Below are 71,873 nucleotides of genomic sequence, written 5' to 3'. Positions count from 1 at the left end.
AGGGAAAGACTACATACTCCAGTATTCTGGCCTGGAGAATTCCATGGGCTGTACAGTTCATGGGATTGCAGTGCCCGTAATATTACGGGCACTCCCCTGGGCAGGGGCTCCAGCATTCAAGCTTGCACGCTGATGTCTTTGCTTTTTGGGTTCCTCTGCCTCCTTTAGCTGGATTTCTCCACCAGCTGGCTGAGGTCTAGGGTGTCTCCTGTTCCCTCCCAGGCATCCTCTCCTGTCTTTGGGGGCCCCGGGGTTTATACTTTGGGTCCCAGGCCAAAACCACCTCCATCGCAACCTCTTTTCTGGATTGTGCCCCCTCTCCAGTGGGTAATCCCCACTTCCCTTCTGGAGTTTACTGCGGCCTCTTTTGGAAACTGCAGGTTCTCTGAAAGCTCCTGTTGTGCTATAGCTCTGCCCTCCACACGCATCCTCCAGCCGCTAGATCCCAGAGGGAGAGGAGCCTCCTCCCAGTCCCCGGCCCTCTCATCAGCAGGACAATAGCAGAACTTCTCCTCTGGACCCAAGCAGAAACTCTCATATCCATGCAGCTGGCTGAGCAGCCAGCCTGGGCCTGTGCTAGTCTAGCAATGTCCACATGGGACCTGGCGTCTGTCATCCAGTTACTCCCAGGAGAGGAGAGTAAGGCCTGGCCACCACCCACAGAAAAACCACTTAATGCCTTTAAGATGGTCCCCAGAAGCCAATGAGGGCTATGCGACAGCAGAGACCCAATTCTCAGGGCAAGGCACTTGACCTTCATGAGCTCATGGAATCTCACCACAACCCATTAAGCCTTGTTATTGTACCATTTTACAGGTGAGGAGACTGAGGCTCTGAGAAGTGAATAACCAGCCTGATATGGCATAGCTGCTTTTTTTTGTTTTTTGTTTTTTTTTGACCAGGGGGATTGACTGCCAAGACCACTTCCTTCATGGGGTTGAGGCATGCCCCTCAGTCTTGGGGGTCGGCTAAGGACCAGCCTGAGGTGGTGGTGGAGGCTATTTCAGGGATGTGGTGTGAGAGCTGGGGGGCTGCCAAGGCATATCCCCATTGGCTTCTGTTGGACTTTCTCTGGAAACGGGGAGCACTTCAAGCTGACTTATGTATTATTTGTGGGCAGGCCTGACTGCTGGAGGGGTCTGGCAGTATCCCCACCCTCCTCAGGCCCTCGCCCAGCCCTCTCTCTGATCTCTGAGTCCATGGCTCATGCCTCCACTGTCTCCTTCTAGACAAAGGATAAGCACTGGATTAGGAGCCAGGGGCCAGGAATTCACCTGTGACCTTGACTTCGGGTCTGCAAAATAGGCATAAGCACTGATTATCCTGCAGGGACTTAGTAGAGATCAAAAAATTGAAGGTTACAAAAGGAAACTGCTAGAAAAATTTCATGGCATGATTCATTCATTCATTCTCCAGGTATTTATTAAGCACATAACCTATGCCAGGCCATGCATTAGATTTTAGGGATACAGTCCCAAAGAAGACAATTCTTATCTGCATGGGGCTTAGCATCTAGAGGGGAGACAGGCATGAAATAGCAGCACAGACAAATACTTAAGTACCAGATGAATTGTGCCTTACGAGATTATTTAACAGGATCAAACGTGGGATCAGGGACATTTTCCCGAGGAAATAAGATTTAAACTGAGGGAAGGGAGTGGTCAGCCTTGTACAGGGCAGGTAAGGGCCTCTGGGTACAGGGCATGAGAGCAAAGTCCTGGAGCGGGGAGTAAGCCAGAGGCTTGTGACGGGACATGGGGGGAGGCGGACGTGGACTGACAACTGATTAGGCATGGCCTTGCGAGGTATCAGGTGAAGGCGTTTAAGTGACCTAACAACAATTAACCTTATCTCCAACCCCTGTCTCCTTGTCCTGGGTCCCTGGAGCTTCTCCCTGCCTTCTTTGCCCGGAGTATCTCCACTCCAAGTGATGAGAAATTGGGCTTGAGGAAGAGGTCTCAGGCCCCTACCCCCCTCCCTGAGCCAAGGGGCAGCTGATTGAAAGCAGACGCCTTGCCCCGGTGGGGCCCTGGCGGGAGCGGCGAAGCTGGCTCCCCACTGCTGACCTCAGACCTGCACCGCTGGCATGTCCTGGCCGCAGACTCTCTGTCAGCAAAGCCGCATCCGTCCTGCCTGGAGACGGTCACTGTGGCTGCCCACACCCCCAACCCAGCAATTTCTCTGCCACGGTGAGAAACCTCCTGTGCTCCTGGGCCAAGGCCCAGCCTCCTCTAATTGGGCCTGGAGCCCTGGCTGGAGGAGGAAGAGATGCCAAGAAGGTTCTTAGAAAGGCACGAGCCTGGGAGAGGTCCCTATCACCCTTACCCGCTTCCTCGGCACACCTGTCTCAGGGTCATGCCAAGTGGGGGCTCCATTATTCTTTGTGCCTTGGGCTACGCCCTGTGCTAAATGCTTTACATCCTCACTAAATCCTCACAAGCAGCTCCATGAGGCACGTGACAGGCTCACAGAGGGTACTTGTCACATAGCTGGTAAGTGGCAGAACTGGGGTTTGGACCCAGGTGAAGTGAAGTGAAAGTCAGTCAGTCGTGTCTGACTCTGTGACCCCAAGGACTGTATAGTCCATTGCCGGGGACCAGCCCCAGCTGATCCAGGGTATTCGAAGGAGAGACGGCGTAGGCGAAGATCAGGAGACAATTGCTTAATTAAACGTTAATTAAGGATATAAAGAGTAATAGAATGAGGATAGCTCAGTGAGGAAATTTAGTGTAGAAAAGAGGCTGAATAATTCAGCCAGAAGGTAAGAGAAAGAACGACATGGTGAGACCAAGTTTCGGTGAACAAGGCCCGCACTTTATTTTCCAAAGTAGTTTTTATACCTTAAGTTATGCATAGAGGATAATGGGGGAAGGGGTAGAGTCTTGCAGCAAACCAGGCTTTCTTCCTGCAAACTTATCATATGCAAAAGCTTAGGTGATTTGCATCATCGTCTGGCCTGGAGGCCTGTTAACATTTTAAGACCTTTTCTTCAGAAAACTTATTTTTCTCTAAAGGTGATTGGTCAGGAGCCACCCTCCAAAAGCATTAGATAAAGTTGCATTCCTACAGAGCAAAGGTGTGGTGGGCTATAACAAGAAAAAGAATTAACTCAAGGGTCCCAGGTTACAAACATTAAAGCTACTACTTACACCAATTATATTAATCAATACACTGCCAGGGACACAGCAGGTAAGGGATATGGAAACTTAGCAGCAAACATTGGCCCAACAAGTGAAAATCCCTTCACCAATACAATTTCTAATCAATCTTTTAACTACTCAAAAGAATCTGTGTTTAGACAGTTTAGAACATCTCCTGCCTCTCACAGTTGGGAGGCTCTGAACAATCACATGTGGCCGGAAAAACCTATTCAGGCAGGCTAGAGGATTTCCAAAGGAGTTTGTAGGTTAAACACTGTCACACCCAGGAATTATTAACTGGAGCTGTAAGCTAACTCTTTTTTCAGAGAGGTAGTGGGGGACAGCCCCCCGTAAAGTCAGAGGTGTAGGTGAAAGCACAAAGCAGAAAGTAGGCAGACTCTGGTTTTGGGGGTATATGCTCGAGAATTTCCAGGGAGACTCCTGAGGCTTGATCCCGCCTTTGCGTATGTCAAGCCTCCTTCCTCATGACCTTTGCCACGGGCGGAGCTCGCTCCCCACAGTCCATGGAGTTCTCTAGGCCAGAATTCTGTAGTGGGTAGCCTTTCCCTTCTCCAGGGGATCTTCCCAACCCAGGGATCGAACCCATGTCCCCCGAATTACAGGCAGATTCTTTACCAGCTGAGCCACAAGGGAAGCCCAGGTACTGGGTTCTAAAGGCGATGACTCCAGTGGGCCAGTGGGCCCTGGCTCTTCCTGTCCCCCTCAGACATTCCTTGTGTCTGCTGCTCCCGAGGGAGTCCAGCTCAGGTCCAAGCTGCTCAAGGCCCAGAGGTCCCTGAGGATCTTAGCACAGGGCACTGAAATGGACCCAGAGAATGCTGGAGCCACCTCTGGGCCGTGGGAGCCCCTCTCTTGAGCAACCTGAGCTCTGGACATTGTCAAGGGCAGTGTGCCCGAATCACAGTTTGAACCATGCCCAGCCGTCCCTTCTGAGAGAGGAATTATGATTTGATGGTTTCCCCTGAATGCCCACCGTACCCCGCCAGGAGCCCAGATGTCCCTTCTGAGAGAGGAATTACAATTTGATAGTTGCCCCTGAATCCCGCTGCCCAGGAGCAGGTCCTGCTCACCTAGCTTCTGAGGCTGCTGCCTCCCCAGGTCCTACTATCGCGTTCCCCAGCTCCTGTTGTGTACCTGGAGGAGTCTGGAATCTCCAGAGGTGCCTCCTAGGTCCCTCAGCAAACCCGGTGCCACCCTGACTGCCCCGCGCCCTTAGGCAGCCCTAGAAGTGCACCCTCTTTCCTTGACCCCCACAAGGAGCCCACCCCCCCTCACAGACCCACATGCTCTCCCGTTACCCTGGTGTCCCTGGTCCATTTAGCCCTCTTTTGTCCAAGCCAGCACCTCTGCCTGACCCCCTCCTTCAGATAGGTCTTTTTGCTCTCCGTTGGTCAGTCTGTCAGTCAGCAAGCATTCACTGAACCATATGGACATGTTGGCAAGAGCTCAGGAGCTGGAGCCAGCTGCTAGGGATACTGTAATGCAACTCTCTTGCATCCCTGGTTCCAGGAGCTCACATCTGTGGCTTCCAGAGTGTGAAGAGAAAAGGCTCCCCTGCTGCCCTGGCCTCAAGATTGGCTTCTCCCTGCTGCCAGTTACTGAAAAAAACATTGATCTGGCAGGATGCCCCACAGAGACCAATTTTTTTCTGTTCCATGTGAAAGTTACCAAGTTGGTGGTCTGTGGGCAGGTGAATCGGCACTGAGGCTAACCGTGGAAGGTGGCCGAGGTGTGCGGCTTTCGGGGATGCTCAAACACAGAGGAGTAGTGAGATTGTTTGTGTTTTAGGGTAGGAAGAGGAGAAGTAGCCCCAACCCCAGCAGGGATCCTGGGGAAGGAAAAGGGACTGAACTCCCGTCTGCAGGGAGTGGACCCAGAAGTCCTGCAGATGCAGCACTGAATGACCATGTGTAAGCATGAGCAGCATGAGTGTGGGGAGCACCTCAGCAGGCAGGGCTGGCGGCACCTGGGCCCATATGTGGAGTCGCACCCCTGGGAGATCCATGTGGCCTGAGAGTATAGGACGGGCTTCTCCTTCTGCCATGGGGGGATAGTGTCACCAGGCACCGGACTGGTCAGGATCCCAGTGCTCCTGGCCCACTTTGGGGAGTTGGACCTTCCACCTCTCCCTTTGGAGCACGTAAGACTTGGGGTTCTTGGACAACGCAAAGGGAGAGGAAGCTTCCAGAGGAAGGCACAGAATTCCTTCAAGTATAGCAGGTTGGGTCTAGATGGTTTTAAGTAAAATTCAAAAATCAAAGAAATGCAATAGTATTTGCATTCTGTTGCCACACATAGCGGTTACTAACGTAGCAGCTTCTGTGGTCCAAAAGCTTACAGTGTGCCAGATACTGTGCCAAACCTTCCATATACATTATTCTAGTTAATTCTCAAAACAAGATAGCTGCTTTTTTTTAATTGCCATTTTACACAAGAGGAAACAGAGGCACAGAGAGGTTAATCAACTTGCTCAAAATGACACAGCTAGCAAAGCTATGAGCTGGTTCATAATCCACATTATCTCTCACTCCAAAGTCTTTCAATCACAGATCCCCCTGCATCTGCGTCTAAGGGTTCCGTGCATCTGTGGAGGCCCGGGAGATCTGGGCCTGCAGGGAAGAACGCTGGCATCTGGAGGCCTCGGGGCCTAACGAGAAGGGGCCGCTCTCAGGTGCCTGTCTCCTGTAGCAGCTGGATCCCATTTCAGTGAGGAGGGCCATCTTTAGAAAGCCACCTTCTCCTGGGCCGAGAAGGAACAGGGTGACCACAGCCCGTGAACCCTGGGGGCCCTTGAGTTCACACTGCCTGCCCGGCAGGGTTTCACAAACCCGTTGACGTTGACAGGGCAGCCTGTGAGGAGGGAGCAGGAAGCCTGGGGGCCCTGTGGTCTGCCAGCATGGCTCAGAGTTTCCTGGGCTGAGCCCTTCCTGCGGGGCCCTCTTCAGGGCTCTGCCAGCAAGTGCCCCCTGTCCTGCGGCTCTCTGTGGCCCTGTCTGGCTCTGAGAGACAAAGCCCACTGACCCCAGAGTCCCTGAAGGGCCAAGAAGGTCCTGTCCTCTGCATGCTGAGCCTTGGGGGAGCTTTGCTATCCTGGCCCTGGCCTCAGGGTGTCTGAAGCTTCCTGGGGACCAACATTGTGAGGCTGGGGCAAGGACTGTACTACATGCAGTCAGGAGTCCCAGCCTCCACCCTCAGCTCCAGTGCTGACGAGGGCTGTGACCTCGGGCAGGTGTCAACATCCCTGAGCCCCCTTCCCTCATCTGCTTCACAGGGTGTAAAACCCTTGTTGAACAGGAAAATGCTCCGCAAGTTTTAAGGGCTCTCTCACCTGGCTGTGGCCTGATCTCAGGATCTAATGGTTCTCCCTTATGGAAACTCTGCCAAGTCTGAATCCCCAAGTTTCCACAGAAAAGGGAGGAAGCATTCCAGATAGTGGACAGCCTGAGCAAACACTCAAGGTCAGGAACGCAGACACACTCACACGCGCGCGCACACGCACACATACACACACTGAGCTCTTCGTGCCAGGCCCTGTCTTAAATATTTTACATATGTAAACTCATTTAAACCCACTCCAGTGTTCTTGCCTGGAGAATCCCAGCGACAGGGGAACTTGGTGGGCTGCTGTCTATGGGGTCGCACAGAGTCGGACACGACTGAAGCGACTTAGCAGCAGCAGCAGCAGCAACAGCAGCAAACTCATTTATCTCTTGTTGCTGCTGCTGCTGCTGCTAAGTCGCTTCAGTCGTGTCCGACTCTGTGCGACCCCATAGACAGCAGCCCACCAAGCTCCCCTGTCCCTGGGATTCTCCAGGCAAGAACACTGGAGTGGGCTGCCATTTCCTTCTCCAATGCATGCAAGTGAAAAGTGAAAGTGAAGTCGCTCAGTCGTGTCCGACTCCTAAGTGACCCCATGGACTGCAGCCTACCAGCCTCCTCTGTCCATGGGATTTTCCAAGCAAGAGTACTGGAGTGGGGTGCCATTGCCTTCTCCCTTATCTCTTGTAATATCCCTATAAAGTAGGGACTAGCTTGCCTCCATTTTACAGGTGAGGCAATGGAGGCTCGGAGAAGTAAAGTAACTTGCTCAAGATCGCACAGCTGAAAGTGGGGAACCCAGATTGTAACCCAAGCAGTCTGCAATGAGAGCATGAGTGGAGGTGAGGGCAGTGGGCCTGGAAAAGATGGGAGAGACATCATGGATTTGGCCGCATCTATCTTGTCCTCTCTAGTAGGGCCAGTGCTTGGTATGGAGTCTAGCACACAGTGGGTACTCAAAGATGTTCCTGAAACCTGGGCTCCGCAGAAGGTGCTTATCTGGGGACCCTGAAGTTCTGCACGATCGGGGGATGCTGGACTTGCTGGGTGGGGGGCAGTATGGGCCCAGGGCTGAAGCCTAGACTGTCTCATTGCTTCTTGGCTTGAAATGGGGTTCCTGCCCAGGCCTGTCCTTCTCAAAGTGGCTGCTGGACCCGCATTGACATGAGGGCCCACCAAGTGGACAGGCAGGAATTTTAGCTTAAGTAGCTCCTCAGTCCCCCTCTGGGCTCCTCCCCTTGGGCCCTGCCTCTCCTCCCTTCCCTCCTGCACTGGCACACTTGCTGCCTTCCTCCCTGTGGGATGTTCTTTGCTCCTAGAGCTCAGGGTCCAGGGTGGGCCGGAGCCCTGGGGGGACACACACAGACTTGGTGGAGGGTGTTTGTTGCCGGCAGAGGCTGCTGAGAGACCAGCCTGTGTGCGGGGCTGGAGAGCCAAGGGGCTGGTGAGAAAGGAAGTTTCTGTATTCTGTGGCACTCAGACCCCACCAGGAATGTGGCTTTGGGCCAGGATCCCTCTGGGCAAGAAAGGATGACTCAGCAGAAACAGCATCCTGACCCCACAGGATAACTGGAGCCGCTGTGTTGGGGGTGGGTGCCAAGTGGCAGGGCTGGTGAATTCATGATCCCACCACTTCAGCCTGCATCTCCACCCTCCACCCAGCCCGCCTTCAGATGCCCTTCTCTGGGCTGGAGTTTTAAGACTCTCAGAGTAAAAACCTTCAGAAAGACTTGTGTGTGTGTGGGGGGGGGGTTACCCCAGCTCTTCCCATTCCAAGGGATGGAATTAAGAAATGATGGGTACGATGCAATCTGCGATTGAGGCCCCTAGGTCTGGTCGTGGGAAGATGCCCAGCACGATTCAGGGTGGGGGGCACTGGGCAGCGGAGAGAGCTGGCCTGGGCCGGGCACCGGGGAATTCCAGCCCGAGAGCCAATTGGAAGCACATGTGTTTAGACAGCCATGGAAACCCGCAAAGCTACTTCTCTGTTCCTTGAGTCTAGCTTGTGAAAAACGAAGCATCTATTGCCAGGAACCCTGAGAAATGTCTCCCTTTGTCAGCGGAGGCCTTCATAGCACAGGCCGGTCACTACTGGGGACTGTAATGGGACTCTAATTGGTGCCATCCTCCTACCCACTTGCACCCCAAGTCCTGAGCAGAAGTGGATGATGGTGGCAGTGAAAGTGAGGGTATTGTTACAGCCCCAGATGCTGCTGCTGTTAGCATTTATTGTTTCCCATACATACTGCTAACCATCTTTACCTGTTTAATCTCATGCATTCCTCATAAATTCCATACGAAGTAGATATGTCCTGAGCTCCTAATTTTAAGAAAGCAAACAGCTTTGCAAAAGATTAACTTGCCTGGGGTTACCCAGGTACCGAGTGACAGGATAAGCTTCTGAGGCTGGGATGTTAATGATTTGCTTGGTTTGTGACCCCCTTCTTCTGTCCCTTGGGGGAAAGAGGAAGTCAGAGTGCTGGCGGCTCTGCCCCTTCCCCTGGGTGCCACATAGTGACAGAGGGTCACCAGGGTTGACCCGTGGAAACACTGACCCCTTTCTGGGTGCGTTGCAACACTCGGCGGTTTCCTGCGCAAAGCATCACGGGTCTTGGGGTCTGGCAAGCAGTGAGGATCCTGGGATTTGGGGCTAGATGACATGGGTCTGCCCTTGACTTACTAGCTCTGTGCTTTGACACTTTATTCTGTCCCTCTGTGACCCTGGCTGTCACACCTGTAAAGTGAGAAAGAAGAACACAACAATTTGCCCTCCATTTATCTGCCCAGTGAGATGAAATGTAGACCATTAGGCCATTGCAGCCAGAGTAACCAGCCAGACAGCAAGCACAGGGGCTCCTTTGGGGTCCAGCGGGTGGCGGTGAGGGCGGGGATGAAAGAGGGGGGAAGTGGGCGGGGCTGGCATCACACTGCTCAGCTCCTTGGTCAGGAGAGAGGCGGGCAGAGATCAGGAGTTACTTTCTTAACAGATAACACCTGTTTTGCACTCATCCACCTGCCTCACAGAGATCTCCTAGAGGTGAGGACCTGCAGTGGAATGGCTGCATCTTCCCAGGAAAATCCCATGGGTAGCACTGGTCTAGGCACCAGTGACAATCATCAGTCCCTTACAAGTGCCCTGTTTGCTGACTACCCTGTGGATGGAATCTCTTGTCTTGCTCTAACGTGGGCTTCTGTTAGTAGACTGGTTCCTGTTGCCCCAGCAACACAGCAATAGTGGAGGTGGCAGCAAACGGCTGTTAAATCACTTAATCAGTTGTGGCCCATGGGCACTGTGCCAACCAGGGGTGGTTACAGCTTTGCCAGACTTAGTCACCACCGCCTGTAACCTAGAGAAGGCAATGGCACCCCACTCCAGTACTCTTGCCTGGAAAATCCCATGGGCGGAGGAGCCTGGTAGGCTGAAGTCCATGGGGTAGCGAAGAGTCGGACACGACTGAGCGACTTCACTTTCACTTTTCACTTTCATGCACTGGAGAAGGAAATGGCAACCCACTCCAGTGTTCTTGCCTGGAGAATCCCAGGGACAGGGGAGCCTGGTGGGCTGCCGTCTATGGGGTCGCACAGAGTCGGACACGACTGAAGCGACTTAGCAGCAGCCTGTAACTTAATGTGGCTGACATTGTTGTAAACACACACAAAACAGGCAAATAATAAGTTCCCAACAAATACATCTTGCTTGCTTGATTTCAGAATCATGAGGGCATTATATTATGTCCCTTACAGTTTTATCCCTGAGTCTATTTTGTTATACTCAAGACCTTGGCAAACCAGTAATTTCCATAGGATGTGTTTGGCCAGGCTACCCCCCAGTCACCCCATTCCTTGGCTCTTCATAAGGATTTATCAATAACAACATACCCATTCTGTTTAGGCTGTTATTATGGTTCTATCCTGAAACATCCTGTAGTGGTTATTTTTTGGAAACATCATTTGGTTCATAATCTCTTAGCAACAGAACTTGAGGGCTAACGGCCGATGCAACTCCAAGCGAGATGATTGTGCCTCCTGCGTGGGCAAACAAACCCACAGCAGCCAAGTCAGTGCACCCTCTGATTATGGGTTTCGTTGTTTTAGGTCATCGAACGTCACCGACACCCACCATGAGCCAGGCTTGCTTTGTGACATGGCTGAGAGCATATGCTGTGACAGCCATGCACCCAGGGCCTTGGAGAACTTTCAGTCACCAGGTGCCCAAGGCTGTAGTCATAGACGTGCCTCCTCCTGGTGCAGGTCCCAGAGTGTGTATTTGACTGGGAAGAGGAGGGAGCAGGAACAGTGACCCCTCGCTCTGTGCATGTCTGCACTTTATGTCATCACAACCCTTCTGCCCAGCATTGTCAGGACTGTCCTGCTGTGTGACAGCTGAGGAAGTGGCAGCTCGAGCATATGAAGCCACCAGCCATGGTCACAGGTTGTCAGAGGCAGAGGTAGGATTGTAATCCAGACCTGCCCAAGCTCCCAACCTCCATCCTTTCTTTCTCTCCTTCCATCTTGCTTTTTATTTTTTATTTTGATAATTAATACTCCTAGAGCAAGGGCTCCTATTGCAAACATTAAACCACAAGCATGGCCTTTGATTCTTTGAGCCCAAATTCACACATCTAGGAAGAGAAAAAGAAAACTGTGATCCATATACATGGATGAAAACCAAAGGCTCATGGATAATCACATTGGAGTGTTTTTGCTTCTATTTTCATTTTTATGTTTTGGCCACTCCACACAGTATGCAGGATCTTATTTCCCTGACCCAGAATCGAATTCGTGATCTCTGCAGTGGAAGCTCAGAGTCTGAAGCATGGAGCCACCAGGGAATTCCCTCACATAGGAATTTTAAAATGTCTACAGCTTAGAACCCAGAAGCCACAGGCCTTGCAGGTCCTTCTGGATGTCCCTCAGTGTATCTGCACTTTTCTTGAGTTGAGCAACCTTATCAGCCTTCAGCTTTTGGTTGATTACACTGGTTAACCCCTGAGCATTAAGGACACACGGATGATTGAGGAAGACTTAATTCTAAATGCCACGCATCTCCTTCACCATTGTGACACCAGATGAATCCTGGATAGATTTTTCATCATGGATTCAATGAGATCAGTCACATGTCATCCAACAGACCAGTTGGTTACCCTTTTAGCTTGGTGATTTCACAGGCACTTTCCACTACCGCCTTACATGCTACTGCTGCTGCTAAGTTGCTTCAGTCGTGTCTGACTCTGTGCGACCCCATAGACGGCAGCCCACCAGGCTCCCCCATCCCTGGGATTCTCCAGGAAAGAACACTGGGGTGGGTTGCCATTTCCTTCTCCAATGCATGAAAGGAAAAGTGAAAGTGAAGTTGCTCAGTCGTGTCTGACTCTTAGCGACCCCATGGACTACAGCCTACCAGGCTCCTCCGTCCATGGAACTCTCCAGGCAAGAGTACTGGAGTGAGGTGCCGTTGCCTTCTCTGACCACCTTACATTCTTCCTTCCAATTTTCACTGTTATTGTTCTTTCCCATTTCTGGGCTCAGTTCCCAAACAGAAATGCTGGCCACATATATTCTACTCCAAACAGCTACACTTGAGTCACCGTGTTCTCCCCAAATCCATCCATGATCCATGACAGCTGCTGGAATGAATGCCAAGTTTTCAGCCATAAAATAGTGAAACCTTTGACACCCACTTTCAATCACATGGTGCTTGAGTCATCCACTTAGTTTCCAGGTAATATATATGAGGATATCCACTGGGTTGGAAGCCTCACTTATGATGCAGTTGGGACTGTACTTGATGATTGCAGGAATAATGAATTTGAAGAAAACATTCCTCCGCACCGGACTGAGATGATTCTCTCTCGCTGGTGGACTCCTGCGGTTATCCCCATAGTCACAGGGTGATCTGTTCTCTGCCGCAATTTTAAGTGTCTGAAGAAAGATGTTCCCATGCTGCAGATGCATTTCCAAGCATTCACAAGGGCAAGTTCATCAGCCAGGGACTTTCCCAGAATGCTGCTGGCACATGCCATACCTACTTGTCCAACACCCACTGCAATGATTCTATTGTTTGCGACTGTTGCCTCCTCTCCTGCAGCCATGCAATCAGTTTTCCCTTAAGAGTTGCCCTTGTTCACAGGAGAGCGAAGGCTCGGGAGACAGTTGTAATTGTTGTGCAGAGGATGACTATTGTGCAATGTTAGCCGTGTGCTCAGCCTCCCCTCTTTCTGTTCATCTTGTTCATGCATTCAAGTCCCTAGGGGCAGCTAGGACTTCATTCGACGTGTGGTCTCCCTAAGGCTGTTCTCCAATAGGCAGCACACGAGGGCCATTGCCACATACCAGTTCCACAGGTCAAAACCACGCACAGAGTGTGAACCTCCTGCAGCCACTGACCCCAGCCTTCACAGGCAGTGTGGGGCTCATAATCCTTATTTCATTTTGCTTACTTCCCACAGCCCAGACCACGGTTCTCCCTCTGTGTCAGATAAAAATAAAAATTAAAATAATTAGCTACCACATATTACACTGAGCTGGAAATTTGATTTACATGCTTTTATTTACTCTTTAAAACCTTATAAGGACATTTACAGTTCAGGAAATTGGGTGTCAGAGTAGTTGAGTGACTTACTGTAAGTCACATAAAGCAGGTTCTTTGGTGACACCCACAGTCACCCTCCACCCTTCCTACGGCTCTGTTACTCATGAGCAGAGGTGGAATTACTGAGAAAACTCTTGATGCCTATGCTCTGGGCCCCCTTACTCATACCTACCCCTTCCAAGCCCTAGAAGTCTATTCATAGAGCCATGTGTTTTGTGAAATTTGAAAAAATAAGATGTTTTAATGTTTATTTTCCAGAGGAAAGCCTCACTCAGGTTCCACAGGTCCTGGACACCCTGTTCATGAGTGTATGGCTTAAACATCTTATCTAAAACTTCGCTCCTCCTCTGTCTCCTTTCCCGACTTTACTTGCTCTCCTTGGCACAGTCACTAGCACACCATGCACTTTATGTGTTTATCTTGTTTGCTGCACATGGCAGGCACCACTCACGAAGTGTTTTGGGGTGAATGAAGGCAGCCATTGTCCTTACGAAAAAGCTGTTCTGTGTAGTAAGTTGTTTTCATGTTATAGACAGTTTATAAAGATGGAGGAAATGGCTTGCTCAAAGGCACCCACCACCAAGTCCAATCCCCGCTCTCCTGATCTGAGCTACCTGTGGACTTGGCCCTGTCTAGGTTGCCTCTGTCTAGGCCATGACATCATAACTTACTTATAGACCAGACATCATTTTATTGGTGTTTCATCCTTGACTCATCTCTCTTGCAACCATCTCCCCCTACCCTCCAAGCCCTACCAACCACCTCCCAAATATCCATCAGACCCAATCACTTCTCCCCACAGCCCCCACCATAGACAGGGTCTTCATCTACCTCCCACTGGTCTCCCTGCCCCCATGTCTTCCCCTCAGCTTCCAGAGGCTGATCCAATCAAGTCACTCTCCTGCTGGAACTATCCCATGAATTCGTATTTCTTAGAGGTCAGATTTGAAATCCTCAGCATGACCCATGAGGCCCACGGTGGTTTTTATTTTTTCCAGTTCCTCAAACTCACCATCTCCTTCCTGACTCAGAGCCCTTGTACATGTTCCACCCACTTTTGGTGCCTTAGCAGTCTTCCTCTCTTCCCTCTCCATCTTTCTACTTAATTTCTACTCACCCTTTGGGTCTCAAAGCAGCATCATTTCCTCAGGGCTACCTTCCTTGTCCACCCACACTGGGCGAGAGCCCTTGGAATGGTTTTCACAGCTCCCTGTATATCTCTGCAAAGAACTGATTACAACTATCATTAAATAAACAACTGTATTCTCTTGCGGGGTTTGATCTGTCCTTGTGACCCCCGCCTCCATCCTCTTCCCCAGAAATGGTGTGCCTTGCTCACTGCTGTATCTTTGCATTGTTTGTTTCATGTTGGAGTGTAGTTGATGAACAATGTTGTGTTCGTTTCCTGTGTACAGCATGCATTGTTTGTTTGGCTTAAGGCAGGGATCCCCAACCTCTGGGCTGCGGAGAGGTACCTCCTGTCAGGTCAGTGTGGCATTAGATAAGAAATAAAGTACACAATAAATATGATATGCTCGAATCATCCTGAAACCATCCCCTCATCCCCTCTGGTCTGTGGGAAAATTTTCTTCCATGAAACTGGTGTCTGGTGCCAAAAAGTTTGGGGACTGCTGGCTTAAAGGTTAAAGACAAGTGTTCCTCTCTCACATATACCCCTCGAGGTGAGTTTTTCTTATCAGCTGGCAACAGTGGTCCATGTGATCCTTCGGGACCCGGGTCCTTTCCTCCAGTGGCTCTGTCATCCTAGGAATTGTCACCTGCATTGTGGGGGCTGGATCATTGCCACATCTGGGTTGGAGTCAGCAGGAAGGGAAAGAGTTTTCTTGGTCTTGGTTTGGTTCCAGATATCTATTACTGGATAACAAACCACTCTGAAATAGTGCTATAAAACGTCAACTATTTCATTATTCTCATTGATTCTGTGGGTCTGTGAGGAACGCTGGGAGTTGGGGCAGAATTCCTGGACGGTGGCTTGTGTCTGTACTCTACAATGTCTGGGGCCTCATCTGGGAAGACTCAGATGGCTAGGGGTGACTCAAGTGGTAGGGGTTGAATTGTCTGGGGGTGTCTTCACTCACCTGGTGCTTGGCTAGAAGACTGGGCTCAGTGGGGCCTGTTCCAGGGCACTTACATGTGGCCTCTCTAACTTGGGGTCCTCACAGGAGTTGGACTTCTTTTACTGAGACTTGGGGCATTAAGAGCAAGTCTTCCCACAAGGTAGAAGCTGCCCAGTCTTCTATGCCGTAGCCTCAACAATCACATGACTTTCCACTTTCTTCTGGGATGAAGACCACCCAGGTTCAGGCGGAGCGGTCATAGACACCTGTCACTTGGTAGTTGAGAGTCAAAGAATTTTAAAACCATTATAGCCAGAGGGGCTAATACCAGCTCCACTCACATTTCCCTGGTGAGAATGTAGTCATACGAGTGCATGTGTGCTTGTGTGTGCTCAGTTATGCCCGACTCTTTGAAACCCCACAGGCTGTAGCCCACTAGGTTCCTCTGCCCATGGGATTTTCCAGGCAAGAATACTGGAGTGGGTTGCCATTTCCTTCTCCAGAGGACCTTCTTGACCCAGGGATCAAACCCACATCTCTTGTATCTCCTGCATTGGCAGGTGGATTCTTTACCAATTGAGCCACTGGGGAAGCCCGTGCAGTCATATGGCCCTTTCTAAATGCACGGAGGTGGGAAATACTATCCCCAGATGGGCAGCCATGTTCAGCTTCAAGTTCATCATAGTGGAAGAGGGAGAATGGATTTGGTGGACTGTTTCCTCTCTGCCACGGTCTGTTCCTCTGACCAACCAAGCGTGTGTACACCCCTCTTCCCACATGCAATACATGTCTCTTCAGGAAAAAAACCAAAATTCCAGTGATTGAATCCACTGCTGCTTGTTTATAGAACAAATCACTGACTGGATGTCTGCAGTGCCTCTGTGTTCTCTCCTCCATTAGGGATGGCCCGCTTCTTAGCCTAGAGCCTCGACATGAGCTGGTTCTAAGTGGGACGGCAAAATCAGCTAGTTGTGGCCTGTTGAATGGAGCGAAATCTGCTTTCACCTTTATCTCGGTACTTCATTCAATCTGTTTACAGAGTGGGAACATCAATAGATGTTCATTGAAAAGAATATCAACTAAAATTAATTCCAGATGGATCAAAGATTCAAGTGTAAAAAGCCAGCCCATAAAATGCTAGGGTTCAAAGAGGGTAAGAGCAGACAGCTTACAGAAGAAAATAAACAGAAGGCCAAAAGTGGTATGAAAAGGCATGTTCTCGAGGATGTGGGGAGAGAGAAACTCTCACATGCAGTTTGTCGGTGTTTGAGTTGATCATTTTTAGACGGGGGTTGGCAATATCTTTCGAGGTGTCAAATGTTCAATATTTTTTACTTAGAAACTCCACTTTCATGTATGTATTATACAGATACACAGTATTCCCACAAGTGAGCAAAACTATACGTCAAGAATGTTCCGTGTAGGCTTGTTTAGAATAGCTAAGCCTCTGGAAACCACCTAAATACCCTTGCATGGGAAACTATCAAATAAAGTAGAATCTCATGCAGCTGTTAAAAAGAACACAGGAGAATTAGCAGTACTAACACAGAAAAATTCCAAGGAACAGTGATAACTGGAAACGAAAGGCATGTTGGATAACATTATGCATAGTGTAAGCTCACGTGTATAAAGAAAGAAAACAAACTAATATATTCATTTGTATTAAAAGATAGCTGGAAAGATTCATAGAAAGTTTTAACAATGGTTACTTCAAGGGGGAAGTGAGTTTAAGGCTGGGGGAAGCAGGAGAAAGTTTACTTTTGGCTCTGTATCTTCTCCACTACATGGATTATTTTACAACATCCATGCATCACTTCTATAGGAGAATCAAATTCAGAATAGTGGGATTTCTGGTGGCTCACACGGTAAAGAGTCTGCCTGCGATGCAGGAGACCTGGGTTCGATCCCTGTGTCGGGAAGATCCCCTGGAGAAGGAAATGGCTACCCATTCCAGTATTCTTGCCTGGAGAAATCCAGTGACAGAGGAGTCTGGCAGGCTACAGTCCATGGGGTTGCAGAGTTGAAGATGACTGAGCCACTTCACTTTTCTAGGGAAGAAGGGAAGGGCATGGTGGAGAGGCCGTAAAGGCTCTTTAGCTGTATGTATAATGTTATGTTTCTAAAAGAGATTGAAATGGTTAATATGGTAAATTTTGTGTTAGTATATTGTACCACAGCAAAAAGAGGAAAAAAATGTGACAATCTGTTCATAACAACTGATAAAGCTGGATACTAGGATGCTCATTATATAATCCCTCTGCTTTTTCACATTTTAAAAACATTTCACAACTTTTTTTTCTAAAAAGATTCACTCAATAAACAAGATAAAATAAAGGGAAAGAAAACCAGAAAAGTGAAGCGAAAGGGACATCTAAGCAGTAAAAGAAACAATCTCATGGTGCACACTTTTAATAATCAGCTTGGTGAATTCAATGACAGTCTCAGCAGAGACGTGCACACTAGCATTTCCTGTTCTGAGCTCAGGATGCTGAGATGTCAGGAACACAAGAAACATGGCTGGCATTGCTCAGAAAAAGGAAATTTGCCACTGTGTTGCAGAGACTTAAGAGACTGTCACAGGCGCAGGCAAGAGCTGGCGAGGACCTGGGCCGTATGAGCTGTCTCCTCTCAACCTACAAAGCTGTGCGGCAGCCCTGCTGTCGTTTCCCAGTTGCCCCCGCTCCTTGCCCCTTCGCTCGCTCCTACCCTGGGGGTCTGGGCAAGCAGTGGACTCCCCTGCAGGTGGGCACACTCTTCCTTGCCCTCGGCCCCTGCCCACCCTGCAGGGCCTAAATCTGCTGCACCTGCAGTTCTTTGATCCTTTTTGGTTTCCTTTCTTTTGAAAAAATTGACCACAGTGCCGTTCTATGATGTTTTGAAAACCCTCTTCCTGTGAACTTGAAACGCGGGTGATAAAGAAGTAAAGGGCAGAGGGCTGCGGGTTTCACCAGAGGCCTTTGTTCTGGGCACGGAAGCGATATCTCAGGTAGACAGAGGTGGGGTGAGGGCCTGGAGTCTGACCTTGAGGTTCCAAGGGCTGCCTCGGAGGGGCATTGACATCCAGGGGCAGGTGGCTGCCCAGGGTGCCCTGTGAGGTGGTGAGCTCCCTCTCCATTGCTGCCAGTGGGCTGTGTGCTCAGTCACTCAGCCGTGGCCGACTCTTTACGACTCCATGGACTGTAGGCTAGGAGTCCTAGGCTCCGAGTTCTAGGCTCCTAATCCTAGGCTCCCACTAGGCTCCTCAGTCCATGGAATTTTCCAGGCAAGAATATTGGAGTGGGTTGCCATTGTCCCACCTAGATGACACGTGTCTATGGTGCCTGGGAGGATTTCTTCACAAGGAGGTGGTCTAGTGCCACCAAGTTTTCCTTCTAGCTGGGCCCATGATTCTGGGCAGGGCTAGGAGGCCCGGCCCTGCTGTCTGTCCCTCCACTGACCTCAGCCATGCAGAGAGCAGACCTGGGCTGTGACAAGCCTGTTGCTGCTTCTGTCCAGAGGGGCCGAGGTGAGACACTGCCCTTCCTACAGCTCCACTGTGTGTGTGTGTGTGTGTGTGTGTGTGTGTGTGTGTGTGCGCGCGCGCGCGCACGCACCCCTCAGAGTCCTGCAGAGAGAGAGACTGCTTCTGGGTTCCAGTCCTGGCGGGCCTCCACGAGCTGCTGAGCAAGCCTCTCATTGGTGTGGAGTTCAGATGTCCAGGGTTTCTGGGCTGGATGTCCGGGGAGTCTGGCTCCTTAGTGGCCTCGATTTTGTGTTCTCGTTGCTGACTCTTGGAAACCAAGTGCTGGCAGCCAGTCAGTGTACTTGGGGCTCCAAGCTGGAGCCTTAAATTCATCACTGAACTTCAAACTTGGAACAGCATAAGCACACTCACTGTCCTTTTTACAGAGAAGGAAACTGAGGCCCAGGAAAGTTGAGGGGCTTGTCCAGAGTTGCTGTCTGGGAAGGGGGGGGGGAGTTGGAACTGGGTGTCCTCTCACTTCCAGGTCTGGTCCCCAACTTCTCCATCCTGCTCTGTGGTGCCCTGGGATGCTCACTTGTGGAGTCACTTTGATGGGTACCCTTCCCCTCTGCTTTGACCAGTGGGGAGCATTGCCAGCTGATGGGAGGCAGAGAGGAGAGGGAATTAAGGCACTTATTCCCACTCATGTTCCCTGTGGGGTTGCCACAGTCTGGCTGCGGCCCGAAACCGAGGCCACAGAGATGCTCAAGCAGTCTCTCCATTCAAAACCATTCTGGTCACCTCCCCAGGCCAGCAGGCCTAGCAGTGGAATAGATGGCTACTCTTGGTCAAGGTTCCTGCAATCCTTTCCTACACCCTGGTCTTACCTTTGAAAAGAATCTCTTTACTGAATGCTCCTCTAATGGTCCAACTGAAGTATGCTGCCTGTTTCCTGCTAGGATCTTCCTGATCCATACCATCCCGCCAGCTCATCAGCAAGGACCCCTGGGTCTGCTGAGTCATCACTGAGCATGGGCCCTGCCCTGAGATGGGGGCCCATGGGGGCTGGAGGTGGGCTTTCTAATTCCTACTCTTTTCTCTGCCTCTGCTCACGCCTCACTCCTCCCCTAGCTTACTGCTTTGCCTCCAGCCCTCACCTGTCATTCTTCCCCTGCCAGATATCTGAGGATGTTTAAGGGATGAGAGTGAGAATTAAGCAACTTTCACCCCTACCCTGTCCAACCATGATACATCTGGGAAGTGATGCTCTGAGGTCTTGGACATCACAGGCCAGTCAGAGAGACCCTGGGTCCTTGGGACAAGGTGTCTTGGAAGCCAGTGCACAGAGACAGGGTGATTTCACATTGCTGGAAGAAGCCTCTTCCCTGGGGACTCTCATTCAGGAAAGTTCACCCACCCACTCACTCACTTGCAATGCAGAGGCACACTCCTTACCAAGCCCACCCTCGAGGGACCTGAGCGTCACTTCCTCAAGGAGACTCTCCCTAGCCCTTGGCTGAAGCTGGCTGTCCCATGACGTGTTCCCAGCACACCCTATCCCTCCTTGTTTTGTAACTTTCATCGCGCCAACATCACTTGTCCATTGTCTATGTCCTCTAGTGCTCCATCCTCTCCCTAAGAGCAGGCCCCGTGTCTGTGCTGCTGACCTCTCTACCCCTGGCACGGTGCAGGGCACACTGTAGGGGTTCAGCAAACTGGTGAACTGAAATGGAAAAGCAACACTACAATCCACACCGTGCAGATTACCCCTCTTGTCTCTTGGTAGAAACTGACAGAACAATGACAAGCCATGGCAGGCTGAAGAAAACATCAGCCTGAAGAGGCTGGAGGTGGGGCTCTGGTCCTGCTGTGCCTTGGAGACTCCAATCAGTCTCTGGGCTTTAGGTTCTTTAGTAAGATGTGATAATACTTATGTTAATGTTTTCTGGGACTTCATAACAAATTATTATAAACTTCACAATTTAAGACAGCACATGTTTGTTATCTACAGTGTCCATGGGTTGGGAGCTGGGTCCTTTACGAAGCTGCAGTCAAGATGCTGGACAGGGGGGCATATGTATACCTGTGGCTGATTCATGTTGATCTATGGCAGAACCCAGCACAATACTGTAAAAACAAATATCTTGCAATAAAAAATTAAAGAAAAGAAAAGATGACAAGCAGGGCTGCATTCATATCTGGAGACTCTAGTGAGGATGGATTCACTTTCAGACTCACACAGGTTGTTGGCAAAATTCATCTCCTTATGGTTAAAAAACTGGAATTTTGGTGGCTATTGGCAGGGGGCTGCTCCCAGCACTTAGAGGCCACCCACAGTTCCTTGCCATAAGAACTTCTGTATAGGCCCTCCCTGGACAAGGGAGCTTATGTCTTCAGAGTCAGTGAGAGAGGAAGTCTCTAGCACCAGCCTGCTGGTGAGACTGGATCTTTGTAACATGCTGTAATCATGGAAGGGACATCTAATCCTCTTTGCCAATATTGGTTAGATATTGGCATAATGGTTATTCCATTGATTGGAAACAAATCCCAGGTCCTGTCCACACTCGAGGGAAGGGGATTACACAAGGGCATGAACATGAGGATATGGGGATCACCTTAGAATCTGTCTCCTATGACACTAATCTGTCAAAATTCTTGAGTGAGTTAAATGAAAGCACAACAGCACTTCATACAGTACTTGGCACTTAGTGAAAACTCAGAAAATGCCATAAAAGGCAGCTAGAGGCAGCTGTTTCTTCTTTGGCCAGCGTGGGAATAGCAAATGTTGATCCATTATTGGCCCCCAGGCCCTACTATGTCCATCAACTGCTTCAGCCATTTGTAAAATCTGTTTGGCTCTTGAAGGCATTTGAATTTGCCAAATGGCATTAGATAGTATGATCAATAGCTGTTCTTTTTATTGTAGCTTAAAGATCTTCAAAGATCAGTAGTGTATCTTATTAACTTTTCTAGCCTCCGGTGCTTAGCTTGTTGGGCTTAGGATGTTGAATTCAGTCTGAATGTGTCAAGTGTTGAGCTACATCACTCACCAGAACAATTTGGATCTGGAGCTATATAGACCCAGAGGGCACATGGTGGGGGTGGGAGGGAGGGAACCAGAATAGGTTGAGTGGCCGAGTCAGGGAGGACAAGGAGCCACCTGTCGGGCCCTGCTATGGGGAGACCCCAGCTCCTGCTGTCATGCGTGCGCACCTGCCTCCACCCCTAGCTTCCTCCCCTTCTTAGTGTTCAACTCCCCTCCCCACCCCACCTCACCCACTCCAAGCAGGGTCTCTTTGGGATCTGGGTGTTGTTGAGCCTGCCAGTGTTAATGGGGGAAGAAAAGAGGGATTCCTTCAGAGACATGGACTATCTGGGCTGCAAAGTGCCTTAGTTAGACCCCTGGAGAGCGATCAACAGCCGTGTTCAGGATAAGGGAAGAGAACTCATGTCTATTGAACACCTACTCCTGCCTCTGGGCTCCACGCTTTACATATTTCATTTCCTCTGTTTTTTCAACCTTCAAGGTAGATAAACAGAAGCCCAGAGAAGGAAAGCGGCTTCCTCTTGTCACACAGCCTCTGGGAGGTAGAATTAGAACAGAACCTTGGTATCCTGGGCTGCTGGTCCAGGGTTTTCTCTCAACAGGTTTTTCTTCTCCCCCTTGGGGGGGCCTTGGTGTTGTAGCGCACGCCTGGCCTGGCCCAGTTCTCTCTATAGAGCCCTGGTTCCCACCTTCAATTCTTCTTCCCCTCTACCTCTGCTTCCAGGACTTTCTCTGCTTGGTGTGCTCCAGACTCCTGCTGACTCAGGAGGTGGCACCTTGCTCAACCTCAGCCTGGCACTGGAGCAGCCACTCAGCCCATCCAATCCAGAGTGCAAACATTCTTTCCAGCAGGGGCAGAAGCAGTTTGAGGCTCACACACCTGGGCACCTGTTGCCCAACTTGGATCTGTAGAAGACAAACCAGAGAGGTCATGTCGTCATTTCTGGGCAGAGCCATGGCCCCAAGAGCTGAAGTCTCTGCAGAAGGCCCATCTGCAGAGGGTGGAAGGTGGTGGGCGAGGTCACCCGTCCTGGGGCCGGTTAGACGGGAGGTTCACCCACCCTCCTTAGTAGAAAAGTGGAGGCCAGAAGCCACAGGCAGCAGCCTGGGGGCTAGGACTGTCAGGGCCTGTGAGAGTCTGAAACACTCCTCGGTCCCTCATCTGAGTTGCTTTAGATCCCCCTCCACTTTCCCTGAAGGAGTCTGTGTGTGGGGGGTGAATTCCTTAAAGGCAGGTCTTCAGGGTAAGGAGAGAAAGACAGCTGGGTACCAATGTTACTTTTGCACTCAAAATAGGTCTGGGGAGAGCTAGGGACAGCTGTCCGGGCTGAGAGAAGCCGGCTGTGCCCCTGCAGGGGGAGCTGCCGGGGCCTGAGCCAGGGCTGCGCTGGGAGCACTGGGAGCTGCCGTGAGGGCTCAGACAGGCTGGCGCTGCTCCTGAGCCTGGCCTGTTCCGAGAAAACACTCTAGGACCAGTCAGTGACCCAGGGAAGAACATCCTGAACCTAGTTATACTTCTTTTCAAAAGTTATAGGAGTAGAACCTAGAAAAAGAGAAAGCACACAACATACACCACACACACACACACACACACACACACACACCTCTTCCTCACCTACCATGAAATATGGGCTTCAGACGTCTCACCTCCCTGGGCCTGCAGAATCATACGAAGCCCACCTAGTCACACACAACCGTCCACAAACACACACTGTCACACACCATGACTGTCAGCAGCACACAGCCACGTAGAGTCACACGTCACCAAAGGCGACCATGCGTTCACACACCATGACACACAAGCACGTGAGAACACACAGTGCACAGGGAGACTTAACCGCAGGCACCGATGCTCACCCGTTCGTCTGCGTGTAATCACACAATTAACGGCAGGCACTGATGCTCACCCGTTCGTCTGCGTGTAATCACACAACTGGACGCCGTGGCATGCAGGGATTCTGAATCCGCACGGTCACGCACAGACTCATACCACTTTATACAACCACAGACGCACTTAGCCACACTCACAGGCAGGTGAGGACACACACTCGTAGGCAACTGGGCACAACCACACACCGTCGCCGGCAATCAGAGGAATGACCTGGCAGGTCCCAAATGTGCTTAACACAAGCGGCAGGGCAGGGGGCTGGGGGCGCCTTGTTCTCGAAATGGGGGTCGGCGAGGGCCTGGCTGTGACTGAGTCAGGGACAGAGGAGTCCACTCAGCCCTCCAGATGGCCCATTTTCTGGTCACCCCTCAGAGCAGCAGAAACTGGGAAGGAAGTTGGCCGTCTTTGCTTCCCGTCCAGTGGAGCATTCCTGGGTCCTGATGCAGTGTCCACAGCCTCCTCCCCCTCTCCCCTCCAGTCCACTGGGCTCCTGGCAGGAAGCTCGGACCCAGGGGGACTGCGGTGAGTCAGCAGGAAAGGGCTCAGGGAATTGGACTTGCAGTTGCTGAAGCTTCTGAGCGAGAAATGGCTGCCGTTCTTATGAGGGGCTATCCGTTGGAGGTCACTGTTCCAGGAAAGAGAGGGTTATGGCCTCAGGACTTGGTAGCAATGGCATTTCTCAGCCAACCCTGTGTGTGAAGCAGCAGAGGTAAGGTGCCATGCTCCCTCACAGGCTGCACTCGGACATCCATTGCCTGCCACGGGCTCTGTCTCTGCATGGTCCTCAGCTGGGCTTGGCCCACTGGCAGTGCCACCTGCTCTCCACTGTCATGGACTCATTAGTTTATTCAACCATTCATGGAGCACTGACCACACTGAGATGCATGAACTGTGCCTTCCAATTGGGAGGGTGACCTAAAAGATGATTCCAGGTCAATGTGGGGACAGAGATGTACACAGGCTTTTGTGAAGGCTGCTGGGGCTGGCTGCTTGGAGCCCTTGACCTCCAGCCCCTGCAACGGAGACCAGGATGGCTGCGGATGATGGTGTCCTTCCCTTCGGGTGTTTTTGACCTCTGACCTCTCCCAAACGAGGCAGGTAGCACACCTGGACGGCTCTTTCAGGAAAGGCATGAGTGTTCACAAGTGTTAATAATATGGCCCTTTTCATTTTCCCAGGAGTCAGGGAAATACTTTTTCAGATCTGAAGGACAACATTTTAAATACCACATCCAAAGGAAATTTTTGTAAAATGACTTCCTGCCTCCTGCAACTCAGAAGAGTCCCCGCAAGCATTCTCCTTGCTGTCTCAGGGTTATATCACAAACTTCCGTTCATACCAGACCAGATATAGCGGTTCTTTCTTGGATTCAGAGGAGGTGGTCAAAAATACTCATGGAAGAAACAAACACACACTAATGAGCTCAGACCTCTGGGTGGAAAGATTGGAAAGAGGCAGCAAAATTTCCAAAGACTTCTAGGTATGGGTATGGGGCTTAGAGGGTGGTGGACGCTGCAGGGGTCATTCTCTTGGTCCCTGAACTCTTCTCAAGAGGAGCCTGACTCTTCATGCCCTCCTTTCTTTTTCACTGCAGAGCTCAGCTGCTTCCCCTCCTCTGGGTACCACATTGCATCCTCCCAGCCTTGTCTGAAGAGTGCATCCCAGCCTCATCTCATCCCCCATTCCTGGCTGTCCCTGAGCTTAAAAACAAGCATCAACAAAGTTCCTTTTAACCCCTTCTAATCACTCCATGGAAATTAGAACAGCAGAGAAGTTATGAAAGTTCTGGAATCTCACAGAGTTCTTACATCCCAATCGACTCTCCAATTGAAAAAGAGAAAATTCACTCCTGCCTTGTATGTATAATGCTATTTTTAAAACTCCAGATAGGTTAAGTACTTAAATATAAAAAAGAAACCACAGATGTCATTAAGAAAACCACGGTTGACGTTTTATTGTGTGTTATTTTAGGGGGAGTGAGACCTTTTAGGCAGAAAACCAGAAAAGCCTGATATACTGAACCACACAAAATTTGTAAAGTTCTGACAACAAAAGCTCTCTATAAAAAGTCAAAACACAAAGGACAAGCTGGGGAAAATATCTGCAACAGATTAAACAAAGGGCTTATATCCCTAATTTACAAAGAGCTTTCACAAATCAACAGCAGAAAGACAACTCAATAAAAAAATGAACAAAGGCCACGAGCAGGTAATCCATAGAAGAAGAATTATAATTAGTTAATAAATGTGTGCAAAGATGTTCACTCTACCTTATAGTTTTAAAAAAAACAAATTAACTCTTTGTGTGTGTTAGTCACTCAGTCGTGTCTGACTCTTTGTGACCCCATGGACTGTAGCCTGTGAGGTTCCTCTGTCCATGGAATTCTCCAGGCAAGAATACTGGGGGTAGCCATTTCCTTCTCCAAGGGATCTTCCTTACCCAGGGATCGAACCCACATCTCCTGCATTGCAGGCGGATTCTTTTCCACTGAGCCACCAGGGAAGACCCACTGGTATAGCCAACATTAGAAAGATGGGTAATATTTAGTATGTATGAGATGGCTGGATGGCATCACCAACTCGATGGACATGAGTTTGGTTGAACTCCAGGGGTTGGTGATGGACAGAGAGGCCTGGCGTGCTGCAATTCATGGGGTTGCAGAGAGTCGGACATGACTGAGTGACTGAACTGAACTGAACACTAACAAGAAGAGGGTTGATGGACCTTTTCATAGACAGTATTGTTGGAAGGAGAAATGGGTAAAACCTTTGTGGAGGGTAATTTAGCAAGGTCTATTAAAGTTTGAATACGCAAGCCCTTGGTCCCAACAGTTCTATTTCTAGGAATTTATCCTTACATTCCGGAGAAGGCAACGGCACCCCACTCCAGTACTCTTGCCTGGAAAATCCCATGGGCGGAGAATCCTGGTGGGCTGCAGTCCATGGGGTCGCAAAGAGTCGGACACGACTGAGCGACTTCACTTTCACTTTTCACTTTCATGCATTGGAGAAGGAAATGGCAACCCACTCCAGTGTTCTTGCCTGGAGAATCCCAGGGACGGGGGAGCCTGGTAGGCTACCGTCTATGGGGTTGCACAGAGTCAGACACGACTGACGTGACTTAGCATAGCACCCTTACATTCAGGTATATGCTCATATATCAGGATGCTTATGGTGCATTTTAGGGGAAGTGGTATGAATTTGCTCCTCATACACTGTGCTTGCCCTCTACCTCCTTGGGATTCACACCAGGGTGTGGGGTTTATACAGTCCAGAAAACCCACTTGCTTTTCCCTAAGTAGGACCACTTTGAACCCATTCATCCTTATTCATGAACCCCTGTTGGTTACCTCCTCAGTTTCTACTCTCCTGTTTCCCCTTTCCCAACATCCTAATTTTTATTTGAAAAATACCTCTGACTTTGGGAAAACCATCTGCTTCTATAACCTCAGAGGGTTAAACTCTCTGGAAACACATGACCCAGACTAGATCTGTCAGGACATTCCACCTTCCCATCACTGTGATTGGTTCAGTGGTAAGCACACGACCTAAGCTGGTCCAGTCAAGATGCATCTCAGGAGTTTTACTGTACAGAGACTAGGACAGAGACATTTCTTTTCCTGTGAGTAGTGTCATGAGTGAATGTGGGCCCTGAGCTAAGTTTTTTCACTATAAGGGAAAAAAATGATTCTGTGGACAAAGCTAACCTACAGAGCAGGACTGAGTCAAGAGAACCACAGGAAAACAGAACCAGAGCCCGAGGCTACTGAGAACCTCTGAATCAAACCACACCTGAATCCCACTTAGCCCCTAGGTTTCTCTGACACAGGAAGCAATACGTTCTCTCTATTGTCTAAGCCAGATGGAGAGGAGATGTTTGTTTGCCTACAATGGAAGCTCCCACAAACACAGAGCCCCTTTCCTCTCTGACAATCTGGTTCTTTGTCTCTGTGATGCTCAGTCTTGGAAAACAAGGGCCGATTAATTCTTCCTAGGAGCTAGGGAAGCCCCAGATTTTTTCACTGAAGGCTTGATTACTTTGAGGTGTGTTGGGGTGGTGTGTGAAGGAGAGCGAAAAATGCCTCCCCATCATTGTGAGCCTCCTGTAGCAATGCTGGCAAGTCAGCTATTAATCTCTCACTGAACTATCTTGCCACATTTATTTCAACTGGAAAATTAAAAACAATCCAAATGCCCACGAATAGGGTAACTACTCATGGTCCTTTGTCAGCAGCCTTTAGAAATAGTGAGGAAACGCTACATGGGCTGCCATGAAAGACACCCCAAATATTTCATTTATTGAAAAAAAAGCAGATTGAAGAATAGGATGAGTAGTATAATCCCACTTTTGCTTTCTAAAATTATAAGTATATGCTTCTATCTGAATAGAAAAAGTTCTAGAAAGAAGATCACTTTACACGGCAATTTTTAATCTCCAGAAGCTGGCATTCTGAAGGATTAGCATTTTCTATTTTTTTCACGTCCTTATTGAATTCTTACGATCCTGGCATCTGGTCTATAGTTCCCTGTTTCCTTTTGTGGTAACTAGAGGCCTCAAGGGAGCTGTCATTGCCTGGGTGTGCAGTCCAACTCCCCCATTCCTCCCAGAAACTCCAAGCCTGGCCTGTTGGCAGATCTATGCAAAGCACCTGCAGGATGGACAGGGCTTCAGATCAGTGCTGAGTTTTCAGTTGTTCTTACCCCGGTGTTTGGTGTAAGGGAGACAGTGATAGGGCAGCACACCAGGGCTGAGTGGCGACCTGCTATCTGATTTGGTTGGTGGAAGACATTGGCTTGGATAATAGGCTGAATGTGTGGTGGTGGTTTAGTCACTAAGTCGTGTCTGACTCTTACAAGCCCATGGACTGTAGCCTACCAGGCTCCTCTGTCCAGTGGATTCTCCAGGCAAGAGTACTGGAATGGGTTGCTGTTTCCTTTTCCAGGGGATCTTCCCAACCCAGGGATCGATCCCACGTCTCTTGCATTGTAGGCGGTCTCCTGCATTGTAGACAGATTCTTTACCAACTGAGGCAGGGAAGCCCAGTGGCTGGATGATGATCCTCCAAGATATCAGATCTTCATTCCTTGAAATGAATAAATATTACCTTATATGGAAAAAAGTTCTTAGCGGATGTAAGATTAAGTTAAGGGTTCTGAGATGGAGGGATGCCTTTCTGGATTATTCAGGTAGGTTCTGAGTGCAATAACAAGAGAGGCAGAGGGAAATTTGACACATATAGAAAAGGAGAAGGCAATGTGACCATGGAGGCAGAGGCTGGAGTGATGCAGCCAAAAGCCAAGGAATGTCAGCAGCCATGAGAAGCTATAGGAGGCCAAGAACAGATTCTTCCTTAAAGTCTCTGGAGGGAGCATAGCCCAGTGGAAACCTTGATTTGGGCCCAGTGATACTGACTTTGGACTTCTGACCTCTAGGGCTAAAAAATAATAGATTTCTGTTGTTTTAAGCCACCAAGTTCATGACAGTTTGTTACAGCAGCCATAGGAAACCAACATAACTTTTGAAAGAGAGGCATAACTATAACTGTACCAAATGCTCTTCCCTGAGGATCTGCCTGCCTCCCTAGACACTGCTCAGTCTGAAAAGAGTAGCCGATTGCTTTCTCTAGACACCCTTGAGAGAGTCCCAGAAGCATCAGAAGAGCTCTGGCACTCCTGATGAGGGATTGTGGGGGGTTTGCGGAGCCCACCCTTGGCTCTCCACTAGGCCTTAGCTGGGGTGGGAGGCCAGAGGGGTTGCCTAGCAACCCTAGAAGCGCAGTAAGGCTCCCCACTGTGCCCTGGTTTCTAGTCAGAGCCCCTACTTGTCTGTATTGTTAGAGTGCAGAGGCTATTAAAGAAATAACAAACATCAACCCTCTGCTCAAAATAACTTCCCACATTCTAAAAATGGAATTGTGCCCAGTAGTAACATTTCTCACTCCTACAATAGTAAAATTTCTCACCCCCTCGTGCTCTGTGGGTTTGTGACTGGCCCCAGAAGGAACTGCTATTAATGGCAATTTCCACCTGATGTAACCCTGTTGATGACCCACTCGCCCATGGAGGCTGACAGTCCCTTGCATCCGTTGCATAACAGGCCTTTTCCCTTCCTCCCATGGAAACTCTTCAAGGGTGTTACGGTTTTGCTTGCTTTAATATTCATAGTCTCTCTTGGGACATAAAATAGTAAGTTAATAGTAATAATAAATCAACTGCTTTACAATGTGCTTTACAATGTGCCCGGCATTGTCTTAAGCACCTTATGCATATTAACTTATATACTTCTTGTGAGAATCCTATGTGGTAAGTACTGCATTATTGTTCTCAATTTTTTTTTTTTTTTAAATGTTCTCATTTTATAGATGGGAAACCTGAGGCATACAGAGGTTAAGAAATTGCCCAAGCCCACACAGCTATCAGGTAGCTGAGCTGAGGTTTCAGCCCAGGATGAAAGGCTCTAGGCTATGTATTCTCCCCTCGTATTGTATGTTGCTGGCTGGAGCAGTGGTGGGGAGGCTAATCTGACCAGTGACCAAGTCCTTATCTCTGTGTAAAGTGAGCTGTCTCGAGCAGGACCTAGCCTGAGACTTGGGCCTCATCAGCAGAGGAACCATTCAGCTTTTTCATGGTCGGGGCCACAGTGGCACACAGAGGTCAACGCCCAGCACACTCTTTCCCTTGGTGCCATCCATCTTCTCTATCTGCTGGGGGTTTTGCAAAGGTGGTGACCTTGAGCAGAGTGGGCGAAGAGGACCAGTGCCCACACCAGTTGCATCAGTGCAGGGCTAGCCTGGCTAGTTGAGATGAAAAGAACCTAGAACTTGAGTGAGGAGACCTGGTCCCCAGTCTTGGTTCTCCCAGGTTTGAGATGAGGCATTATTCTCTCTGCATCCCAGACTTCCCCTCTCTAAGCCAAGGGATTAGATGTGCTTTGACATGGGAAAGCCCCTCATAAATGCATAACTGCTCTATAAATCCAAGTTGGTTTCCTGAGTTTCCTGAGAGAGAGCGCAAACCCTAAACAGCAAAATCCAACCCTCATGTTCTGGAACTTGTGTGTTATCACCTCTCACTTAGACTCTGTTCCCTTACTAGCTAAAGATTACCCGTCTCAGAGTTGTTGCCTGTCTTAAAGAGACAGGGCACCAGGTGCTGGGAAGGATGGAGCCCCACTCCCTGGGACCCACCAGAGAGGGATTCCTGTTCACTTGGATTCAGAGAGGCTGGGATCCTTGGGAGATGAAAGGAAATCAGCTGAAGGGGTCAATCACAAACTGATCAGTTCTGGCTTTTTTTTTGCCCAGCAAAAATAGCACATAAGAAGACTTCTGAGTACCTCAGGTGGGAGACGATGGGTCCCCCTCTTTAGCTCTCACCTCATAGTGCCTACAGGGCTTCCCAGGTGGCTCAGTGGTAAAGAATCTGCCTGTCAATGCAGATGTGGGTTCAATCCCTGGGTCAGGAAGATCCCCCTGGAGGAGAAAATGGCAGCCCACTTCAGTATTCTTGCCTTGAAAATCCCATGGACAAAGGAGCCTGGCAGGCTACAGTTCATGGGGTCACAAAGAGTCAGACAGGCCTGAGCAACTGAAGCTGCCTGCATGACACGTGGAGCCAGTCCTCCCTACTTAGTCAGGGCTGCTTCACACACTGGGAACTGCCTGGATCCAGTAGGCTGATGAGTGGCCCTTTGAAGAATCTGGACCAGAGGCTTGGGCTGTCCTTGAGGGGCAGCACTCTCCCTGTTCCCCGTTCAGGTCTTGGCAGAGCCCAAGTGGGTATGTTGTGATGGGAACTTGCCAGAGCTCCAAGTCCAGCCCTGGCAGGCCTGCTGCCTCCTGTCCTCTGTCTTGGGGGTCTCTGGACTCCTGTTTCCCCAGAGAGGGTCAGGGCAGAGGGAGGCAGTATTCCTGCTGGGCCCAGAGAGGAGGCTGAGGGCTGAGTGTACCCTGGCCGACAGCCCAGGAAGCCTGAGTATGTAATTAAAAGATTGTATCTTCTTGCATCTGTCTCCAGGAACAAGGGCTCCCAGTGTTGTCCCTGTCCTGTGACCTCTGTCTGGGCATAGACCTGCTGCCTGGCTCTGATGTGTCCCTTTAGGCTGGGTGGGCAGATCCATTTCAGCTGGTTCTGTGCACAGAGAGGACAGACTCCCCTTCTCTCCTTCAGACCACCTAATAGCTGCCCCTCAGGGGGATGGACATGCCTCCCATCCATTTGGTAAAGCCTTTGCTGTTTGTATTAATAAATCACAGCCACATCGATACTGGCAGGACATCTACACAGAGCCACCCAGCTAGTCAGCGGAGAGCCGAGCCTCAGATGTAACTCTAATGGGTGCTGCACCCTGACTCCCCTGCTGGGAGGACCATGGGCCTTAAGGGTGAGGAGGGTGCAGGAGAAGAATCCTCTCCCCCAGCACTAGACAATGGCTTTGAGGGATCCACATGGTCATGGAACACTTTGGCCTTTGCATGTAAGACCATAAGAGATCAAGTCATCATGATCTCGGCAGCTCCAAACCATCCCACTTGCCAGCAGGAAGGGAGGCTGGTAAATGTGCCCAGTAGGAAAAGAGGCCAGCTTCTGGGACACCAAGGGGAGGGAAGACAGGATAGACAGTGGGGGAAGGTCAAGGGCTAGGAGCCTGGGTACCAGGGCAGTGGGGAGAGCCTTTAAGGGGATGAGTTGGGGGCTGCCATGTGGCCCTGTCTTTCATCCTCTCTGTGGCTGGTCAGGAGCTAGGGTTGGCATGTGCTTCTTGGGCCTGATGGCCTGGGCACAGAGGCCGAGTGGGGCCGTGAGTGGCATGTGGAGAACAGTTAGGAGGTAGTCAGTCAGAGTGGGGTTCACACACTTCATGGAAGAATTCTGAGCAGCTGGGACCAAAGCACAGCCTGCCGTCGTCTGGGCCTGGGCCGGGCCTCACCTTCACCCTAGTGGGAGCGCCAGTTTGGCTGGACAGTTGAGCAGGCGCAGAGAGCAGATGTGGCTGGTGCGAGTGCGGCTGGGGCAGCCGCCGGTCCTGTGGATGAGTCAGTCGCCTGGGTCCCGTGCCAGCACCAGTGGCTTCCTGGGATTGGGACAAGGATTCAAGGAAGGGTGGGGTGTGATGGGGCTGGGAGGTGGGGAAGTGCAGCAGGAGCTGGTTCGGGGAGGCTGTGGCTTGAGATGCTCCAGGCCAGCCTGGGCTCTACCTCTACTTACAGTAAGAAGGCACAGCTTCAGAAGCCTGTTTGTACACAGAGGCTGGGCAACCCAGGTTAACCCCTCTAATGCCAACTTTGTTACGCCCTGCCCCCCTGCCCCTGGCCCAAACCTCCAGGGGTGCCTCAAAGCAGGACTGGGAGGTCAAGCCTTCATTTCCTTTCTCTCTCAGGTCAACAGGACATTGGCTTCCAGCTCTCCCAGCCTGAGAATCCTGGAGCTACTCTTCATCTTGACGCTGTGGCCAGGAGCCAGCGCCCTCCTCTACACCTGCCCTCTCTGGTAGACTCCATCTCTGCTAAGTGGCTCTGCAAAGAGGTTAAATAAGCAACCATGATCAGCTGGCTTTCCCAGAAAGGTAGCTGAAGGCCTGGGCTCCATCTGAGGAATGGATTCTAATGGTAGAATCCTGCTGTCGTTGCAGGTTGGGGCTGTCAGAGGCTCTGACACGAGCAGGCCTGGACAACAAGCTGGGGTAGCCTTCTCCTGGGGCTCCTTGGAGCTGTGTTCTGAGGGCCCCACATTGGAGGGGGCTGGCTCTGTAGAGCAGGGAGCTGGGGTGTGGGGCCTTGGCTCAAAGGAGGAGGGCAGGAGGACCACTGGTGCCATTGTCTTTATTAAACGTGGGCCTCCAAAGGTCAGAGTGAGTCCCTGATTCAGGCTTGGTTGCTCCCTTGGCTCCATCTGAGAGAGGGAGGGAGGCCTGATAGACCTTTCCTGGGGAGTCCCCTTTGCCTTTCTGGAAGTGGGGGACATAGACAGGGGTGAGGGAGAAGGTGGCTTTAGGGAGATTCCATGGTCAGTGGAAAAAAAAACACCGAGGTAGGAAAGATGACTGCATGAGATGTCTGTTTCCTGAGTAAAGCAAGGAGGAGTGGGTGGAGCTGAGGAGTTGCTGAGTAATGTCCTCCCGGGGGAGGGCCAGAAATGAGGAGGACATGTGACCCTTGGGTGGCTCAGGGGCCAGTGAAGTCACTTTTTCTCCTGGCCTCGGCTTCTCCATTCTCTCAAGATGACTGGGTGCCCTCCTGATGCAAGCCCCTCTTACAGACACATGATCAGACTCCCTGGACAGCCAACCTTCCTTCCTTCCCTCCTTCTCTCCCTACTTTCTTCCTTCCACCAGCAGCCACTGAGAACAAAGAGCAGGGCTTCTGTGCTGGTGGGGGGAGTGGAGGGCGCACATCACAGATGGGTGATTCTCTCATGGTGGGTTAACATCAGAGCCTGCAGAAGTCCAGGGACAGAGAGATGTGGGGGCCTGCAGAGAAGGGGTGGCTCTGCTCAGTCATGATGGGAGGGCTTCACAGAGGAGGTGACATTTCCTAAAAAAAGGGTGGTGACTGGTTTCAAGGAGCAAATGGGAAAGAACCTTCTGGGCAAAGGGCAGGGGCCCACTTAGGTGAGGGTAACTAAAGGAGGCACAAGGAGGGAATGTTTGCAGGGTGATGAATGCCAGGATGTGAATAAGCAGGAGTGATTGCTTTAGGTGAGGAGGGAATCACCACCTATCACAACCTGTCATCTGGACTTGATGTCAGATGAAGAGTGAGCAAGAATCTTGGTTTAATGTAGAGTGTGAGGACCAGAATATGACAGGCCTGAGTTCCAGTCCAAGTTTTATTGCTTAGCTGCCAAGTTTGGGCTGGGCACTTAATATGCCTGAGCCTCAGTTTCCTCATCTGTACAATGGGATCACTGTGACTCTGGGGTTTCTATAAAAATCAGCTGTGATTGTGCTTTGCAAGCTGTCAATAGCTCTGCAAACTTGAGGCCTTCTTGGGGTAGCACCTCAGCAGGAGCCCATTTCTGCATTGACCTTTTGGGGTGCCATTTCCTGGGGAGTGGTCATAGATGGCTGCTCTCACCCAGGCTGGCTAGTGTTCAGGTAGAGGATGATGTTTTTTACTTTTACCATACTTTCCATGGGGTCAGTTTGTTTGGGATCAGCTGCTGCCTGCCCAGAGTCTCAGGGGCCTGCTGTGAAGAGCTTGGGGGCAAAGGAACCAGAGGTCTGAATCTAGAACTGGAGGACTTTCTAGGTCTACTTCTGGTCTTTGGGTCATGAGGGCTGGGACAACGAGGCATGAGAAGGCAGGGCCAGTGTAGGGTAGGGCAGGGCAGGGCAGGATGCAGGACAGGGACCCTGTGGCAATGGGGCAGCAAGTGAGTGAAGCTAGGAGTGGGTTAGAGACATAGGGGAACTGTGGGGCTATGGAGGAAACAGTAGAGTGAGAAACAGATGGAGAGACGGACAGAGCTCCGTCCCTTCCTTGCCCCTCCCCCACCCACTCCCACCCCAGTCTCAGCATCCTCAGCTCTGGGGCTGCCTCTGGTGGGGAGGAAGGAAAGGGCCTGTTGATGCTTATTCTTGTGGCGCCTGCCCCATGCTGTACTATGGTAGAGATTCAGTTCCCCATAAATCTGATGGGTCCCCCTCCATCAGCCTGGGCAGTAGTCCCAGTGATCTGTGACTCAGTAGTTCTCTGCCAGCGAGTGGGGCTCCAGCTGGCTACAGGGCTCAGGTCCCCCTAAAGCTGAAGCACTGCCTAGAGCCAGGTGGTCCTCAGCACCAGGACTGGCTCCAGCTCCCTCTCTAAGCCCCTCGTCTGCACTTGTGGCCCTTGAGGTCCCTCAGTCAGCCATGCAGTAGTGCCAGGACAGGGCCGTGCCCAGTGACTCAGTCTGGCCCCATTGCACTGAGTAGGTGCCATAAATATTTGTTGAATGGAATTCTTGCCTCTGGCTGGGATTTTCCACTGCACCACATAGCTGTTCCCAGCTCTGTTGTGGGCCTAACCCGCTTCTGTGTCTGCCTGCACACACGCTGTTCCTTTGCTTTCCTGCCATGCCCTGTCCCTCCTCAGACACCCCTTCAGATTGCTCCCCCAAACCCCCATCTCCCAGAGGTCCTCTCCTTCCCCTCCAGCCCCAGCCTCCCCTTGGCCCCGTGTCTGTCCGGGAGCTCTGACAGCTGAGTGGTCTCTACTTTCTGCTCCTACATCGTTTGTCCCTCTTCCATGCATGCCCCAGTGGTTTGACCGAGGAGAACAGGCCGGGGCAGAATCTATCATGGAGTTTTGCAAGTGCCCATGTGTGATAGAAGCACAGAGGGCCAGTGTCAGGCTGAGATGTGGGACGAAGACTTTGGTCTGGGGAGACAGAGATTTGGTCTGGGGAGAAAAAGTTTCCCTCATAGGCCAAGTGACCACACACCTTGGTTGCCCAGGGCAGGTGTGGCTCAGGGCTGTCACCCTGGACTAATTATTTAAGAGCACTATAGGTCCTTCAGCCGCCCTAAGCAGAGGGGCTGCCATGGGGCTCAGCGCATGGGAACTGAGCCCCTGTCATGCTTCCAGGGTCCAGCAGCTTCACTCCTCTTCCTTCTGAAAGACCAGGCTGAGCCTTCAGCCTCACCACCCAGGAACCATCACTCTCCTGACTGAAGCAGGGTTTCCAGATGGAGGTGGGCTCGTGCGGCACATAGTAACAGGGCAGGCCATGGGTAACTGCAGTGTGAATTGAAAGGGAGTGTGTGACAAGTGTATGAGCATCAAAGAAAGTCAGGTAAGAAAGGAAGAGAACTTTGCAAGTCTGAAGTTCCTATATTCACAGTAACAGGTACTTAGTGATATGACTAAGCAGCACCGTGACAGGGAGCACATTATTACCTCCATCTCATAGATGCAGAACTGAAGCACAGACAGGTTAAGTGATTTACCAGAGGTCACACAGCTAGTAAGCCAGGCTTCAAACACCAGAGCCGTGTTTTTATCTACTTTATTATAATGCCTCATATCTGGTGCTTAGTAACATCTACCATAGGATTTTGTGAAGGCAAAATAAGGCCAAATGTATGTTTGCTTTGTAAACTTGAGTTTTACAAGCGTTAATGAACTATAGAGTATTTTTGAAATAGCTAACTATAGACTAGAAAGAAAAAGTGTTTGCAAACTTCTCCCAAATGCGTTGACTCAAAACTAACCATATGATTTTCTCCCCTTCTTTCTCTCCTTTCCAGATGAATATTATAATAGAATTGCTCTGATGGTCAATTTTAGTCACTTATTTTTGTGATTCGTATCACAATTAAATCCAATCAACTTTTCCTCTAAAGGCTGTCTTAGCTGGGGGCTTCCCCAATGGCACAGAGATAAGGAATCTGCCTGCGATGCAGGAGCAGTAAGGAGATGTGGGTTCGCTCCCTGGGCCAAGAAGATCCCCTGGAGAAGGGAAAGGCTCCAGTATTCTTGTCTGGAAAATCCCATGGACAGAAGAGCCTAGCAGGCTACAGTCCATAGGGTTGCAGAGAGTCAGATATGACTGAAGAGACTGAGCGTGCACGCATGCACGTCTCTTAGCTGGAGCACCCCTTACCATTTTCTAGGTGTTATCCATAGCCAAGTCATCTTCACATTGAAGCTAACTTAGAACAGCAGCTGTCTAGCCAGCGTTCTGCTTCTGGCCACTCTTGTCTCACATCCATATCCATCCTTCCCGTAGCTGCCTGAATATTCAACATGGTTTTCACCATTCCCCCAAAGGGCCTACATTATAGCCAAAGAGATAAGGCAGGGCATAGAAGTAAGGCAGGAAATAGGAAGTAGGATAATGAAAAGAGAATTGGCCAGTTTTTCATTATTCACTGAGGATATAATTGCAAACCTAGAAAACGTGAGAGCATTCACTGAAAGGTAAATATTTTATGTGGCTCAAAAATAACAGTTGAGTACTTCCCTTGTGGTCCAGTGGTTAAGAATCCATCTGCCAATGCAGGGGACACGGTTTGATCCCTGGTCCCAGAAGTTTCCACTTGCTGCAGAGCGACTCAGCCTGGTGGTCAGAATTACTGAGCCCACCCTCTAGAGCCCACAAGTGACAACTACTGAGCCAGTGTATGCCTCAGAGCCTGTGCTCCCCGGCAAGAGAAGCCACCGCAGTGAGAGGCCCACACACCACACCTAGAGAAAGTCCACGAGCAGCAACAAGGACCCAGAGCAGCCAAAAATAAATAAAGTAACAGTTGACACTTACGTAGAGCATACCCCATACCAGGCTCCCTTGTAAGTGCCTTACATGTGCTGCCTTGGAAGGGAACCAGTGTCCTTATTTTGTTGACAAGGAACCTAAGTCAGTGAAGTTCAGTGGTTTGCCCTAAACCCAGGTGGTTTGGTCCCTGGGTCTGCTTTCTTGGCCACTCTGCCGTTAACAACTTTCCTATGTCCCAGCAATTACTTCATTCAAGATATATTAGGAGGGTAAGATATAGACATAGTAGCCATCAGAGATACTGGCATTTCCAACTTTGGCACCTCACTTTCTCACCTGTGTCCCATAGCAGCTGAGCTTGTGCCCAGAGTCTCACACGGCCTCTCACAATACAGTCACCAGCTTCTGGCCCTTATTCCACTAACACCAGGGCCCCACTCTCAGCCCAGGGAGCAAAAGGAGAGGAAAACTTCCATAGCCATTCATCAGTCCTGTCCCTTCCTTAGTGAGAATACATTTGTCCACAGCAGCTTGGTTTGCAAAGTTGCAACTCTGCCTTCAGTAGACAAGTCAGAGTCTTCTCAGAATCATAGCTCCATTTCAGGAGAGGGCCCTTGGAACATAATGTGACCATTTGGGGAGTTCTTGAGCAAAACAATGGAGCACTCCAAATTAATATTGCAGCCTTCCCTTTTTTAAAAACTTTTTTATTTTTAATTGAAGGATAATTGCTTTATACTACTGTGTTGGTTTCTACCAAATATCAACATGAATCAGCCATAGACCTACCATGTCCCCCCCACCAACATGAACATCCCTCCCACCTTCTTCCACTTCTTATTAGACAGCAATGCCTTGAAGCTATGCTGGCAGGGCCCCTGAGAGCAGCAGTGACCTCTCAGTATCTCAAGACCCAGAGGAGGCATTGGTCACACCATCTTGGTTTGCTAGTAAAGCACATGTATTATGGTTTCCCTCACCCACTTGGGAATTGCTCCAGGGCTGAGACAATATCTCCTCCCCACTCGAATCATTTCTAAATTGTTGTTGTTCAGTTGCTCAGTCATGTATGACTCTTTGCGATCCCATGGACTGCAGCACACCAGGCTTCCCTGTCCATCACCATCTTTCAGAGCTTGCTCAAACTCACGTCCATTGAGTTGGTGATGCCATCCAACCATCTCATTCTCTGTCATCCCCTTCTCCTCCTGCCTTCAATCTTTCCCAGCATCAGGGTCTTTTCCAGTGAATTGGCTCCTTGCATCAGGTGGCCAAAGTATTGGGACTTCAGCTTCAGCATCAGTCCTTTCCATGAATATTCAGGGTTGATTTCCTTTAGGATTTACTGGTTTGATCTTGCAGTCCAAGGGACTTTCAAGAGTCTTTTCCAGCACCACAATTCAAAAACATCAGTTCTTCGATGCTCAGTCTTCTTTATGGTCCAATTCCCACATCCATACATAACTACTGGAAAAAATATAGCTTTGACTACATGGACCTTTGTCGGCAAAGTATGTCTTTGCTTTTGAATATGCTGTCTAGATTGGTCATAGCTTTTCTTCCAAGGAGCAAGTGTCTTTTAATTTCATGGCTGCAGTCACCATCTGCAGTGATTTTGGAGCCCAAGAAAATAAAGTCTGTCACTGTTTCCATGGTTTCCCCATCTATTTGCCATGAAGTGATGGGACCGGATGCCATGATCTTCATTTTTTGAATGCTGAATTTTAAGCCAATTTTTTCACTTTCACTTTCATCAAGAGGCTCTCTAATTCCTCTTCATTTTCTGCCTTAAGCGTGGTGTCATCGGCCTATCTGAGGTCATTGGTATTTCTCCCGGCAATCTTGATTCCAGCTTGTGCTTCATCCAACCTGGCATTTTGCATGATTTACACTGCATATAAGTTACATAAGCAGGGTGACGATATAGAGCCTTGACATACTCCTTTCCCAGTTTGGAACTAGTCCATTATTCCATGTCCAGTTCTAACTGTTGCTTCTTGACTTACATGCAGGTTTCTCAGGAGAGAGGTAAGGTGGTCTGGTATTCCCATCTCTTTAAGAATTTTCCACTGTTTGTTGTGATGCACAGAATCAAAGGCTTTAGTCTAGTCAATGAAGCAGAAGTAGATATTTTTCTGGAATTCGCTTGCTTTGTCTATGATCCAACAGATGTTGAATGCTACTGAGAAGTACAGGATGCTAAAAGGCTGATTGACTAAGCTATGGTCCATGATACTCCCTCTGGAAAAAGTGGGAGGAAACAGTATTTATCAAGCATCTTTTATATGTGCCCAGCATATTAGGTACTGTCACAGATCACCTGACTTAATCTCCATAGTAACCTTCTGGACTAAGTGTCATCAGAATCATTATAGATGTGAGGAAACTGAAGTTCAAAGGGGTTGAAGAACTTAGAGTAAATAGCGTGACTGGGGATTGCATGCCAGCCTATTGGCTACTAAGCCCAGTCTTTCCGTTGTGTTATGAAAGCTTCATCATGATACCCATTCTTTGTGGTCTTGCTAAAGAGATGTAAAGTTAGAGGGGGTGTGAGTTAAGCATCTCCTCAAAAATCTCAGAAAGGCAGTCACGGTGGGACACTCTCCCACAGGGTGAGAGAATTTCAAGGCAGTGAGACTCTGGGAGGGGGAGGAGCGGGACTTCTAAGGACTGGTGACTTCCTTTGGGATGTCACCAGCGGCATTAGCAGGAGGCTGCCGGAAGCCTCATCAGATAGAGCTTGTGCAGAATGCTCCCTGGGTCCAGCAAGCCTGCCTTCTGCCTGCAAGCTCTCACCTCCTCTGATCTGAGCCTGTCTGTAGCATGGGATGGCCCCACTGGGAGACTCAGACCAGTGGCTTTCCCAGCCCAGGGTCTCTGCCGCTTCTAAGGCTGAACCCACAGCTTCTCTCCCTGGGGCCTAATTAAATGCCAGGATGCTGATAGAGTAAACAGGAAGGAGGCAGTTTGGATTTAGTCTCTGAGGCCAGGTCTGAGGGTCAGCCTGTCCTCCAGGAGGAAGGGGAGATGGTAGGGACGCTCTGTTGCTGCCAGCTCCCCTCCACTCCCAGCTGGCACTCTGTTTCTTGTGCAATTCCCTGTGGCTTTTTCAAGGGTGGGGGTTTGGCTGGAGTGGGATTGGGTGAGAAAAGAGGGACTCGTAGTGGCCCTGGAGGTAGGAGCCCCTGAAAGGCAGGGCCGAAGCACCATGGCAGATTATACTGAGTTCTTACCAGAAGCCCGAACATCCCTGGCACTTCACATGCAGCAGTTCTCGGAACACTCACAGTCTCCTAAGAGCCAGCTCCACTTACTGTCCCTATTGTACTGATGAAGGCTGAGGCTTAGCAGAGACTGGAGCCAGATCTGTGTGCCTCCCAAGCCAATGAGCTTGCCCACTATGGGAGTGGGGTGGGGCTGTGAGGAGGGATTCTGAGGAGAGAGAACAAGAGAGCCCGGGAAACTGAAGCCCGGCAGGCTGGCCGAGAGCCGAGACCATCCATAGTCCTGGGTTCCACATTCCGATGGCCCCTCATCTTGCCACTGTTGTCTGCACCCTTCTCTGTTGGGAAGGTCTATCTCTTTTAGGTACTGCCTGCTGTGCTCTTTGCCTCAGGAAAATCTGCTCTCTGCAAGGGCCTGATGGTTCACTGATGACTCAGAAGGGAGCTGAGGTGCTCTGGGAAAAGCACCATTCATGTCCTTCCTGGGCTATTTACGAAACAGAGAGAGATAACTTGGGAGAAGGAACCTGGAAAGTGGCTTGGCATAAAGTAGGTGCTCATTAAAATTTTCATCTGTAAAAGCAGAGATAATAAGTTTGGATGAATATTCTGTATGTGAGATCTCTTAGGGAACTGTAAAATTATTTAATTGTAATGGTATTAGTATGATCTCAGAAATGTGTGTTTTATGAGTGCAAAGCCTTGAGCCAAGGGATGAGGCCTTGACTAGCTAGGGAGTTTTCCTGGGTACAGAAAGTCCCCACTGCCTCTCTTGGAACACACCTAAAATCCCACAACGTGTGTCTGGCTGCCTTCTATGAGACCAGAAGCTAGGCTGAGCTGGTAAAAGGCTCTGTCAAGGAACCCTAAAACTGGATCCCTCAGAGCTTCAGAGGAGCAGAAAGTCCTGTTGTCAGCGGGTGTAACTTAGGTTTGGGCTTCCCTGGTGGCTCAGTAGTAAAGAGAACGCCTGCTAATGCAGGAGACATGGGTTTGATCCGTGCGTTTGATCCGTGGGTCAGGAAAATCCCCTGGAGAAGGAAATGGCAACCTACTCCAGTATTCTTGCCTGGGAAATCCCATGAACAGAGGAGCCTGGAGGTGTATATTCCATGGGGTCACAAAAGAGTGGGACATGACTTGGTGCCTAAACAACAACAACACAACAACAAACAGGTTTAGGTGCAGGCCGCTGTCCATGGAGCTGAGCTCACTGATCGACTTGGGAGATCCCGGCACTACAGCCACAGCTCTGCAAACTGGCTCCTGTAGACTAGAGGATGGATAGACAGGAGTGCCGTGGGAGGGGGCTGTAAGTTTCATACTGCTTACGGAAGACACCGCTCTTTGGACTCTCCTCAATTTCTGCCAGGCACTTCACTCACCCCTAACCTTCTGCTGGCACTAAGAACTAGCTATTTTCTTGTAGAAAGCACTCAGGCATCAAGGGTTGACATCACTCACCCAAGTCGCACAGCTCTGGAGAGGCAGAGTGGAGATGTAAATCCAGATTTGTCAATCCAACACCCAGTTCTGTCTGCTAAGTGGTGTGGCTTCTAAGTGGCCTAATCTTTAATTTTTTTCAATTTTACACAACATAAAATTTACCCTCTTAATCTTTAAGTATATAGTTCAGTAGTATTAAACATTTTCACATTGCTGTGCAACAGATCTTCAGAACCTTTTCGTTTTACAAAACGGAGACTCTGTGCTCATGGAAGAACAATTCCTAATTTTCCCCTCCCCTCAGCCCTAGCCATCGTCATCCTACTCTCTGCATCTGCGAGTCTGACTACTTTAGAGACATCATTTAAGTGGAGCCATACGGTATTTGTTGTTTTGTGACTGGTTTATTTCACTTAGCAGCGTGTCTTGAAATTTCATCCATGTTGCAGTGTGTGCCAGGATTTCCTTGTTTTTTTAAAGGCTGGATTACATTCCATTGTCTGTATATATCATGCTTTTTGGGCTTCCCTGATGGCTCAGCAGCAAAGAATCCACTTACAATGAAAGAGATGCAATACAGGAGACGTGGGAGACACTGGCTCCATCCCTGGGTGGGGAAGGTTCCCTGGAGGGGGAAATGGCAACCTATTCCAGTATTCTTGCTGGGAAAACCCCATGGACCGAGGAGCCTGGGGGGCTGCAGTCTATAGGGTCGCAAAGAGACAACTGAGCACACTGACCCACCACATTTTTTAATTCTTCTGTCAGTGGACACTTGAGTGACTTCCACTACTTGGCTGTTGTGAATAATACTGCAGTGAACAAGAGTGAACAGCAGCATCTATTGAAGCAAAGGGAGTTGCATGGGTACTCATGTACAGGAAGGCATGAGCACACTCACAATTGAGTGGTGTGTACATGTGTCTCCACGAGGGCCACCCAGGCATACCTTGCCTTTGGTTGTACCTCAGAGTCAACCAACTCCTTTAAGCAATCACATTTTCATGGAATAAAGTCAGGTTTTTTAAAACCCTCATCAAATTAATAGAGCATTAAAATACAACGGAGAGTCTTTAAAAATTTTTTTAAATATTTTACTGAGTTCAAAACAGTGAATATATTTTAGTAATTAAACTGGTTTGGGACTTAAACCCTTTTTTATTAATTTCATATTTTGAAGCTGCCAGTCAGGTTTTCTCAGGGCTCTGGCAGTGGCACTTAGCCATGAGGCATATTTGGAAGGACAATGTCCCTCTTCTAGGATGGCCTGTGTCACTCTAGATAAAGAGGGATGTCAGGAAGGGATTCAAACAATAAGAAGTACAAGTACATTTTATTATCTCAGTCCCGAACATGTAAACACATGTGCCTAACCGAAACAAAAGGTTTCTGACTCCATGTAATGCACTCACATTTTCCAGTCCAGTGCTACTTGAAGTGTGGTCTGTGAGCTGCTTATCAGCAGCCAGGAAGGAGATAAGTGCAGAAATTAAGTGTATAGCACATGAAAAGATGCCTGCCATCATTAGTTATCAGGGAAATGCAAACACAAACCACAGCGAGATATCATTTTACACTCGCTAGGATGGCTCAAGTAATAAGTGCTAATGAGAATGTGCAGAAAGTGGAACCCCCATACACTGCTATTGAGAAGGTAAAATGGTGCAGCTGCTGTGAAAAACAGTATAGCTATTGCTTAAAAAGATAAGCATAGCGTTATATGACCCAGAAATTCTACCCCCGGGTGTGTATATACCAAGAGAAATCAAACATGCCTTCACGCAAGAATCTTCATAGCAGCATTATTCAAAACAGCCCAAAGATGGAAACAACCCAACTGTCTGTCAGCCGATGAATGGATGCGTGCCGTGGGTGCTGTCCCTTCAGTTGTATCCGACTCTTTGCGGCCCCATGGACTGTAGCCCACCAGGCTCCTCTGTCCATGGGGATTCTCCAGGCAAGAATACTGAGGTGAGTTGCCATGCCCTCCTCCAGGGGATCTTTCCAACCCAGGGATTGAACCCATGTCTCTTATGCCTCCTGCATTGACAGGTGGGTTCTTTACCACTAGCGCCACCTGGGAAGCTTGATGAATGGATAAATAACATGATATACTCAAAGGATGGCATACTATTTGCAATAAAAAGAAATGAAGTACTGATCCATGCTACAACATACATGTACCTTGAAAACGTTATGCTAAAGAAAGAGACCGGTCACAAAAAAGCACATTATTGTATGTTTTCATTTGTATGTAATGACCAGAATAAGCAAACCTTTAAAGATAGAAAGTAGATTGGTGACTATTTAAGGCTGGGAAGAGTGGGTCTAGAGGAAAAAGTGCATTAACTTCTAAGGGGTAGAAGGCTTCTTTCAAGAGTGATAAAGTGTTCTAAAATTGGCTGTAGTGATGGTTGTACAACTCTGTGAATATACAGAAAACATTGACTTGTATACTATAAATGGGTGAATTGTATGGTATGGATATTATATCTCAATAAAGTAGGAATTTTTAGAAACTTTTACAGTAATTTGATATCACTGTGACATCCAGGAGCATGATCCTTTTTCTAGTAATTAATTTTTATTGCCTTGTATTTTATGAAGTATCAGTCCATGACAGATTGGAATTTTTAAAAAAGCAGGCCATCCATGCAAAAGTCACTGGTTTAGTCCATTTCTTTTTTTTTAAATTCATTATCGACAACTGATAGTTTGAAAAATACTAATAAGTATTGTCTTGAGCCCAGAAGCACCCAGGCAGGCAAAGTCTGCTCTGTTCAGGGTTCTCAACAAACCATCAGAGAAAAGAGGCATCTTCAGGATAAACTAAATGCATGATGTGTGATCTGATTTCTGCCGGACCTCCAGCCCATCACTCGCTGTGTTTCCAGAGGCCCTCTCTCCAGTCATACCCTGCAACATGCTTCCCCAAACCCACCAAACGAGCTCAGATTCCAAGGTCTCTGCAGGTGAAGGTTCCCCTGCCAGGAATGATGACACTCAGCGCCACCCTCGAAAATACCACGTCATTCCCCAAACTGCATCCCCGATATGACCCTCCCTGTACTGGACCTGCCCCCTCTTTGCTACTCTTTCCCCGGGTCCACAGAAGCATCCATTACACAGCACGCCCATCACACGCCTGCCAGTCTGTCTGTCTCAGTCGCTGGTAAACTTTCTGAGGCCAGTTGTGACCTTTGGTGCATCTTTGCATCCTGGCCCTCACTAAAGGGCAGATGCATAATCAGTGTCCAAAGTGTAAGTGTAGGATCATTCACCCCAGCTTTTATGAAAACCAGGATACTTCCTGGCTCCAACACCAGCCGGAAGAGCTAGGCAGAACTCCCTTAAGTAAGCCTGCCCACATTCTTTGCCTGGGCTCTCTCTTCCCTCGTGTTTCCGAGCTGCATTTCCCAGCACCATGGGTTTCCGTGGTAACTCTGGTTTCCTGGCTGTTTATATGTCTTTCCTTACTTCCATCTTCCACTTTGGTACCAACTGCATCAGACTTCTCTTTCTGTTTCATACTGATCATATCTGGGGCCACAGTTTGTATCATTCCCAGGCTTCTTTAATATGGGAAATTTTATGTTGCACTGTGACTCAGGACAAAATGTTAGCTTCTAAATTTATTACTCAAAAGAGAATCCTCCCTTTGCCCCCTCCATTTGCCCTGATTTTTTCCATGTCCAGCTGGACCCAGGCTACTCTTTATGATACATGGTATTTTGTTAACCTTGTTTCTCTCTCTCTCTCTTTCAGACATGTGAATCATTGAGTGCTATTAAAGTGTAAAAGGTCAAATTACTCCTGTCTTAGGTGACTGATATAAACAAATTAAGGGAGATAAGCAGACTGAAACACATTGTTGAGATGGTTTATATGGGCAGAGAAAAGCAGGTGGAACTAAGCTGCCTTTGGTCAAGGTTTAGCACAAATTAGAAGTAACCTACAATTTATTACTATCAGCCACTTTCAAGCTGAATTTGAACTGAATTTGTGTCTCTACCCCAGTAATAAGGCAGCAGAGTACAGCACTCAGGAGCAAGGGCTCTGAGATTGGAATGTATGGGCGTGTATACCAGCTCTGTTATTTACCAGCTGTGCTACCTTAGCCAAGTTACTTAACTTCTCTGTTCCCCTAGTTCCCGTCTGTAAAACAGGGATAGTGATCGTGTACATTTCATTGGGCTATCGTGAGAATCAGATGAAATAACACAAGAAAGGCACATCACACAGTGCCTGCTTGTAGTAAGTGCTCAATTAATGTTAATTGTTATTAACTGTTGTTGAGAACTACTCTCTGCATGTATTCACTAATGCTAAAGATTGAGCAATATGGGTGGGAAGCAAGAATTGATTTCATAGGCAAAGCCTGTGCCAGGCTCTGCCTTGTGGTAGACACTTGATACCTAATTTAATTTTTACAATTACCCCATTAAGGAACATTGTGTTATCCTATTTCCCATCACAGTTAGGCTTAGACTTGTTGTGGTTAAAGAAAAAGAGTAAAGAATGCTACTGTCTAAAATAGGGCAAAACAATCGATGATTTACTGTCCTGTCAACAATGTCTCACCCAAAGTCAAAGTGAAAATTAGTAGGAGGTGATGCTTGACTAGCCATCTAAGGATGTGAGAATTCTGACTGGAGCTGGTTCCTTAAACACACTCTTGTTCTAGTGACAGAGCGCCTTCCCACATAGTCTCTCCGTTTAGTCTTTAAACAACTTTGTTGAGAAGAAAATTATAATGTCCCCAACTTATGGGTGGGGACTTGAGCCAACTCGGATGGCCAGTGAGTGACAGAGGAGTGCCTGTAATTCAGGTCCTTTTATGACCACAAGCAGTGGCTGTTGATCACGGACAGTCCCACCCAGTTCATGGCTGCAGTGGCACCCAGTTCAGATCCCTGAACAGGCCATGGTGGTTTTTCAAGGGAGTACACTCCTGTGCTCTCAGTGTCAGGTGCAGCCAAGAAAGCATCACACTTGGGTTTCTACACACAGGCTTGCTCTGCTAGAGCAATTGGATTGGGAGGTGACAGTTAAGTCACCTCTTTACAGACCCTTTCCCTTTTCTTGGGGGTATTGGTGGTCTTCCCCACCAGTGGTCCTCTGGTGGGACCAGGTCAGCTCACCAGAGAGGTTCTCATAATCTTGAGTCTGAAAAGGAGAGGGATTGGGGTGGTGATTCCTTTCATCCACCTTGGCACACAATACTTACCACACCTAATTTCATTGAATCTGATTCCAATCCCAAGAATTTCTTGTGACTCACATAAAATCTGAACCTGTCTGTGGAAATTCAAATAACTTTTCTGTACTCCTTACAGATGATTTTGAATCACCTTAGAAACTGCTCAGTTGGGTGAGTTTTAAATGGAAACCTGAACTTCCTTAGTTGAAGTCTGCATTTCACCCAATGACAGCTTCATTGTTTTGTCACCTCCATCCTCTCAGCTTCTGCTAAGCCATAAACACCATGGGGACAGGAAAAATGGTATTTTTCATTATTACACCCCCAATGTCCAACATAGAACCTGGCACATAGTGGAAGCTAGACAAACGTTGACTTGATGGATGAAGGTATAAGTGGATGAGTGAAGGGTCAGATGAATGAATGGCAAGATAGACCCAAGACCTGTGGCTGGATAAGTGGATGCAGCCATAGTATGACAGAGTTGCACTGTGATGTGGCTGTTAGCACATTCTCACGGTGAACGGAATGTTTGCGGAGCTAATCTGCAAGAAAATCTCAACAACTGACTGGTTTTGAAAAAGCAGAAAAGTAAGACCTTTACTTAAGCATTAACTCATTGCTTTTCCTTCCATTTAGTTACCTTTGTTTTTCAGTGATGATATGCATTTCAAATAGATATGATTGATATTCTTCAGAAGGATCCTGGTCAAACCTCCAGCCATAGGAACTGCCCAGTCTGGAGTCCATGCTAGGGATTTGGCATCTTTTTAGCCCCCAATACACCTCAATTCCCTCCAAGAGGTGTCCCTGTACCTTCGTTCCCAACTTGGGACTCCTGGAACAAAGAACACGATTTCCGTCCCTCCAGGAACTCTCCCTTTCCTAAGAGGTCAGAGAGCTTGTGAGAGTAGGTAGACCAGACAGACTGGATGGATAGCTGCTCGTAGGGCTGTGGACAACAGTTGCCTATTAATAGTGGACTTTGGCAACAAACCTGATGAATGAGGCATTCTCTGCTCTAGCTGTTCTCCCCGGCCTTCTTTGCTGGACCTGCCAATCAAGTCTCTTTCTGCTCCACTCTCTCTCCCGAGCTGACATCCTGAAGTCATGAGGGCCCTGACCAGCTGCTCCACAGTCATTCCTGCTCTGCCACCCACCACTGACCTGCCTCTCCCTGAATTCTTGTTACTCAGACTTATCTATCTGCCCTGATCCAGCTCAGTGCTGCCAAGGTCCAGGGTATGGTTGGTTAGTTCTAACAGAATGTTCTGCATAGTACCAAGTGGAAATCTTCCTGCGCTAACACCACCTCTTGGTTCTATTTTCATTCCCTGAAGCAACAGTGAACAAATCTACTCCATCTTCTGCATGAGGTTCCTCCAGGGTTTGAAGACAACCTTGCAAACAACTAACATGTCCCCTTAAGACTTCTCTTTAGGCTGACAGCTCCAGTCCTGGCAAAGTTCCCTCGGGGTTCTTGCTTTCCAACCCACACTATTCTTGGCATTTTCTGGTTTGTCACGTTTACCCTCAAATATTCTTTCATAAGACTGATGAACTGTTCCAGTTCGAAGGAGACCAAAGAGACGCAACAACTATTAATAACTGCTATGTGGAAGCCTGGCTCCAGTCCTGGTACAGAAAAGGGTTATGAGTGGGACCATTGAGCTAACTTCAGTAGCACCTGCAAACGAGTTAACAGGATCAATGTTAATTTTCTGGTATTGATCATTGTACTCCACCTACATCAGATGTTAACATTTGGGAGAGCTGGGTAAAGCATATACAGGAATTCTTTTGGCAATTTTTAAAATAATATTTGTGGAATTTAAAAAAAATATATATTTATTTATCTGATGCATCAGGTCTTATTTGTGGCACTCAGGATCCTCGCTTTGACTTGCAGGAACTTTGACTGAGGCGGGCAGGCTCTCGCGTGGGCTTTCCAGTGCCTGGGCTGGTAGTTGCGGTGCATGGTTTCAGCTGCCCTCCGGCGTTTGGAAGCTTAGTTCCCCGACCAGGGATTGAACTCGAGTCACCTGTGTTAGAAAAAAGACTCCTAACCACTGGACCACCAGGGCAGTCCCTTGGCAGCTTTTAATAAGTCTAAAATTGTTTCTAAATGAAAAGTTCAAAGATAGTCTTTCTGATGTTGTGTGGGATTTGCATGTTTTCGAACTGGAGCTGCAGCCCCCAGACTTTCCTTCTCTGCTTATGTCACAGTCAGTGTAAGTCACAACAGCCTGTGCAGGAGGAGGCAGGGTGAGGAGTGCTCGCAGGTTCTGTGGGTACCGCTTATCTGCTGCTTTCCCTTGATGGCGAGGGGCGGTGGCCACATCCACAGCTACTGCCTGATCTGCTTCAGCTCTTCTGACTCCTTGGCATGGAAGAACAGCATTGGGAAAGAACAGTTTGAAATCTTGAGGCTGCTTTTTTCATATTTAATATATGCTGAGCATTTTTCTAGAAACTGCCTTCCTCCCCTTGTCAATACACTCAGTTCATGACTCCTGTGTATAAAAGCTAGTTGTTAATCATCTGGTTGTCACAGAAAATACTTAGATGACCTATATTCAAATCATTTTAATCTATCTGTAAGGAATTTGACTAATGAATTGGTGGTTATTAGTACATCTGTATCAGTGTGATCTAAAATTTATTACCTTTCTGAGTAACCATGTCATTTTGCTGCCTCCTTTTAAACTTGGGTTAACTATAAATCTCCCATGTATTGTTCTCAAGTTAGGTCACCTCCAGTTCACTCTTGCAATTGACTTTGAGAAACTAAAGGTTTAATTTTACATTTTCCCCCATAAAATGTCATCTTGAGGTCTTTGGCTCATCATTCTAGCCACTCTGATTAATTTGAGCATGGTATCTGTCACGTCTATCATATTATTCCTACCAACTTCATATTATTTATACATTTGATAAGAACACATTCAAAATCTTATCTAAGTCATTATAAAAGCACAGAGGCATGCAATGTTCAATCATCAATCAATTCATCCCAATGAGTGTTAAGCTGGCTGACAACCCTCATACTTGTATTGTCATCTAACATACATTTCTCTAATTTATCCATAAAAATACTAAAAGGTGTAATCTCTGCAATTTCTTGTTTATCACAGGAGATAAGCCAGCTGTTAATAAGCTGTGTTTAGCATAACTTGTTTTACCAGATTGAGATTCAAATAAGATTCACATCATTTCTTTTTTTTTCAGATTAATCTCTTGAATCAATTTGTTTCTAGGACTGCTGTAACCAAGTACCACTAACTTGCTGGCTTACAACAACAACAACATTTATTCTCTCATAGTTCAGGAGGTCAAAAGTCTGAAATCAAGAAGAATCTGTTCCGTGCCTCTCTCCTAGATTCTTGGGTCTCCTGACAATATGTGGCATTTCTTGGCTGAAGCCACATCATACAGTCTCTGCTTCCATGGTCACATGGCCTTCTTCCCTTGGAGTCTTTATATGTAATCCTCTCTTCTTACAAAAATACCAGTCTTATTAAATTTAGGGCCAATGTGACCTCATCTTAGCTAATTACATCTACCATGACCCTATTCCAAATGAGACCTCATTCTGAGGTTACAAGTGGAAATGAATTTGAGGGGTGGAGGGGAATACTTTCCAGCCCAGTACACCATATCAGTAAAAATCCCTGGGCTCCCTGTGTATGGTTGTGTTTGGCCAAGGGGGACTCAAGCTCTCTCTGCTGCTGCTACCCATATCTATCACTGCTAAAGGCAGATGGCCCCACCCAGCTCGTGTGCACTAATGCCAACAGCCCACCCAGCTCTCTTCACAGGCCATGGCCAGTCTTCCCTAGCATCAGGATTACAAGAGAATGTGCCAGACATGGGCTTATATTGAAACCGTGCAACTCAGATGGGACTCAAACCCCAAACCCAGGTTGGGGCTTGGACCCACTGTCTTTTCATTGAAATCACACATCTGGTCTCAGAACTTAGTGAAACTCAGGTTCTTGATGTCTCATCCCAGGAGGAATTCAGTGGGAGACAGAGTGATAGTTAAAAAGTGGATTTATTTGGAGACAAACACACTCCAAAGAAAGAACGTGGGCCATCTCAGAAGGCAAGAGGCCCTGAAATATGGGGTGGTTAGTTTTTATGGGGTGGGTAATGTCATAGGCTAATGGGTGGGAGGATTATTTCAACTATTTCCGGCAAGGGGCGGAGATTTCCAGGAATTGGGCCTCTGTCCACTTTTGACCTTTTATGGTGCCTTAGAACTGTCATGGCGCTGGTGGCTGTGTCACTTAGCTTATGCTAATGCATTACGATGAGCATATAATGAGGCTCAAGGTCCACTGGAAGTTGAGACTTCCACCATCTCGGACCTAGTTGGCTCTAATCAACTCTTGTCATGTCCTGCTGCTGCTGCTGCTAAGTTGCTTCAGTCGTGTCCAACTCTGTGCGACCCCACAGATGGCAGCTCACCAGGCTCCCCCGTCCCTGGGATTCTCCAGGCAAGAACACTGGAGTAGGTTGCCATTTCCTTCTCCAATGCATGAAAGTGAAAAGTGAAAGTGAAGTCGCTCAGTCGTGTCTGACTCTTCTCGACCCCATGCACTGCAGCCTACCAGGCTCCTCCACTCATGGGGTTTTCCAGTCATGTCCTGTAGATACGTATTCTTTTAAAGGTGTGCCCTGCCCCCTTCCCTCCTGTTTCACTACTGCAAAGCCTCTCTGCTAGGGCAGCTGGGTTGGGTGGGTGCTTTGGCCTCAGCCACACACAGTGCTGGAGGATGATCAAGTCGTGGTTTCACACTCCCCCCACCATATGGTTAGTGTCCCCCCTGTGGGGGGCGGTGCTTGGTCATCTTTTCAGGTGTGGCCATTTCAGCACATCAGAGAGGATCTAATAGTCTTTAGCCTCAAATGAGAAGGGAATGAGTCTGATCCTTTTTCTTCCAGAAGGCTCCTTGTAGCTGTATAAATTTGCCCAATTGCTTCTAGCAACCCAGCTATTCATACCAAGAAATTTGGAGAACAGCCTTTGTCAAGCTCTACACTAGGGGAAATGTCCAATTATGCTCTATTCTGAGGTTACTGGGTGCCTACATTTACACCACTGAAGGTATCAATTGTGTGATTTTTCTAGGAACGAACACTTCCTCCAAGGTAATTCTCTGCTTCCACCTAGCTGCCTGGTGACTTTGAAATGGTGGCCTACTGAGGTAGACAAATATAAAATCCTACTTTCTAGGCATCCAGTTACAAATCTAGCACATACTTGTGCAGTGAATCAGTGTCATATTTGGAAGTCAGAAGTCAATAAATTTACCCAAATGCACATTCTTTCCCTGTTTAAAAATGGAGAAATGTTTCACGTTTCCCTGGCTATTGGCTCCTTTCCCAAATTTCTCAGAAATCATGGACAGTGACTCTGCAATCATATTTCCAAGTCCTGCGGAGATTAATCCAAAACTGGAGCTCACGCAATGTGGCTAATTGCTCCCAAAACTCTTCACTGATCTTGAGCTTGCCATTCTTCTTCTGGAGTTTGCCTTTACACTTTCTGGCTGGAGAATTACTCTTCTTGAGGGAGAGAAACATCATGCATGAAAAGTTATGCCTCATTCTGCCACACTAAGTGTGGGGTCTGGCTCTTCCTTGTTATTTTTCCTGCTCCAAAGAATTTTCTAAAATAGTCTTCTGTGGTCTCAGTCATTTGTTTCAGCCTCAGCTCATTTTACACTTCAGTATTCCTAACACCAGGCTTACAGGTTTGCACTTTTGGCATTTGTTTTTGGCCCTCTGCCCCCTCTGCTCATTGAAATTCTGGCCTCACTCTATTTTTGCACTGGTTTCTTTACATGACCCCTCATTCCCTCTCCACCTTCTTTCTCACTGAGGTTATTAGTTTATTCCTCATCCCATAGTTATTTACCTTAAGCACAGTGCTGGGCTCATCAATACATCAGGGAATGAAACCAGACATAGTACCTATTGTTACAGACTTCATTCCAATAATAATAAATTACAACTCTGATAACTGAAGAGGTAGAATAGTTCTCCAGGAATTTGAGGTGTTTTTTTTTTTTAATCTAGACAAAGGTGCAAAGAAGAGATTGCTGGTTTAAGATCTAAATTTGAGAAAGAAGGATATATTGAGGTCAGAAAGGGAGAAGGAAACAATCCAATTTAAAAATGGGCAAATGGGTTCGATCCCTGATCCAGGGAGACCCCACAAGCCTCAGATCAACTAAGCCCATGTGCCACAACTACTGAGCCCCCAGACCAGAGACCAGGAGCTGAAACCACTGAAGTCCATGCACCCTAGAGTCTATGCTTTGCAACAAGAGAAGCCACCCAAGGAGAAACCACTGCAATGAGAAGCCCACATTCCACAATAGAGAGTAGCCCCTGCTCGCCAAAGCCCATGTGGCACCAAAGACCTAGCATAGCCAAAAATAAATATTATTTTTTTAATGGGCAAAATATCTGAACAGACATATCATCAAAGATGCTACACGGATGGTAAACAGCATCTGAAAAGATGCTCAACATCACAGACATTAGGAAACTGCAAATTAAAACAACAATGAAATACCATTATAAACTAACATAGATGTATACACAGCTAGCCAAAATCCAAAATACTGAAATACAAAATGCTGACAAGGACGTGGACCGGGGGAGCACTCACATATTGCTGGTGGGAATGCAAAATGGTGCAGCCACTGAAGTGGCAGAAGAAGACAGTTTGACGATTTCTTACAAAACCAAACATACGCTTACCATAGTATCCAACAATCATACTTCTTGGTACTTACCCTAATGAATTGAAGACTATATCTGCACACACACACACACACACACACACAAATGTTTATGGCAGCTTTATTCATAATTGCTAAAACTTGGAAGTAATCAATATGTCCTTGAGTGGATGAGTGGATACACAAATTGTGGTACAGCCAAACAATGGAATATTATTCAGTACTAAAAAGAAACGAGCTATCAAGCCATGAAGAGACATGGAGAAACCTTACAAAAGCATGTTGCTAAGTGAAAGAAGCCAATTTGAAAAAGTTACATATCATACAATTCCAACTATAGCATTCTGGAAAAGGCAAAACTATCAAGGTGATAAAAATCAGCAGTGGCTGTGGGATTAGCGGGCAAGCAAGGTGAATAAGTGGAGGACAAGGGATTTTTAGGGCAGTGAGAACACTTTGATAGTATTAAAAAATAGTAAGATACTATAACGTTAGGTATCTGTCATTGTACCTTTGTCCAGACTCAGAATATACAGCACAAAGCGTGAGTCATGAACTATAAACTTTGGTTGATAATGATGTGTTGATGTTGGTTCATGGGTTATAACAAATGCACACACTGGTGTGAAGTGTTCATGGTAGGAAAGGCTCTGTGTTGAGATGTGGAGAGTGTGGGAGGATGGGTGTTTGGGAACTCTTTATATTTTCTGCTCAATTTTTCTGTGAACCTAAAAGTACTCAAAAAATAAAGTTTAAGTGTTTTTCTTTAAAATAGGGTAGATGGATTTCCCCGGTGATCCAGTGGCTAAGACTCTGTGCTCCCAATGCAGGGGGCCCAGTTCGCTCCCTGGTCCTGAAATAGATCCCACAGGCCGCATATGAGTGCTCATGCTGCAATGAAGACCTGATGTAGCCAAATAAATAAATATATTTTTTTAAAAAGAAAAACTGATGGCTGTTGTGAAAAAGATAAAAATTAAAGGGAGTGGAAGTGGGGAGAAGGAGCCTTCCAGGCAGAAACTAGTACCTGCAAAGGCCCAGTGGCACAGGGAAGCTTGGTCATTATGCAAAACGGAAGGAAGGCCACCGTGGGTAGAGCAAGTGAGATGGAACTGGTGGAGCTGGAGAGACAAGTGAGGCAGACTCCACAGGGCCTGCTATTCAGCCTTTAAAACTGCTTTTCCTTATTATGAAAGCACCAGGAAGCCAGGGAGTGGTTTTAGAGGTGTGAAGGTGGGATAGCGACAACAGGAGTACAGATGTGTATTTCAAGACAATCACTCTGGCTCCAGTGTGGAGAGTAGAGGATGCACTGGAACGCTGGAAGGGGCCAGAGTCGACGTGAGGAGGCCAATAGGGAAAGCTGATGTAGACTTGCTGAAAAATAAAGGTAACCTGAATGAGAGTGGGTGATGTGGGAATAGAAGAAAGGCAAGACAAGTTAGGAATGTAAAATGGACGGTCCTTGAAAGGAGATGAAACAGGAGAGGAGGGGAGGGAGAGGCCAGCAGGCTTCCTTGGTTAATCCTGGTTCTGTAATGAGGAGTGTAGTCCTTGGAGATTTCTATCCCCCTTTAGCCATAGTCTCCTTTAAAGTTTCTGACTCATGCAAATTTCCCAACTTGTTGAAATACTTTCCCTAAATGAAGTGAACATGACTAAACATGTCTTATGAAGACAGGTCCCTTATGTATCATAGAGAGATCCTTGATAAAGTGATTTCTTCCTCCCAAGGTTCATTCACTTCCATGTCATACCAATATTGACACATGTTTTAGAACCAAGTCTGACAAAAGAGCTCATCTTATTTCTCCTGCTTTTAAAGAACCAAGTTCATGAAGCAAATTAAACATTCTTGGGTTGCCTGCAAGACACACGGAGCCCCCTGACTATATAGTACTTACTGCATACCAGGTGCTATTCTGAGAGCATCTTAGCCCACTGAATCCTCTCAAAAATCTAATGGAATAGGTGCAGTAATCCTCCTCATTTTACAGATGGGGAAACCGAGTCACGGGTGGTTAAGTAATTTGTCTCTGTTCACACAACCAGAATTTGAGCTCTGGCTCTGGAGTCCATCTCTTAGCCATTATTGGAATTGCCTCTCAAACATGGTCTTTCTGAAGGATATTTCAAACTAGTCCTAGAGAGAGAAATCTTTTTACCTCTTGGGTCAGAAGTGAAGGATGGAAGTCTGCAGGTGTCTATTTCATGATGAAAAGAACAGAGTTGAACTTCAGGATAAACTGAGATGAGAGACAGAAAGGGACAGAAGGAGACAGAGAGAAAAAGAGCGATAAGCAGAGAAAAACCAGAGAGAGTGAAACAGATCTACAACGTCTGCAGGAAACCACAATAGCCAAAACATGAAAAATAGTTGATGCCAGCATCTCTCAAAGACAGTTGGCCTTTTTCCTGATAGTCAGAAAGTAGATGTCAATTTGCTGGGAGGCACGGGGAAAACAAAAAATGAGCAGCTGTATCCTGAAACATAAGGCTATGTTTTAGCTGGCATTACCTCGAAGAATTTGCTGAAGACCAAGGCAGGCATGGGCCTTGGCTAGGTATTGTCTGACGATATGGTTCTTAACCAAGAGTGCATATCTGGTTTTTGGAGGAGTGCCTTATAATTGCTGATAGCAGATTTACAGAGTCTTTTGGGGGTGGGATTGATTCTAGGTATCTTCATTTTTAAAAAGCTTCTCAGGTGATGCTGATAAAAGGGTCCTTGGTTAAGACCTACGGGTCTGAAGATGGACAGCTGTTGCTCAAAAGAGATCTCTTCATGAGATATTCAGCAGGTGCTTGATTAAAAATGAAATCCCTGAAATCAGAAGTCAACCTGGGGGCCCTGAGGAAGCTTGGGCCAGAGGACTTCAATGTATTCATCTGGACTCCAGGTGGGTCAACTGTGTCCCATAAGGCAGAAATGGCCCAGGAACATCCTGAGACAGACCAGAGAATGAGACCAAGGAAAATAGATCTTCCTTCAAAGGAAGCCTGGGTCCCATTGAAGCTCAAAGGCACAACACCTCCCTTCAAGAGGAGTGTGGGATTTGAACACCATACATTTAGGTGTTGAACTGCAACTTCTGAACCATGTATGGGTATTATTGGAATGACCACAGAGGCTTGAAGAAAAAAATAGTTAAAATGGCATTTCATTGGTTACTCTTTTGTCAACATTCCCTGCCTTAGTATAGAAGAATTTCTTTTGTCTAGGAATAAAAACACGTTGTCCCTTTGCAAGACTCTCAGGAAATAATGAGAGGAAGACACTGCAAGGGAGTGGTGATCCCACAATAGATACAATAAAACTACATAAAAATGAAAGCAATGAAAAGATAAACATGAGATTGAGCATCATGGTTATCTTGAACGGGGAGAGTCACAAGGAGGGTGTGTGGGGGAGGTTATGGTTAGAGAGGCTTTTGTTTTGAGTGTTAAGTTTGTGGGTACTTAATCCATTATGGAAACAGCTAGGAAACCAACCAAATAAACAAATAAAAGTGACCTTGCCTGGAATAATGATAAGAGTGTGTCAGGAAATAAGAATTACAGTTAACACAATTCTATGTACCTGAGGGCCAGTTTAAAAATAACATGTTTATTTAGAGGGGGGAAAAGTCACCTGTAAATAATCCCACCACCCATAGCATAACCATGCTTAACATTTTCCTTCCCAAGTCTTTTTGGACATCTATTTTATTACATTATATTATAATAACAATTTATTGTATCTCCTCTTTTATAAAACTTAATCCGTTCAGTTCAGTCGCTCAGTTGTGTCCAATTCTTTGCAACCTCATGAATCACAGCACGCCAGGCCTCCCTGTCCATCACCAACTCCCAGAGTTCACCCAAACTCGTGTGCATTGAGTCGGTGATACCATCCAGCCATCTCATCCTCCGTCGTCCACTTCTTCTCCTTCCCCCAACCCCTCCCAGCATTAGGATCTTTTCCAATGAGTCAACTCTTTGCATGAGGTGGCCAAAGTATTGGAGTTTCAGCCTCAGCATCAGTCCTTCCCATGAACACCCAGGATTGGTCTCCTTTAGGATGGACTGGTTGGATCTCCTTGCAGTCCAAGGGACTCTCAAGAGTCTTCTCCAACACCACAGTTCAAAAGCATCAATTCTTCAGCACTCAGCTTTATTCACAGTTCAACTCTCACATCCATACATGACTACTGGAAAAACCATAGCCTTGACTAGACGGACCTTTGTTGGCAAAGTAATATCTCTGCTTTTTAATATGCTATCTAGGTTGGTCATAACTTTCCTTCCAAGGAGTAAGCGTCTTTTAATTTCATGGCTGCAATCACCATCTGCAGTGATTTTGGAGCCCCCAAAAATAAAGTCTGACACTGCTTCCACTGTTTCCCCATCTATTTCCCATGAAGTGATGGGACCAGATGCCATGATCTTCGTTTTCTGAGTGTTGAGCTTTAAGCCAACTTTTTCACTCTCCTCTTTCACTTTCCTCAAGAGGCTCTTTAGTTCTTCTTCACTTTCTGCCATAAGGGTGGTGTCATCTGCATATCTGAGGTTGTTTATATTTCTTCTGGCAATCTTGATTCCAGCTTGTGCTTCCTCCAGCCCAGCGTTTCTCATGATGTACTCTGCATATAAGTTAAATAAGCACGGTGACAATATACAGCCTTGACGTACTCTTTTCCTATTTGGAACCAGTCTGTTGTTCCATGTCCAGTTCTGACTGTTGCTTCCTGACCTGCATATAGGTTTCTCAAGAGGCAGGTCAGGTGATCTGGTATTCCCATCTCTTGAAGAATTTTCCACAGTTTATTGTGATCCACACAGTCAAAGGCTTTGGCATAGTCAATAAAGCAGAAATAGATGTTTTTCTGGAACTCTCTTGCTTTTTTGATGATCCAGCAGATGTTGGCAATTTGATCTCTGGTTCCTCTGCCTTTTCTGAAACCAGCTTGAACATCTGGAAGTTCACGGTTCACGTATTGGTGAAGCCTGGCTTGGAGAATTTTGAGCATTACTTTACTAGCGTGTGAGATGAGTGCATAGACAATGTTTTTAGAGTAGTTTTAAGTTCACAATAAAATTGAGTAGAATGTACAGACATCTTTCTCTTTTTTCTTTAATGTTGCTGCTGCTGTCACTTCAGTTGTGTCCGACTCTGTGCGACCCCATAGACAGCAGCCCACCAGGCTCCCCCATCCCTGGGATTCTCCAGGCAAGAACACTGGAGTGGGTTGCCATTTCCTTCTCCAATGCATGACAGTGAAAAGTGAAAGTGAAGTCACTCAGTCGTGTCCGACTTTTAGCGATCCCATGGACTACAGCCTACTAGGCTCCTCCATCCATGGGATTTTCCAGGCAAAAGTACTGGAGTGGGGTGCCATCCTTAATGTTAGGGGATATACATATTTTCATTTCATTAAAAGCTTCCTAGGAATGAAAGTTTTTACTGTCAACATAATATTTCCTTACACAGATATAATATGGCTTACTTAGCCTTACCATCACCAGTCATTAGGGTTATTTCCCATGTTTTGGTGGTATAAATAAAGAAGTGATGAACATCTTAGTGCATAAACTTCACACTGCCACATATTTAGCATTATTTTTAAAAATATTTATTTATTTAATTGGCTACACTGGGTCTCAGTTGCAGGATGTGGAATCTTTAGTTGCAGCATGCAGGATCTAGTCCCCCCAGCAAGAACTGAATCCAGGACCCCTGCGTTGGGAGCTCAGAGTCTTAGTCATTGGACCACCAGGGAAGTCCCTAGCATTATTTTTAAGGACAGATTATTAGAGTTACTGAATGAACAAATATGAATATCTGAAGGCCAGTTTACCAAATTATTTTCCAGAAATTTTATGCAAATTCACAGCTTGACCAGTAGAATTTGAGAGGATCTATTTACTGCCCTCTTTCAAGCCATGGTGGACAGACTAACAGCTTCCACCCCCACAAGAGATGAGGAACCTATGTAGAGGTTACCTTACATGGCAAAGGCGTATTAAGGCTGCTAATTGGCTGATCTTGGGTTATCTGTATGGGTCCAAATGTAATCACAAAGGTCTTTAAAAGTGGAAGAGGAAGACAGAAAAGAGAACCAGAAAGACAGCTGTGTGAGAATGACCCAGCCCCATGTTGCTGGATTTGAGGAAGGAGGAAGGGACCATGAGCCAAGGAATGTGGGAGATGTCTAGAAGCTGGAAAAGGCAAGGAAACAGATTCTCCCCTGGAACTTCCAGAAGAATGCTGCCAACAACTTGATCTTAGCCCAGCATGAGACGTCTGACTACAGAACTGTAATAGAATACATTTGGGTTGTTTTAGGCCACTAAATTTGTAGTCATTTGTTGCCACAGCAGTAGAAAACTGCATTGAGTATCTTCACTTTTTTCATTCCAATGGCATTTCATGGCTGTTTTAACTTGTATTTCTTTGATTTGGGGAATAGAGCACATCTTTAGTTCTGTCTACCCAGAAAAGACTCTTCTGGGAAATGCTCTTAGTCTTCCTTCTAAACGTGGTCCAGTGTTGGGTTGGATTCCTGAGCCAAGCTAAGTCGTTCAGAGCCTTTCTTTGTAATTAAAGAAATTCCATGATTAGAGAAAGTAAAGCCATCTTTCTGCACTGGTGCTGAGCAGAGGTGAGTCACAGCTGGTCACAAGGGCATGTCTCTGCCATACACACAAAACCTGTCCAAGAGAACAATGCTGCCATGCAGAGGATAGCAAGAAAGTAGGGCAGGGAGAACGTCTCAGCTGTTTTGGTTGTTGAAGTCAACCTTTCTGGCACCTGGAACCACTTTCATGGAAGATGATTTTCCATAGCTGGTGGAGAGGGGGAGATGGTTTCAGGATGATTCAAGTGCATTATATTTAGTATGTACTTATTTCTATCATTATTACATCAGCTCCACCTCAGATCATCAGGTATTAGATTCTGGAGGTTGGGGACCCCTGATACATTCCTGCTTTTTTCCACCATGTGACCATTTCAATAGATGCCTCTTTTGCAGAAATCAGGTTAAATTGAGTTTCTGCTGTGTACCAGCATGCTAAGTCGCTTCAGTCATGTCCGACTCTGTGCAACTCTGTGGACTGTGGCCCTCCAGGCTTCTCTGTCTGTGGGGATTCTCCAGGCAAGAATACTGGAGCATAAAAGAATATGTAAAATGGAAAAAAAAAGGAAAGAATACTGGAATGGGTTGCCATGCCCTCCTCCAGGGGATCTTCCCAACCCAGGGCTCAAAACTGCATCTCTTATGTCTCCTGAATTGGCAGGGGGTTCTTTACCACTAGCGCCACCTGGGAAGCCTGAGTTTCTGTTACTTACCACAAAAAGAATCTTGATACAGAAACTGGAACATGAACAGGGATGTGGCAATTGAGGAGCCTGCAAATGGCCGAATCAAGATTGGTTGGGGGTTGGAGGGGGTGTGCTATGGCATTCAAGGATCTTAGGCTGGGAAAATGGCCTTCCCTATTTTTATGCTGTCAAGGAAGTTGGTTAGACTCTTTTCCAGGGGCTCCTGGGACTCAGATGAAGGGCCATTCAGACTTATACTTTGGGAGACTTGGTATGAGATATCAGGATAACAGAATGTGTCATAATTTCTTGCAGCCTTAGATAGGGTGCTGGGAGAGAAGAAGACCCGGAAGCAGTCAGGGAGCCAATGGACAGACTGATACTGTTTTTCTTTCTTTTTTTTTTTATTGGAGTATAATTGCTTTACAATGCTGTATGAGTTTCTGCTGTATAAAGAAATGAATCAGCTATATGTATACACATATTCCCTCCCTCTTGAGCTCTGATACAACTTTAAGAGAGGTCTTTCCATTGGTAGTCAGCTGTCCCAAGTACCCAAGGTTACAGTTTTGCTCAACTGCAAAAGCTGAATGCTCTGCCCTACACCAAAGTATCTTCATGGATTAAGAAGCCATAGACTCCTGGAAATTGGAATAGTGATACCTGGGAAGGACAGCAACCAGCCAAGCACCTCATGCTGTGCACTCCCTGCCTCATGAGGAATTGCACACTCTCCCTACCCCACCCCAGTGTGACGTCACAGAGCACGGACCACACTGAGGGCAGGGTATGCATGCATTTCCTCCCCACATTTCCTACTGAGCCCCGGGAGAGGGGCAGAGCCTCCTCTGTAGTAAGAGACTGAAATCATGTGAGTAGAGCCCAAAGTACCCTTCGTGCCTGCCTTAAAATTCTCTGAAATTGGCCATCAGAGATCTCCCTGAATGAAAGTCATGGTCAAATGATTATGGTTTTCAGTGTTGAAATGCTAAAAAAAAGTCCACATCTGCCAAATTGAGGTGTGTGATTGCTCAACCACTAAGGCAGTAATTTTTCTAACTTTCCTGATGATAAGCATCACCTGAGATGATTGTTATTATTAAAAGGACAGATTCCCAGGCCTCTCTCTCTGGAGAGTCAGTGGATCAGGGGTGTGACTGACAATTCTCATCAAATTCTCCAGATTTCTATCACCCAAAGGATTTGGGAAACTCTATCATGAAGTAATTTCCAGGTAGTGAGACTAATAGGAAGTGTTTCATAAGGCAGTACAACCCAGGGTGGAGGAAACCTCTCCACCACCCTGCTCATGAAGGGTATGGTGGATGTGGGCAAGGGCAGTGCTCCCAACAAGCAAAACCTGGAGTCAGACTGGTGACCAGAAAACTCAGTCGTGGCCAAGATGCAGTGATACTCACTAGCCACAGCCCTGACCTCACCATCGCTGTCCAGCTGGATGTGGTTCAAATGCTGGGCCAGAGACCACGGTGTGTTGCCTTGTTATCACCCATTTTCAACAGTAGCATTTATAACAGTTACCCTGTTTCCCACCAACATTGTACACGAGGTGTGTGGGAGGTGGTTGGTAGTAATCACAAAGCCAATGAGGGCAAGATCACGGGGAGCAATGAGAAGTCTTGACCATGAGGAATAGACACACTTAGGAATCCTGGACTTGAACTTGCTAACAAGTGACCCTCCAAGTTGATACTTCGAGCACCAATCCTATCCACGTCTGGACACACTGTTTTTCTCTAAGTGGGTAGAAAAATACCTCAGTTCAGTTCAGTTCATTTCAGTCGCTCAGTTGTGTCTGACTCTTTGTGACCCCATGGATGCAAAGGCCTCCCTGTCCATTACCAACTCCCAGAGCTTGCTCAAACATGTGTTAAATACGCACTGTGTTCTAGGGACTGTCAAATTGCCTTATGTGCATCATATCCTTCAAGCCTCCCCAAAACCCTGTTAGGTAGATGCTATGATTTTTATCCTTTAGTTTACAGATAAGGTGAAGAAACCTGCCCCAAATTGTACTCCTATTAAGTCATGGGCCAAGATCTGAACACAGGCAGTCTCTAGATCCTGAGCTCTTAACATCAGTCTCTGCCACCTCTCCAGTGAAAGAGAAACATATGAGAGAGAAGAAATAAAAAGACACAGTCACATTTCAAAAGAAGATAAACATGTCCATGGATAGGAAACAGAAAAGAAATAAAAAGACTAAATGTGAAGAAAGGCTGCCAACAAAAACAATCAGCAGGAGATAAACTCCCTTCAGATGAGGAGAAAACAGTAGAACAAGAGGAAAATTATTGTAAAATAAGCAAGTTGAGAATCCTCAAAAGATGAGGGGAGGAACGAATATGAGTAAGTGGATATGGAAGAGGAACAATCAGAAACCCTGGAAAAGGAAAACATCTAATTCTTAAAAACTGAATAGCTAGGGGGGAGTTCTGGACTGAATATAGTTCAATAAATAATTAGTGCTTTGGAAGATGGAACCGAGGAATTCACCCAGAACTCAGCACAGAGAAGTTTTTAAAAACTGAAAATGATGAAAGGATAATTACGAGATAGGGAAAAGAGTTTGAGAGGATCCATCAAAGGGAAGATTCAAAAGAAAGGATTAAAGAAAATGGTAGAAAAGACTGAGTAGATAACAGTGCAAAATTCTCCAGAATCCTCAGATAGAAGGTATCCACTGAATGAATAGGATAAATAATGCTCAGGTGGCTGAGTGGTAAAGAATCTGCCTGCCAGTGCAGGAGATGAGGAAGACATGAGTTCAGTCCCTGGATCAGGAAGATCCCCTGGAGGAGGAAATGGCTACCCACTCCAGTATCTTGCCTGGAGAATCCCATGGACAGAGGAGCCTGGTGGGCTACGGTCCATGGGATCGCAGAGTCAGACATCACTGAGCAACTGAGCATGCAGAATAAATACTAAATCCACACTTACACAGGCTGATCTAAAGCTGTAAAACAATAAGAGTGAACAAGAAAATAAAAGTTACCAGAGGAAAGAGATCTTCCATTGTAGATTCTATCCTTAAAGTGAGAAGTAGCACCTGAATGACTTTGAGTTATGTCCCACTGAGAAGAGGATGGTTGTATTAAGGTAAGAGAGGGGACACTCAGGGGCATTATTTGTATGGAAAGAGAATTATGTGGCTATACTAGGTAGAATACTCATTGTTTCACACACCTGGAAGAGCATCCTTCTTATGAACGGCAGTCTGTCCTGTCTAACCCTTTGGTTCATATGTGTATACTCCATTCTCTTCTAAATCCTGCTCCCAGACACTGTTAGCCCAAGGACGGATACTTGAGCTAAGACAACCACTCAGAATAGCTCACCCTAAACCTCAGTTGAGGACCATGCTGGGTGAATAAGAGCCTTTCCTTGAGATTTTTTGACCTTGAGACCAGATCCCAGTAGCAAAGATATGAGAGGTAAGTCTTAGGCACTCTCAATAGCCTGCTTCTTGCTGTGTGGGTAATGCCAGTCTGAGAGAGAATAAGGTTGATCTGTAGAGAAACACTAAGATAAAAGAGAGAGAATCCTGTCAATATATGAGAAAGATTGGGTCCTAGTTGTATTTCTGTTCTTCTGGGTTTTTAAAATGAATATTCCCTAGATTCTCCCCTTTAACTAAACTTACAGAACTTAAATGTCTACTGTTTTTCAACCAAATGGATCTTAGTTAACAAAATGATAAGATGGGTACTTTGTTATTCTTTAACTATTTGCATGTTTTCTTTGGGGGAAAGGTCTTTATCTTCTGGGTCTCATGTGATTTTTTTGCTTGTTTCTTTTAAATATACAGTAAAGTGAAAGTCGCTTGGTCATGTCCAACTCTTTGCAACCCCATGGACTATACAGTCCATGGAATTCTCCAAGCCAGAATACTGGAGTGGATAGCAGTTCCCTTCTCCAAGGGGATCTTCCAACCCAGGGGTTGAACCCAGGTCTCCTGTATTGCAGGTGGATTCTTACCAGCTGAGTCACCAGAGAAGCCCAAGAATACTGGAATGGGTAGCCTATCCCTTCTCCAATGGATCTTTCCCACCCAAGAATCGAACTGAGGTCTCCTGCATTGCTGGTAGATTCTTTACCAGCTGAGCTACCATGGAATCCCCTCTATTCCCAAGCCAAATTTCTACTTTGATCCCAATCCTCTTCCTTTCCTCCCTTTCTCCACCAAAGGCTTCCCCATCTCTATACACACTCAAGCCAAGGACTTCAGTATCAACTGCTTCTGCTCTTGATTTCATCACCCCCAGTACCCAAGTAGCTATCAGATCCCATCAATTCTACCTGTGGAAGTAGCTTTCAATTCCATCTCCTACTTTAACATTGATTAACCCACTCATTGACAGGGTTCCAGGGAAGACTCTCATTCACTGCTAAGTGTAATTTGGAACAACATTTTTGGAGGAAATTTGGAAATATGTTTCAATAATCTTTCAAATATTTCTACTTTTGACCCAGCAATTTCACCTGATGTATAAGGGGCAAAGATATTTTTTAAATAGTTAATTTTATTTATTTATTTGGCTGTGCTGGGTCTTAGTTGCAGCATGTGGGATCTAGTTCCCCAACCTGGGATTGAACTGAGGTCCCCTGCATTGGGAGTGTGGCGTTTTAGCCACTGGGCCACCAAGGGAGTCCCAAAAACATTTTTAAAAAGCAAGAACATGTATATAACAATATGTTTTAAAATAATATTTAGTAAGATGGAGTGCTGCTTAAGATACATTAAATAAGAGATGATATGAAGCATTTGTACACAGTATGATTCTAATGCACTAAAATATATGTGAAATTCAGTGATTATGCAAAATTTGATATGATCAATAGACTTTCATTCTTTCCATTCTCAAACCACTCCCCACCATGGTCTTTTCTGAGAATGAGCTGGGTGCGGTTAGGAAGTGACAGCCTCAAGGTCATTTGTGGCTTTTCTAATTCAGTGTACAGAATGCTGAGTGCTGAGTGCAGAATAATTTTCAACATCTTCATACTCTACATTCTGTGACAATATAGACTCCCCTCCAATTGCTGTTTCCCATTACTTTCATCAGAAAGAAAATTTTCACAAGTGTGCAGTCCACACTTAACACAATTTAACTTTTATCCCCACATATAATCCCATTTTGGTAGGATTTTAATACATGTTTATATCTACATAGAAAAATATGTAAAGGAAACACACCAAAATCTTAGTAGTGCTTAGCTCTGCAGGATAGGAGTTTATTGATTTAAACATACTCCTGTATCTTTAAATATTTTTTAAAATGTAATTGTCAATGGCTGCTTAGCATTCCAGTGTGGACACACTCCAGCTTATTTAATCAAACCCCACTGTTGAACACTCAGAGAACTTGCTGTTCTCCACTATTGTAAACAGTGCTGCAGTGACTACCTTGGTACCTACATTTCTATGCCACGTGAGTCCTGTGGGAATTATACTAGCCTGTGCCCAAACAGCCTCTGTCTTCCAGGACATTTCCCCCTTTGCAGAGGAGAGCAGACACTTCAAGAAACAACTACAAAGTGAGACACAGTGTGGTTAGCACCTTTTCAGAGGAGAGGATTTAAATCTAGGCAGGGAGCAAGCTGCCTGGAGAAGGGGGCGTTTGAGACAACATCTTCAGACACAAAGCTGGGAAGAGGGAGCTGACCTTCCTAGTGGTCACAGGGAGTTGATCTCAGTGAGCTATTCCAGGAGCCTTTGCCCCAGAGTCTGAGACTCTGGTCCCCCAATGTCAGGGCCTTTCAGGAACGTAGCAGCTCTCCTGGGAAGACCGGGAATGTCTGCTCCCTGTACTGAAGGCTGCTGGTTTCCCAATCCTCTTTTCAGACCTACAAAATCCACTCCACCATCAGTGCCCCTGGGTCCAGACGAGAGCCGGTGTCTCCGCAGCCCTCCCCAGCCCCTCTCCCTCTGCCCCCCAGGGAGCAGGACAGAGGAGCTCTTCCCTGACAGTCTTGAGCCACGCCTTCGGGCTCCGGATCCTCTATCTCAGCACCTCCTGGGGTCAAAGGAATGTTGAGCAATCTTTGGAATTTTTCAGTGAGAAACAAGCACTTTCGAATTCCGTTCTGGCCTCCTGAGCTGGGCACGCAGCCCATAGCCTGGAGCCCTGAGTCTTCCTGAGCAGGCATCTGGGAGCGCTGGGGGACTTTTCAGTGTTGTTTTCTCCTCCTGCTGGCGGGGCTACAGGACACCATTACAGTGAGGTCATGGGGCCCTGCCCCGCCGCCTCCATCCATCGGTGGCCGAGCAACTGGGATCTCGCAGACGGTGCTAGCTGGACATGCCAGGGGATGGGTGGGGTCTGGAAGGACTGAGGGGCAAGGAGCCCAGGCTTCACCCCTGGGGACCTCCCTGCCCCTTCACTGTCAGGTCGTGTGCCCTGCCCCGAGGCCTGACTTCTGCCAAGCGCCTCAGGGTGACGCTTTGTCCAGCTTCCAGGGGCCTGCAGGGGCACATGGAGAGCCGTTTTGACTTGCCTAAAGTGTCCCACTGATGTCTTGCAACAAGTTCTTAGCTCAAGTAGAACTTTCAGGGAAACCCTCCTGATACCCGCCCCCCCCCCATCAAGTGCACAAAATCAGGTTTCCCATCACACACTTTCATGGCACCCTATCCTTCTCCTTCTGAGCTCTTTCCTCTGTGGTTAATAATAATTATTTGTGTATTTGCTCCATGTCTCTCTCACTGATAGACAGCATGTCCTTTGGAGGGCAAGAGCCCTGTCTATTGTATCACTGCTATATCCCCAGTACCTAGCACGGTGCTTGATACATAGTAGGTACTTTATGCATTTCATTACACCAAGCAAAGTTTCCCAAGGAAGTATAAGAATTCTGCCCCCAAATTTGCCCCTCCCAGGACATGAGCTACCCTGGGATTCCCTTCAGATTTGATGGAACCTCAACTTGGCCCTACTCGGAGCCTCAGTTTCCCTGGGTCCTGCCTCTTCCCCCTGGCCCACCCAAGACTGTCAGCCTCATCTACAGCCAGGGAGTCAGGAGACCAAAGGATCATTGTTTTATTGAAATTAAAGCTCCTTTGTCTGTGATCAGAATGCAAATCTCCTGGCAAGAGTGACCTGACCTGTAAGGGTGGCTTTTGTAGACACCAGCTGCGTCAACAGCCCCCACTGCCTCCTATTTCAGATTCATTAGTCCTCTTGCCTCTGGGAAAGCGCTGACACCTCCTAGTTACCTTGGGTTTTTGTAAGGTTCAAAAGTTCTCCAAGTCCATCATATTGCTATTTCATCTGTGTCTGCCAACAGGACTCGAGAGGCAGAGCATGAGCCGTCCAGTTTTACAGAAGAGGAAACTGCCCAGAGAAGTGACCTTCTCAAGACCGTGACTGGGAAACAGTGGATTGGGTTTCTAGCTCCAGGGTCACAGGAGGGAGAAGGAGAGGGGTGAGCGGAGTGTGGGCGATTAGGACCCAGGAAGGAGGGAACACAGGCCGGGCACCTGAGGCAAGAATGCAGACGTCTCAGAAGGAACTGGAAACAAGAGCACACCTACACCCACTTCCTAAACCAGACCATTTTTATAATTCTTGTGTTTTCTGTATTAACTTTCTCCCATGGTAGGAAATAGTAAATACTCAAGTTCCAATTGACCTCCAATGTGCAGAGAGTGTTAGTCACTTAGTCGTGTCAGACTCTGTGTGACCCCATGGACTACAGCCTGCCAAGCTTTTCTGTCCATGGGATTCTCCAGGCAAGAATACTGAAGTGGGTTGCTATCTCCTTCTCCGGGGGTCTTCCCAACCCAGGGATCAAACCTGGGTCTCCTGCATTGCAGGCAGATTCTTTACTGTCTGAGCCACCAGGGAAGCTTCCGTTGTGCATAGGGAGGTCAAAGGAATGAATTTGTATCTCTGCTAGCATGTTGAAGGGGGAAGCACCCCAGAGCAGTAGAATTAAAACAGGGAGGAGGCCAAGGGCATAGGGGAGCCAGGTTTTCAGTCCTCCCTACCCTCACCCCAAGCACCTTCAGAAGATCAGAACTTAGCTGTAGAAAACCTGGATTTTTCTTGCGGTTAGAATAAGTGGGTTGCCTTAACCATCTCATAATGATGAGATTCCATCATTCACATGACAAATATTTATTGAGTTCTAGGTGCCTGGGATACACCGGGGGACAAAACAAAGATTTTCGCCCTTCTACAGCTTTTACTGTAATGAGAGAAGACAGAATACAGACATTAAAGAATAAATCAGTAAATTACATGGTACGGTAGAAGGTGTTGAGTAATGTAGGAGCAGGGTAAGAGGTGAGTGGGTGCTGGGTGGGGTGGGTGGTGATGTCAACTGCAATGGTCAAGGCAGGCCTCATAGGGAAGGGGAGATTGAGTTGCAGGGGTGTGACAGCACGTGAACCCCAGGCAGAGGGAAACCATGCCTGAGTGCTGAGCAACAAGGGTGATTCAGGGAGGCTGGAGCAGGGAGAGTGAGGAACAGCGTGGTGGGAACAGAGGCCAGAGAGGTGAGGAGGTGGGTAGATCATGAGTTGCCTTGCTGGCCATGGCACAGACTTGGGTGAGTGAAACAGGGAGCCAAGGACAGCTTGATTGCACTAACTACTGTGTTGAGAAAAGACTGGAGGGTCCAATGAGAGACAGGATGGGAAGCCAATGCAATAAGTCAAGGGAGAGGCCATGGCAGCTTGGACCTGGGTGCAATGGTAGCAAGTGATGAGAAGAAGTGGGGTGCCAGATAAAGCAGGACATGACAAGATTTGCTAAGAGTTTTGGTGGAAGATGTGAGAGAAAGAATGGCCCGAGCTCCTGGAGAGGTGGAGTTGCTATTAACTGAGATCATGTGTGCTTTATAGCTACTGACCACCATCTCTGGGCCAAGTCCGGGTCATCCACTTTGTACTCTGCTCCAAATCAATCCTTCAAACCCCATGAGGTAGGAATGAGTCTCCTTCAGCCCAGAGAGAGTACCTAACTGACCATGTCACTCAGTCGGTGGCAGACCCCGGATGCCCCAGGCTGGTCTGACCCCATGGGGTGGGTGTGCACATCTTGCCCTGGGACACTAGTCCCCTTGGCTCACCTGACCCTAGCTGGCTTTGCACTGTACCCACTCTTGCCCCCACATCAAGCTGCCTCAAAGCGACAGAGCTCCCAAGGCCTGACGCTTTCTGGGGACTTCTCTTGGACACATTTTAAAGCTCCTTATTTGGATATCTGAAATTAAATTGGGGGGTGGCAAAGCTAGGATGTTTGGGAGCTTCCTCAGAGCTGACAGGTGGGCCATGAGTCAGGGAGGCAACAGGTGGGAGAGAGTACAAGGGACTCAGTGGTTTCTCAGCAAAAATGTGGGATTCTTGTAAATACAGTCATCTCTGACACAGCCCTCCCCACCATCACAGCGCCCACACTGGAGCGGCTGCTACCCCATCCTTCTAGATCACTGGGCTCACAGTTTATAGGAAGGACATGTGGACTCAGAGAGTTGACCCTAATTGCCCGCAGACACAGAGACCGTGTGCACATGCGTGCTTCTCTGTGTGTGTCCAGAGAAGGGGGACTGACTGGAGGGGTAGAAGTCTGCCCGCAAGGGGTGACATCAGGAGTCTGAACACCATCCTATCCCTGGCACATCCTGGACTTCCTTTCAAGGGTGACTTCAAGAAAGACACAGAGCGGCTCCTCCTACTTATCAGAGCCAAGCTCTGCTCCTCCAGGGCCTGGTTCTGGGTCAAAGCTTCAGCGCAAGGCAGCTAAGAGCCAGCTTTGCCAGCACCCCAGGCTAGGGGTTCCTGGATGCACTCAGGGTTCCTTGCTAAAGTTGTGCTAGAAAGTTGGTTATAAAACTCTGCCACCTGCCTGAGATACGAGGGAGGTTTTAAAAATGTATACACACTTACTCTGTGCCAGGCACTTCCACACATGCACACGTGCACACATAATACACACATGCACGCACCTGCTTTAATTCTCCTGACTGTGGAATGGGGATCATTCCCATCTGAATGAAACTGAAGCTCAGAGAGGTCGAGAGAGGTTCAGAGGCCACACGGCTGGGGTCCCTGACGGTGCCCTCAGCTGTCTGACTTCAAAGCTCCTGAGGCTCAAGGTTTTGACATCTCCAACACCCATTCCTAGGCCCTCCCCTCAAACCCCCTTCCCTTCTGGGCCCACAGGTCTGCTGAGAAGAAGTCCTGGGTCAACCTGGCTTTCTT

General features: G+C 47.6%; 1 long non-coding RNA gene and 1 pseudogene across 1 annotated transcript; one reads left to right on the top strand and one right to left on the bottom strand.

Moving 5' to 3' along the window:
• Nucleotides 1-11,339: 11,339 nt before the first annotated feature.
• Nucleotides 11,340-18,264, bottom strand: LOC109556785 (L-lactate dehydrogenase B chain pseudogene; annotated as a pseudogene).
• Nucleotides 18,265-23,834: 5,570 nt separating this feature from the next.
• LOC139182174 (uncharacterized) lies at nucleotides 23,835-69,909 on the top strand. The gene is made up of 3 exons (XR_011565766.1): nucleotides 23,835-25,381; nucleotides 32,904-33,089; nucleotides 68,954-69,909. It is a non-coding gene; the product is annotated as an uncharacterized lncRNA (long non-coding RNA).
• The last annotated feature ends 1,964 nt before the right edge of the window (nucleotides 69,910-71,873 follow it).

The sequence above is a fragment of the Bos indicus genome, chromosome 3 (assembly GCF_029378745.1).
Source record: "Bos indicus isolate NIAB-ARS_2022 breed Sahiwal x Tharparkar chromosome 3, NIAB-ARS_B.indTharparkar_mat_pri_1.0, whole genome shotgun sequence".
In the NCBI taxonomy this organism is placed as follows: Eukaryota; Metazoa; Chordata; class Mammalia; order Artiodactyla; family Bovidae; genus Bos; species Bos indicus.
Note: the sequence above shows the minus strand (reverse complement) of the source record. Positions and strands in the feature narration are given on the sequence as shown.